The sequence below is a fragment of the Saccoglossus kowalevskii genome, chromosome 14 (assembly GCF_978046115.1).
Source record: "Saccoglossus kowalevskii chromosome 14, keSacKowa6.1, whole genome shotgun sequence".
Taxonomy (NCBI): Eukaryota; Metazoa; Hemichordata; class Enteropneusta; family Harrimaniidae; genus Saccoglossus; species Saccoglossus kowalevskii.
The window spans coordinates 16,083,803-16,155,891 of record NC_140654.1 but is presented as its reverse complement, the minus strand read 5'-3'; the positions used below and the strand labels follow the sequence as shown (position 1 = coordinate 16,155,891).

Sequence of the window (72,089 nt, the reverse complement as noted above, 5' to 3'; positions counted from 1 at the left end):
GGTAATAGTTATCAATAAGTTCCGTTATGGCAACAGATTTCCGGGCGATGATCTTCAAAATTTATTGCATCTTCTTGTCGGTACTACATTCTATATAAAGATATGTGTAACATGATTGCATAAATGCAATTGCCAGACAATTTAGATAGCATGTATGAATGCACACGAGAGCGATTGGTGAACTTCCGGTATGGTCCGATCGAGTAAAAAACGAACGCTCAAAATTTGGATCAATCGAGTGGGCGAATATGCAAATTTCAATTACGTCACTGGCAATACCTGATGGCAAACTAATTCTGAAAGCGATATTTAACCCGACCGTTTCTTTCGAGATCATTAAAATATAATGTACAATAATAAGGTTATTAACAAAATACCGGAATGTAATATGAATGAGTATTATGTGTGTTTTCAGGTTGCTTTTTACTTCCTATTTTTGTGTCTGATTATTTATTGTTTTGTGGAAGACCACTTGGACTTAAAAAGAAAATTGATATGTCTTAAAACCCGGAGTTTAAAAATAAGTTCGTGTTAATATAGCGAACAAATATTGTAAAATCAGTTTAAAATACTGTGCGTCTCGATTACATCAATCATCACATTAAACATGACAATCATACGTTTGTAAAAGAACAATAACATAAGCCTTTCGGGTCAATATATATATAGACTTTTTGAGTGAATGTTTCTGACTGTAATTTAATAGGTAAATATTCAGGAATGCCCTGAATTTTAATCCAACGTGTTTATATAGAGTCATATAACCAGCTTATTTACCACTCAAGTAGCAATGGATATATAAATGTAGTCGGATATTTGAATGCATTGTACTTTAATTGTTGTACCAGAGAATTTGAGTTTTTCGTAAATGTAATGTAGCGTGTCATTTAATAAAAATTCGTGCAAACCAACTCTAGATACGGTAATGATTTGTCTGCTTTGGTCATGTTTGTTGTAAGATGACTAATCACTGTTGACGCATTTGATGCATTATAACATGTTGATTTAATAAGCTAGTGAAAAAATGTGTATTAAAACAAATGATATCACTTGTATAATCTATACCGTACATTTTGTCCCTCGGACAGAAACATAATAGTTGTCATTTCTATTTATCTGCTTCTATATTTATAAACAACATTTAACATGCTTTTTTTATTTAATGTATTCGTCAAAGATTGTTTTGCGTTTCTGAAATAATATTCCAATGATTATGAATATATAATGCACCTGCTGTTGATTTTATCTCTATAAATATTTCAAATCAAATCATTTGAAGTAGAACTCGTGTAGCTACTGTAAATATAATAACAAACTATTAACGAAATACCAACCATTTATGTAATAATCAATCATTAACAAATTATAAAAAATACCAAATAGTGTAATAAAAGTCAAACAATCTTTACCAATAATGATATAAATTCAAGTATTGAAATATACGTACTACACTGGTGAAAATATTGTTACTATTTTATATTCCTAGTAATGACCGATGCAACCCTGGCATACTCATGTTTATATAATGTTGATATTTATTCCTATACTGTTTCCAAGAAGTAGTCAAATATGGGATAACATATGTATTTTAAGTTATTTAGAGTTATGTCCATACAAAATACGACCCTAACGATTTACAATCTGCATAAATTGCATAAATATAAATGTATGATCAGATTTATAAACAGCGAATATGAGATTAATATAAGTCCATCGTAGATATTGGGTTACGTAACTTATTTGCGATTGTAGAGATGGAATTCCGTGAAAATCCCAAGACTCCGTCCAAATATATATGTACATAGGGTGTGATGGGTCACTAAAAGTTTTTATATATATATATAACTTCTTGTTGACAAGGAAAAATATTTTTCAATGCAATCCACACTTATATTACAAAAAAACTGTCGGTTTTCTTTCTCACAATCTGAGTCTGAAAATTCAGATCATTCTAATTAAACCGTCAATTAGTACAGTGGCTTTTTAGTACACTGTATACAAATATGCCTAAAATCAATTACGTAGTTATTTAATAAACCAGCAGTTCACCAATCAATTCACATATGCGTGACAGCTCATACCAAATTCCCTAAAATACTATTATTAATGTTCCTTTCGCTAGGCACGATGTATAACTATATTGACCTGTGATCGCGACCTCGTTTGCGTAATTAAAACAAAAAATTATACCTAATTTAGAATAACATGCCAATTATATCACGCCTTGCTTGATTCAAACTTCCAGCCAATCAAAGAATTCCAAATGAAGACAAATCCCACAAATGCTAGAGGGCGCTGTCGCCAAACATTTGCCTTAATTTACAATATTGAACCTGAATGCGCACATTTATTTTTGCAGTTGTGCACAACAAAGTTCCTGTACCACATATTCGAAAAACATATAGACAGCCCACGTGAATGGCCTATTACTTTGAAAGCAATCTGCCAAAAGACAAATGCGACTATTTTGAACAGCTTCCAAGACGTTCAGAAAATGTGATGGTTTTCGAAAAGCAAACAGCTCCAGGAAAAAAAATATTTTAACACATAGCCTGGTGTTTCGAATTAATTATGATCAAAAAGCCATGAATATAAATAAAACTGGGGTACCAAATTAATTATGATGAAAATTAATTATGAATGTAATCTGATAAAATTAAATCTGATCTCTCGTTCATATGATTTATGTGTTCATCTTGGCACCTACTCGTTACAAGTTGCGATGGCCCCGATCTGTGTCCCCGAGAAAATACACAATGATTATCATAAGTGCCACATTTTTAATACAGCAATGTTACTGACTTGACACATGTGTTCCAAGTAAACAAGTTTCATTTCTATCAAGAAAAAAGCGAAAATTTCCCTTCTCGCTACCTTAAAGTCATCTTGACTAATATTTGTATTTAAATAATGTCATATCGATAACAACCATCTATCTATTTAGTGAATAAGTATGAAATTGAATATAAAATTTAATACCCGTGCATTTATTTTGGGTTACGTGAATTTAGTTTTTAGAATGTTTTATTATTAAATGAAATGACTTCGACAACTAGATAATGGCAGCCATGCACAAAATAAAATAGTGTTTGGCAATTCCTGTAGCTATGCTGCTATCAAAAATAAGTATTTTTTTTCTTCCTCAAAAGTATAAATAATTATTTCGGAATGAAAGAGTGATTAATTAATATGATGTAATTTGAAATTTACTTGCCAAACTAACTAGTCAATCAAATCACAGAAAAACAACTCTTCAGTAAATTACATTACAATGTCGAAACAGCGAGATATGTTTTATAAACGGAAAATGTACCGCAAGATATACTAATATTATGTTTTACCATACCCACACTGTGCCAAGCCAAATCATCAGAATTCGTGCAATAAATACGCAAATGTAATCGAATTGTCGATTATGCCGTCTTTTCAACCATAATAACTGTACCAGTTAACAAACGACGGCGGCTAAACCGGACCTGGACAGTGCAATTAGGTCAGCAAAACATGTGAATGTGCACAAAACTCCCACAGAAGAATGTATATATACATCGAACTCGACGTGAATAATTCAGGTTATCGAATGATTAAATAAATATAGACCTATCTTCACATCGCAGAAACCAACTTACAGTTATAATACTATGTTATTGGTGATTCTATCGCCGTTAAGTGAACAATGACCATGCATAATATTTCGAAAACTAGTATCATATTGGACAGGTGTGTTACCTCCTTATTACGTGAATTCTGAATGATTTTTTGTCAACATTTTACCACCCTGACAATATCTCAAAAAACATACCTAATAAAATATATATATAATGTAGGTATGTTGCTGCCCAGGTCTGTATGACCTATATTGTGTAAAGTGGTTTTATTATAACGATTCTTTAATCTAACATTAGTGTCGTGATGGTTAATTTTAGTTCTATGGATATAGAGACAGTAGCATAGTCACTTATAGTTGCAGGAAAAGAAGAGAAAAGTATAAAAAAAATATGAATGGCAGAAAATATTTGATCTGCGAGCAACTGTTGGCACATATGCCTTTAATATTGGTAAAACAATCTTGGCATTTACTACGAAATTGTTGCCACAAGCCAATGTATAAGGTTTTGTATTTGAATTACCGGACCTTTATTATCTATATTATTGTACAACCGAGAACTCTTTGCGTGAATGAGTCTATCAATTGGCGCTAATCAAAAACACGTGCTAGTAATGATAGTGATTGACTGAAAAATCAACCGTTCACTGACGCTATTTGAAATCCTATTGAATTCAGTACAAATGCACACTTGTACATACACACTGAATCTACGGTTTGAATGTATGTACGTTTGTTTTACATGGATGGAACCGGTAAATGTATATGTATGTTCGTTGGACTTCTAACCAAACAGACAAATAAACAAGATATAATGCAAGATACATGAGCATCATTATATGTTTTTTCATATGTCAACCTCCTAAGTGCATATGTACCATTTGTGTTGCTTTGTCTAAATAATCTTTATATGTGAATGACAAATGTAAACCAATTGGTTTTATCATTTACGCCCGGTTTTGTAGCAAAATACTTCACACCATAAAATGCAAAATGCAAAAATCACCTGAGTCGTGCAAAAGCCTTTTATTCAATAAAATAATCAATCAATCTATTAACCTAATCAATCACTGAACACTCACGTTTAATCCGAATAAATGGGAACGATCCATTATCACTGTAAATACACAGCATTGGCGTTTGAATTAGATGGCTCTGTAAATATCTGTTATGAGCTATGTATCAATCCTAAATCAGGCTATTACAAACCCGGAGAACCAGGAAATATTTACAATAACACACTTTTTGAGGATGTATTAGCCTTTTCTATATTCCAGCAATTCAATCTAGGAAAACATGTCATGTATCGGAAATGTCGTATTAAAATTGGTAATGTCACATTGAACATTGCCACAATTGAACCGAATATCTCGTTATTATATCGATTGCATCGACTGATTATTCGTGTTTTATATTTTCAATTCATTGGATTATCTGATCCATTTGTACATCTCTCCCCAGAGATGCGTGATATCCTGTAAGAATGCATTTCTAATATCAACTTCTTACAGTTTCTGTAATATTGTCTAAATAATTTAGTTGTGTTTCACTTTTCTCTAAGGACGTACAAGAACAGCAACCGTCGTTTATAAAATCTGTAGGAATTTAACGTCCCATTCAAAGCTTGGTAATCGCTTGTGGTATAGATGCAGGTTATTGGGCTTTCACGTCATTAAAAACAATGTTTCTGCCAGTTCATATTTGAATTTTGACTTTTCAAATGACGAAGCTTTACAAGTTAAATACACTAAAATATGTGCCATAATAATTATGTAATTTACTAATCAGTAACACCTTACAAAACACTAATCGGCCTGTGCATGTGATACTTGTGTGCATTAAGTGGTGCTGATTGATGTGGTCGCTGTGATACAAAGCTGACTGTCAGTACTTGCCCTCTTGTTGAAAAAAAGTCGAGATGAATATTTAAAATAGTTCCAATACTATGTAACTAAGACCTATGTTCTGAGATATTGAGATTACTGCATTATTTAGGTAGTGTACGCGATTACGTTGTTGATGCAAGGGTATATTCACTGTAACCTAATTAAGCCTGGAATTATAGCCACAGGTGAATACTTTCTCTCATTGAAACATATATGTATATAATATAGACAAAACGCCAGCTCGCCACAGCAGAACTAGTGAAACAGAAGTGGGAATCTTTAATCCACGTTCTCCGGAACGAAATCATTTATAATTAATGTGTCATGCATCGATCTTCTGTGTTGCTGCGGTACCTTTGATCACAGTGACTGAATATAAACACGCGTTGTACTGGTGATATCCGGAAAATATATTTTAATATGTCTTACAATTGTATGTTGTACCAATACGAACGTTATAAAATCAACTGAATTTATCTGCGCTGTAATTCTGGTTGAATCTTGAAGCATTTATTACAGGTAAACGTATACTTATATGATTGACGGACAACTCATCAATAATTCAAACAATCGACTAGCGATGTTACTTTTTATGAACACAGGACCGCCTTTTATTGCAGTCGCTGAAATCAACGCAGCTATAAGGCGGTCAGACGTGACGAACGTTCTGTATTAGCGAAATAGTGGAATCATACATGACTGTGTGGTTATTACAAGAACAATTCACCTGCTTAATAGTATTGATATGACGATTGACGTGAGAGACGCGATAAAAATAAATAAATACATTCATGAGAAGCACAATATTGGTTCTTTCTTAGATCCCTCTATGTTGAAAAGTTACAAACATGGTCGAATGACGTCAACGAAATACAATATTATAGACGCAATACTTTATCATTATGGTGGCTCTTTCCACGAAGTGGGTGATATGCCGGGCATTTTCTTGAACGAAATCATTCTGGAACTCTAACCGAGAACAAAATCAAGGCTCATGAACTATGTTAATCAGTTTCCACCAAATGGCGTTTACTGACTTGATTGATGTTTCTAATGAGTGATTGTTGTATATTTAGATGACTTTATAAATGTACCATCATAAAGAAATATGTAGCATGAATATACAATGTAACCCGATAGATTATTGTGACAAGGGATATGGAAGACTCGGCATTTAAGTAGAAAACTTGGTAAATTAATTGTTTTGGCTGTTTTTTTATACTATAATGTTTATACTAAGATTATCGCCATTAAAGAAATCGGTCGACTCAACACTGTTATTGATCGGGTAACATTGATCGTATCATAACTGATACATTGTGGCGTATTTGTGAGAAAAAAAATGGTTGGCAAAAAAAAAAAAAAAAAACCGTATATATACCGTATAATCATGATACCCAGGGCTGTTATTTGTGAATTTTCGCCCCCTCTAGGGATTTTGCGAGAATTGGATTTGATTTGTTTATTGCTTTATATAACTGTTCATATATTATTAAATTGTAATCAAAAACCATTGACATAAACCCATTGATTTCCCTTTGGAATGTTAGTTGGATCAAAATAGTGTTACCCTTGTTAAATTATAATATATATTATTTATAGTAAAGAATGGACTAACTTGTTGTTTTTATGCACACTTTTCGGATGATCATGATCGATGCAACAAATGTTTTAAACTAAGTAAGTATCGTAAGATTATAAAGTAAGTAAAATAGCCTAGATATACTTGACAGCAACACCATTTAGTGAGAGTAATGGTACTTGATATATATACCACTGATTCCGGTATCGTAACAGAATGAAGGGAAGCGTTTTAAATTAATAGTATGTATATCAGGTGTTTATTGTCATAACGGACACTAGTGTGTCTTAAATATTTGATGCTAGGACTTTGGAGATCCCCGTAGGCAGGCTGGTGACACCGGTTTGCACTTAAGGGGGTACCAACCCCCTTACCAAATTCCAAGGGAAAATCAAAACATTTAAAACACAGAACAAGTAACATCAAACATATATGCGCTGCTGCAAGTGTGTGTAATGATAGCCCACCAAGAGGACAAAACTCTTGGTCCCTGTGCGTGTGCTAAGTTTGCTAAAGCGATGATGTTCGTTTGTATCGATGTTTAACAACATGACAAGGCAACTTCCTGTTGAAAATAGATCATACCTGCCACAATTACAGTAGAATGCGAAGTGTGTTATCCTCGCTTTTACAAAGTGCATCCTCTACCGTCCACATAATTTCAAATTCAGGCAGTTGGTTCATGATGCGGGAACATTCATATTCTGTTTTAAGCCCCGACTTAATACTTTGAATAAGAATCTCCAGAGGCTCACTCGAGCCTTTGTTTTGCCTTTTATTACGACGGCTGACATGAATTGCAATCTTAGCCATGCACGCTAAGAAACAAAATATACCTTGTGCCTTGCTAGACATAAAGTGTTTTTAGCGATGGGGTGGTAAAATGGTGAACCACCAAATAGGAATACGAAAGTCTGGTTGAAGCAGTCGCGACGTGATGTCATTAAAATTATGGAGTAAGGCGCTATTTGATGGACAATCATAACAAATGTGTTGAAGTGTGTCAACTTCATCACAAAAGGGACATTTATCAAAATTGTTCAAACGAACTTTGAACATAAATCTTCCCGTAGAAAAGGCACCATGGGCAATACACCACTGCAGATCCCCATATTTGTTAATGACTGGTGTTTCATAGCAATCCTTGAGGTTGGGTTTAGCATTTTCAGGCAGACTAAGGATGTCCCGCCAAACAGTGTCAAGTTTTTGTAGGTTTTGTGTTATTGACTGAACACGTATTAGATATTTATTGATTGCACCCTTTTCAAACTTATATAGTGGCAAAATTAGTTCATCAGAAACGTGCAGTTGAAAGCTATGATGTGAAAGAGGTTGATTACACTTCCCGTTCCCTTTGAAGTAAGTGTTGATAATATCTTTCCATTTGGTAGGAATAATGACCTTGATACTGAGATGGAGAATACGCTCTGAATGGATTTTAATTTTATCCGACATATCAGCGGCCTCCAACCAAGTTGTATTCATTTCTGAGACAATAGACATGTTACCAGCGACTCAGTAAGTTGAAATCCTGCTTGCGGGTAAGGGCGCAGTTAACTCGGACCAGGGACTGGGCATTGGTATACATGAGACGAATGTAAGAAAGGAAACGGTCACCAAAACCAAAGGCACGAAGAGTATTAAAGCGATATCCGTGATGTATCCTATCAAGTGCCTTTTCCTGGTCAATGGCAACAATAGCCAAGGGTGAGTTAGTTAAGTTAGCATAGTCAATACGGTCACGAAGTAGATTTATATTGTCGTGAATATGCCTGTTTGGTATGCTGCAAGGATGGTTTGGATGAATAATGCTGCCTAAAACACCGCGCAAACGCAATGCAAGCGATTTAGTGAACATGTTGTAATCGCTACGTAACAGACTCACGGGTCGCCAGTGTTTTACGTTGGTAACGTCACCTTTTTTAAGGAGAAGAGTGACCACGGCCCTTGTGCAAGATAGGGGGGCACATTTTTGTTTGTGGCAGCAGTTCACAGATCACCTCTAATGATATGCCAAAACGTTTGGTAAAATTCGTCTGGTATTCCGTCGATACCGGAAGTACGCCCATGGGGAAGTAGTTTGACCGTGGCACTCAGTTCGTCAAACGTAATTGGTTTGTCAAGGTCATCACGATCTGTCTCATTTAGTTTCGGTAGCCCTTCAAGGAGGCTATTTTGTGCTTCAATGTCAATGTTATCAGGTGTATACAGGTTATTGTGAGAGGTGTGTATTATTTTCCGTATTTCAGCTTGATTTTCAGTAAGAGTGTTATCCTGGTGCCTCAACTGAAAAATCGCCTTTTTGGTCCCCTTCTTTTTCTGGAACTGGAAAAAGAAGGAATTGCAAACATCACTTTCATTTAAAAACTGATGTCGCGCACGCGTAACACTGCCTTTGTGTTCACGTTGAACAAGGCGTGCGAAAAGTTTTTTTTCTTTTCAGTGTAGCTGTTTAAAAGCGGTGCATCGTGTGCAGTACAACCTTAGATGGTTTTAATTTTCATTTCCAATGCTTGTTTTTCGATTTTATATTATATTATATTAGACTAGTAAAACTCGTAATAATTTCTATGAACAAATTCTTTAATTTAAATCTACTAGTACATTTACTATTTCATACCACAAATTTGACGAGTTTTTCTCGTTTTTATATTTTATTTTATTTAGTTTGTTGTACTTTTTCTACAAGCCTCTGCGTGGTTGCTGTTTCCGTGTGTCATTCAACTCTTTTTGTGCTGGTGAACAATGGGTCGATTGTCAGATAAAAAATGTACACGGATGTACACGGCGCAGGTGAAACATGTGTAACCACGGGCCACTCGTTCGCTCATATATCACCTGCTAAGCTCAGTGACTGCTCCATAATTGACCAGTAAATGTAGACATTTCGCAACAAAGCAAATGTCTCATCAGTCTCAAACAAAGAAACTAATCGATTTACAAAGAAATCATAATGTTTGCTATAGCGTTAAATACCCCAATCAATAATTTATTTTACTGAAAGCATCATACTACAGGTATGGGTTCAGGAAAATAAAAATGTCTTCTAATAGTATGCATCTGGTCTAGTAAATGATTAAGTATCAATGAAACAGTCCAGCCCGTGTACTCAAATCAAATGTCTTAGAATCGTGAAATGTTAACATTATCTTAGATGATATGTATATGCCAATTGCTGGTGGTCAACACAATGACTGTCCCATGCTCTAACATACAATCGTATATGAACAGTGGATAATATCATTTGAGTTGAAACAACCTATGTGATTGATATTTTAACTTTTCAGGAAAAAACACACATAATATAATTTGGATGTTAATTAAGTATTGAACTACAGCGACCGTATTACATATTTATTTATGTACGATACATATTAATTTATGTGCGATACATATTAATTTATGTGCGATACATATTAATTTATGTGCAATACATATTAATTTATGTACGATACATATTTATTTATCTACGATACATATTAATTTATGTGTGATACATATTAATTTATGTACGATACATATTAATTTATGTACGATACATATTTATTTAGCTACGATACATATTAATTTATGTGCGATACATATTAATTTATCTACGATACATATTAATTTATGTGCGATACATATTAATTTATGTACGATACATATTAATTTATCTACGATACATATTTATTTATCTACGATACGTATTAATTTATGTGCGATACATATTTATGTATCTACGATACATATTAATTTATGTACGATACATATTAATTTATGTGCGATACATATTAATTTATCTACGATACATATTAATTTATGTGCGATACATATTAATTTATGTACGATACATATTTATTTAACTACGATACATATTAATTTATGTGTGATACATATTAATTTATGTACGATACATATTTATTTATCTACGATACGTATTAATTTATGTGCGATACACATTTATGTATCTACGATACATATTAATTTATGTGCAATACATATTAATTTATGTGTGATACATATTAATTTATGTACGATACATATTTAATTATCTACGATACATATTTATTTATCTACGATACGTATTAATTTATGTGCGATACATATTTATGTATCTACGATACGTATTAATTTATATGCGATACACATTTATGTATCTACGATACATATTAATTTATGTGCAATACATATTAATTTATGTGTGATACATATTAATTTATGTACGATACATATTTAATTATCTACGATACATATTTATTTATCTACGATACGTATTAATTTATGTGCGATACATATTTATGTATCTACGATACGTATTAATTTATATGCGATACACATTTATGTATCTACGATACATATTAATTTATGTGCAATGCATATTAATTTATGTGTGATACATATTAATTTATGTACGATACATATTTATTTATCTAAAATACATAATAATTTATGTGCGATACATATTAATTTATGTACGATACATATTTATTTATCTACGATACGTATTAATTTATGTGCGATACACATTTATGTATCTACGATACATATTAATTTATGTGCAATACATATTAATTTATGTACGATACATATTTAATTATCTACGATACATATTTATTTATCTACGATACGTATTAATTTATGTGCGATACATATTTATGTATTTACGATACGTATTAATTTATATGCGATACACATTTATGTATCTACGATACATATTAATTTATGTGCGATACATATTAATTTATCTAAAATACATAATAATTTATGTGCGATACATATTAATTTATGTACGATACATCTACGACATGTATATATTTATCTACGATACATATTTATTTATCTACGATACGTATTAATTTATGTGCGATACATATTTATGTATCTACGATACATATTAATTTATGTGCAATACATATTAATTTATGTGTGATACATATTAATTTATGTACGATACATATTTATTTATCTACAATACATATTAATTTATGTACGATACATATTTATTTATCTACGACATGTATTTATTTATCTACGATACATATTAATTTATCTACGATACGTATTAATTTATGTGCGATACATATAAATTATGTGCGAGACATATTAATTTATGTACAATACATATTAATTTATGTGTGATACATATTAATTATGTGCGAGACATATTAATTTATGTGCGATACATATTAATTTATGTGTGATACATATTAATTATGTGCGAGACATTAATTTATGTGCGATACATATTAATTTATGTGCGTTACATATTAATTTATGTGCGTTACATATTAATTTATGTGTGATACATATTAATTATGTGCGAGACATATTAATTTATGTGCGATACATATTAATTTATGTATGATACATATCAATTATGTGCGATACATATTAATTTATGTGCGATACATATTAATGTATGTGTGGTACATATTAATTATGTGCGAGACATTAATTTATGTATGATACATATTTATTTATGTACGATACATATTAATTATGTGGGAGACATATTAATTTATGTGCGATACATATTAATTTATGTGCGATACATATTAATTTATGTGTGATACATATTAATTATGTGCGAGACATATTAATTCATGTGCGATACATATTAATTTATGTATGATACATATTAATTATGTGCGAGACATATTAATTTATGTGCGATACATATTAATGTATGTGTGATACATATCAATTATGTGCGAGACATTAATTTATGTATGATACATATTTATTTATGTGCGATACATATTAATTTATGTGTGATACATATTAATTATGTGCGAGACATATTAATTTATGTGCGATACATATTAATTTATGTGCGACTCATTTTAAGTTATTTTGATACATATTTATTTATCTACGATACATATTAATTTATGTGTGATACATATTAATTTATGTACGATACATATTAATTTATGTACGATACATATTTATTTAGCTACGATACATATTAATTTATGTGCGATACATATTAATTTATCTACGATACATATTAATTTATGTGCGATACATATTAATTTATATACGATACATATTAATTTATCTACGATACATATTTATTTATCTACGATACGTATTAATTTATGTGCGATACATATTTATGTATCTACGATACATATTAATTTATGTACGATACATATTAATTTATGTGCGATACATATTAATTTATCTACGATACATATTAATTTATGTGCGATACATATTAATTTATGTACGATACATATTTATTTAACTACGATACATATTAATTTATGTGTGATACATATTAATTTATGTACGATACATATTTATTTATCTACGATACGTATTAATTTATGTGCGATACACATTTATGTATCTACGATACATATTAATTTATGTGCAATACATATTAATTTATGTGTGATACATATTAATTTATGTACGATACATATTTAATTATCTACGATACATATTTATTTATCTACGATACGTATTAATTTATGTGCGATACATATTTATGTATCTACGATACGTATTAATTTATATGCGATACACTTTTATGTATCTACGATACATATTAATTTATGTGCAATACATATTAATTTATGTGTGATACATATTAATTCATGTACGATACATATTTAATTATCTACGATACATATTTATTTATCTACGATACGTATTAATTTATGTGCGATACATATTTATGTATCTACGATACGTATTAATTTATATGCGATACACATTTATGTATCTACGATACATATTAATTTATGTGCAATGCATATTAATTTATGTGTGATACATATTAATTTATGTACGATACATATTTATTTATCTAAAATACATAATAATTTATGTGCGATACATATTAATTTATGTACGATACATATTTATTTATCTACGATACGTATTAATTTATGTGCGATACACATTTATGTATCTACGATACATATTAATTTATGTGCAATACATATTAATTTATGTGTGATACATATTAATTTATGTACGATACATATTTAATTATCTACGATACATATTTATTTATCTACGATACGTATTAATTTATGTGCGATACATATTTATGTATTTACGATACGTATTAATTTATATGCGATACACATTTATGTATCTACGATACATATTAATTTATGTGCGATACATATTAATTTATCTAAAATACATAATAATTTATGTGCGATACATATTAATTTATGTACGATACATCTACGACATGTATATATTTATCTACGATACATATTTATTTATCTACGATACGTATTAATTTATGTGCGATACATATTTATGTATCTACGATACATATTAATTTATGTGCAATACATATTAATTTATGTGTGATACATATTAATTTATGTACGATACATATTTATTTATCTAAAATACATAATAATTTATGTGCGATACATATTAATTTATGTACGATACATCTACGACATGTATATATTTATCTACGATACATATTTATTTATCTACGATACGTATTAATTTATGTGCGATACATATTTATGTATCTACGATACATATTAATTTATGTGCAATACATATTAATTTATAAGTGATACATATTAATTTATGTACGATACATATTTATTTATCTACGATACATATTAATTTATGTACGATACATATTTATTTATCTACGACATGTATTTATTTATCTACGATACATATTAATTTATCTACGATACGTATTAATTTATGTGCGATACATATAAATTATGTGCGAGACATATTAATTTATGTACAATACATTTTAATTTATGTGTGATACATATTAATTATGTGCGAGACATATTAATGTATGTGCGATACATATTAATTTATGTGTGATACATATTAATTATGTGCGAGACATTAATTTATGTGCGATACATATTAATTTATGTGCGTTACATATTAATTTATGTGCGTTACATATTAATTTATGTGTGATACATATTAATTATGTGCGAGACATATTAATTTATGTGCGATACATATTAATTTATGTATGATACATATCAATTATGTGCGATACATATTAATTTATGTGCGATACATATTAATGTATGTGTGGTACATATTAATTATGTGCGAGACATTAATTTATGTATGATACATATTTATTTATGTACGATACATATTAATTATGTGGGAGACATTAATTTATGTGCGATACATATTAATTTATGTGCGATACATATTAATTTATGTGTGATACATATTAATTATGTGCGAGACATATTAATTCATGTGCGATACATATTAATTTATGTATGATACATATTAATTATGTGCGAGACATATTAATTTATGTGCGATACATATTAATGTATGTGTGATACATATTAATTATGTGCGAGACATTAATTTATGTATGATACATATTTATTTATGTGCGATACATATTAATTTATGTGTGATACATATTAATTATGTGCGAGACATATTAATTTATGTGCGATACATATTAATTTATGTGCGACTCATTTTAAGTTATTTTGATACAATGCGTTGTAAGTTATTTGTTTAATCGAAATACATTTTGCGCAAATTCATTATCATCAATCGATGGTAGAAATAATTCGCTTTAGTGATTCGAGATGGCATAGTAGTATAAACCAAATGACGAGGACGGAATGATATATCTGTGATCATATCATTAGGCAATTCCTATCTCAGTTAAATACACTGAATTACACGTCGGTTTACATATGTCCATTATATAAAACTCAGATAGCACATTGTATATTCAAGTCACTCTGACAGCTGAGAGAATTCATCGTCGTTTTCGTTCCCATAATGCACATCATCCGTGTCGTATAAACTATACGGTGGGTTAACGTGCAGTTATAACATGCCTGTACACTTGCTCCGCACATTTATGTGAGGTTTTGTAAAGCAGTCACGTGTATGGGCTGACTTCACACACTCACACACTCAGTGTGTTCTATGTACCGAGCGTTGAACAGGTCTTACGTAGTGGTGAGCATGCTCTCATTTTTTATACATTCGCACTTGCAACCATCGAATTATGTGTATGTGAAGAACAGGTTTCGATGCTTTATAAGTAGTGTGTATTTGCGTCATGGTCGAGCAACTTGCATCTCTTGGAAATTCATAAAATATTCGTAATGTTTTTGTTTTGGAATTTCACTTCACGACAATGGCTATTTCTGGTTTTGTCAAGATGGAGACGTATGATTGACGCTGCTCAGTGCTTGCGATGTATGTGGTATGCATTTTATCATTGCGTATCGTATAACCGATCCATTACTTACTAACGAACAATAAGTTCTATTCCAATCGGTAATGCTATACTTTAAACATAACACACGCGCCATCGATGATAGCCGGAGGCAGCGGATCGTGTTTTTCAGAGCCACACGCGTATCTCATTGGAATAAAATGTTTCAAATAATACACAGTTTTCTAATCAGCTAGAATTGGTGCGTCAAACTAGTTATATTAGTGTGGGATTAGTGCTGAATTGGATTAGGTTTGCATGGCCCTGCTAGTTCATGCAACCGTGCAAGTAAATATGTGTTCATATACGAACTAGTTATTCAGCCCGCATAAACGTATGTTTATCATACGGTACATACGTACGACCTATCTGTAAGCATACTAGTTTGACGATGTGGTAGCATTGCGGAGATGTTTTCATTACGTACTCTCTGTTAACGGTTGAAATGTTATCACATTACTTTTGTTTGATTGACTTATTAGTGTTTGTACCATCCGTTGTAATGCGTGATCACATCACAATACGCGTCCAAACATCATAGAGTTGGCCTTTAATGAGTTTGTGATCAATTATTGGGATTGTAACATGAGGGTATTCAAAAGATGGCAAAAAAACACGAACATAATTAAATAGTTATTTTTATTTTTCATTTACAAATTGATGTTCCTGGTTCCAATATGAAAAGTTTTTTTTTTGTTTTTTTTTTGGGGGGGGGCTTTTATATTTCATATAATGCTGGTATTAAATAAGTAGTCACAGGTATAACACAATTCTACACATAACTGAAGTATTTTTGTTTCTCTGTTTACTCCTACGTTGGTTTCACAAATGGCATTTTAAGTAGATTACATTAATACTAAACCTACTGACAGAAAAACATGATGAATCGCGAGGCCAGAAAATGTTAATATATTGTGAATTTATATTGTATATATACTATACACCATGTTTAATAGACAAAAGCCAATCACGACAGGCTTACATTTAACTTTAAATCACAGTCCCTAACAACGGTGGTTGTTCGTGATATTTTTTATACTAATGAGCATTTCAGTAATGTGGTGTTAACTAAATTAATTTAATGTCGACACTTATAAATCCACTTTGTTTTCCGATTCATCAACACTTGACCCCAAGCCAAATTTTCGCGTGATGGTGTCCGGATTCTGAGATTCAAACACTAAAGTGGTGTACAATCCTGTAAATGACTGATATACCCGACTTTCTGAATAATGTCTTGAATGATATGGTTATTACATAGCTCATTGAATACTTGCATCTCATCATCGAATCACCCACATGTTGAGCAAGATTTGAGTTGAAATACAAAACCAATAATTCGCTTTCCTATATTACCTGTCTTCCATTCTATCATGATTTGGTTTCATGTTCTGTAACATCAGCGATTCTTTTAAATTGTGATTAAACTGATAGCCGTGGATATGATCTATCAAAACAGCCATGATATGCGTTTAAATTGTCCTTTGATGTGTCACGTGACCCTGCGAATTATTGTGTTCGAATGAATTTGTTTAGTAATTGCTTATAAAAACACTGGTGTCATCAACATCAACATTCCATTTTTGAAGACTTGTGTAATATCAAATACTCACTCATATGAAAAAAAAAACGGTGCGAGGAACGATTATAACAATTCGCAAATTTCGCGTATTATCCAAAAACTGTTCTGCCTGCCTTTATCTAGCTTACTCCAATAACTTGTATTATAGTTTATATTATTGCAAATGACTTGTTTATATTCAAAATCGTCCTGATATTATTACAATGTTGTATTGTGCCCCGTAATGTAATCATATCAGTAGTAAAATATTGTTGTAAATAATTTCATTTTAAATTGGTATGTCATTGTATATGCTAATCTAAAACCATGTAGGATATATTTAGAACAATGATAGCGAGGCAATGAATTCAATATACATTTGCGACCCATTCTAATTAGCCAAATGCGTTTCCCGCAATTATACACTACAAGGCAAGATTGTATTTCCTAATTATTGTATCGCTAAACAAATTAATCATGACGAATATTTTATTCCTAATTAAGACATGTCATGTAGTCACAATTAATATTCAATTCATGAAATATGAATATATTTGACTTATTGGCTCTGTGTCTGTTGGTGTACTCAAACGTGATAGGATTCGATGTTGTGTTTTTTTGTGCATAACTAACATGAACCTGACTTATGGTCGGTTCCACCGATATTAAATACAAATACTCGCTGACGTCACTTTGTATCAATTGCGACAGATAACACATACGTGTACAGAGGGGAGTCGCTGTGTATAAACTGGGGCGGGTGCGTGCATATAACAAGAGTGTCCTTCATTTGATTGCCGCATTTCATATCGATGGACTTTGAATTAATTCATCCCCGAGTAAGCACTATGAACACACGCGATTGGGAATTGTCAGTCTATCCGGTATATTACGTAATTCGTGAACAGCATATAGATTAGCTAATTTCCGGTGTGAATTTACATTATTCTGAACGATATACTACTTGTCACGTGTTTCGCTTATTCAACCAGGGTTTCCGCTGATGTAATCAAAGAATCTTTTTTATATTGGCAGAGAATATTTAATATATTTCATTATCGAGTTTTTCTTTTTTCATCATATCAACCATATCTGTTGTTTCGGACTTACGCACTATACACAACATTCTGCTGACAATAATGGAGTAAATCACCTACTGTAAATGCCAACCACAAAATATAATTCATGCAACGGAATAATTTCTAAGGCACTTTGTGACACAGCTTTGTGTGTCGTGGTTTTAAGTAGTAACTCGAGTTACATCAGTTATTACGGATTCATTACACACATCCTGTCATGCCTAGTAGTAGGGATACAACGTTTGCATATCAGCATATATAATGGCACTGTATATATGTAATCCAAACTAATTCTATTCCATCATTTATATTAATATTGGTCCTTTTTTCTAACCTGTCGTCTACGATTACTGTTATTCAATCTTCATAAGGCTCTCATAGACATATTACACAGTCACGGTCCATTGCTACATAGATATCTCAATTAGAAATATTTACACAATGTGCAGCCAACACAATTTTCTAACCGCAAACACTGCATGCTGATAGACAAGTTGTGGTTCTGTAAAGTCGGTACCTTAGTGTAATTTCATAACCGCCATGATCAATAACCTGATCCTCTACTATGTAGTATAAAAAAACAATATTTTTATCACGTGCACAATGTGTGTATCTCCACAGTGTGACGTAATAGAGGACAGATCAAAAATGAATATCACATAGTTTGACGTATCTTGCTGTCGAACGTTTTTCTTTAAACGCGTTCTCAAATATCTGCCCAGAGTTTCCGATTTATCTACGGCCAATAACTACGGATTATAGTACAAATTGATCAATAGTGTGATGGAAATGTTTAGTTACTCGGACATTCCTATAATTTCGTGTATATTCGGGAAACGTCTCTCGCCCTGGAAACCTACATTTCGCGGGAACATTTTAATCCATATATGGGAATAGCACGCGTATAACATTTCGTAGCCTATTACGTGCTGACTTTAAACTCACGTGATCGAATTATGACGTCATCTTGTTATTCCCTTCGTATTTTTTTAGTGAGTGTGTCTAGTTCGGAGCGGTACGATGAAGAATGTAGTTATTTGGTGTTTTATTTCGGAATGATGTGGTGTTTTCATTGATTTTGTACCATTCCCGGCTGATAAGAATGCACTGGTTCCCTGTGGTCGTCCAAGCGACGTATTTGTTAATGTTGACCCGGTGTTGTCCGTGAAAGTCGACACGGGCGATCATCGAGTTGCGCCAACACCGTCTGTTTGTTACAGGGTGATATAAATAGTGAGAGATAGTCCCTCAAATATTTCTTTTACAATAGCCAGGCTGGTATATCAGTTTTTAATATTATTACTTAGCACTTGTATATGCAAACATGTGCATATGCAAATATATGGTTCGGTCTGATACACATTTCTGGTGATATTTACTTATATATGTATACCTAAGTGAAAATATCCTAAGATTATACACAATGTTTTATTATAATCAGCAGATCAGTCAATCCACAGAATGTTTGCTATGACTAGTACTACGCAGTGATTGTATCAGTTATTTTTTTTTTTAAATCCACCAATACGTTATTTTAATTCTGACAGGCATGTTATCTTTTGGGAATCTAAACTCAGATGTTTTCGACACATTAGTCAAACATGATGAATATTATACATTAAGCTAAATATACACAAACAAGAATATGAGTCAGTGTGACAGAAGCGAATCAAGTGTTCTATACCATAATGTTTGCCTGTGATCTCGTATTGCTTGCTGTGTGCTGTAATCACCCTCCGAGAATTTTGTTTTAAAATTCACAATTGTTCGCTTGTTTGGTGATTTGTTTGAGTGTTGTCAACTTAATTATCATCGTGATATTGCGTGGTATTCACGAATGGTCTTAAGTTATTTCACGATCTATAGGTTTTTCTATAGTATATTGCACATTAACATTTCCATCATATTTTGTATTTGTTGGTTGAACTTGATTGTTATTTGGTATTCAAATGCATGCGTTTTATAAATTAAAGTTGTAGTATCAAGGGCCATACTTATTGCAACACAACAATAAAATTGCTCGTATGTGCACGCTGCGCTGTGTAACAATCGACAAGTTTGATAGTATTGTTACAAAACACATGATGCGTTTCATATCTCGTCTGATGGTACACAATCCAATTACTACATTACAATGACTGTTTAACATTTGAGTGTTATTAACTAGTATGTATGTCATACAATAATTACAAATTGTCTTTAGCAATGTGTCTCAAAGGACTGTTCCGGGAAAGATGAGTATTAGTCATCAGAATTTTCCAATAATTCGTGTGAACCAGGATAACCCATCTTCTTTTATTCTATACTCCATGGCAGTATATTGTAATAAAACAATGTAATTAATAATGTGTATCATCTCAATATTTGTATTAAAAAACAAATTGGACTAATTGACATCAAGATTTACCATAGTAAAATCTATACTTAAATTAGTCATACAAATTACACAACACGCATGAAATGTGGTATGCGGTGGTTGCAGCACCCAGAAGCCACACGCGTGTATTACGTTTATTTATCCCCCACCTTACATATGTAAATATACACGAACTTGATGCCAAAGCCCCATCGCGAATACATCGACCGCCCAGGAAAAAACAAATATAAAAACCCGTCAAGGGAGAAAAACATCTGGAAACCTGTACCCGAGGCAATGTCAGATGTACCTAGGGGTAGACGTCGGGTGTCATCCATATTAAGAATACTATACATTTATAAAAAGAAAAAATACATCGTGAGTTGTTTGCAACCGAGACTGAATACAATAGAATACCTCTCTTAATATATACTCATGAGCACCTGGTTACTTAGCCACTAACCATTCGGAGCAGGTGCAATGGCACCTGAATAATTTACATACGAATAGATAGCAATTATCTGCTAATTCACGAAACGCAGATAATTTCTCATTATTATTAATAAGAATTATATTAATTTGAATATTTCTTGTAGTTTTAGATGCCGACTAAAATCACACATGTGACATAAAACTGCATATATGTGATATCTTTTCTCTTTTTTTAAATTCTCCCATTCTTGGTTTCTCCGCACACATAAATTAGTTCCACACATATCTCTTGGCGATTTGTCATGGATAATAACACAGCCACGGTTTAAATTGACTTCAAAATCAGTAATCATCTTACTAATGCATTTCCCAAACTGAAAACATAGTGATGACTCCAAAAATAACTATATTTCTCAATCGCAATAGAGTAAGTGTAAACTAACGATAATCGGCGTTCATGCACGGAGATCGATTGAAGCAAATTAGCCAGAACCTCGACGATCTCAAATGCGCGCTCACAAACAACAATGTCTGCATTACATGTTAGTCTTTAGTAGCGGCGAAATGAATATCAAAATGAGGATATCAAAATCGTGACCCTCCAATGTCGTGTAGTAATTTTCTTTTTTTCTTCAACAATAGCTCGGAAAATGTTAAATTACTACATTCCTTTAATATATATTTCATAAAATATCGTCTAGTAATTAAAATTATTGATGTTGTATTTAACGTCAAACACTTATGTAATGTACTATCAAGTCCACTAGCGTAGTGCGATGACGTCACCCATCACATGACGGTGTGATTTACATATATTGTCTGCTGCTTGATCAACGTATAAGATTAACATGGCCTCGTTTGGTAGCAATTATCAGGTGGAAATTCTTCTCTCCGGGGTTCTCCACACTTGTCAGGGGGGAATATCGTCTCGTCTCTCTATTGCGTCCCCTCGAGGTATGGGATCGGGAAAGTCACTTAAGCTTTACAGTCAAATAAGACACACCAACGAAATACGTTTCAGCTCTCGTCTTAGTCGGTCAATCGAGCACTCTATCAGACACAGCGCCCTGGGGAAAAATCCCCAAGACTATCGCAAGGCTGACCCAAGACTCTCTTAGACTGCGTCAACATTCGCCCCAAGGCTCTCCAGGACTGGACTCTCGACTGCGTCTATCATGGAGTATTCGCCAAGACCAACTCAAACTCTCTTTATTCATTTTCAAAACTCTAACCAATTACAATGCAGTAAAAAGACTCTAAGGCGTAACCTTCAATCATAAAGCCAATCACACTAAGTACTGAATACGTCATATATTTTGATTAATCGTTCACTACATTAATAACTACGGATACCAACTGTCAGAATCGATAGTCAGAATAGCGACGGTTATCTCGCAATTAGTTCCAAATCACTGAGCCAAGTTCCGTCCAAAACTTCAAATAGGCCTAAACGGTGACAGACATAACACAGCAATTCGCTCGCAATCAGCTAATTAAGTCGGTTAACAGATACGCAAAAACAAATTCATGACACAAGCATCGTTTGTATCAAACAGACCCTACTCATATACTGGTGGCATCATTAGTGGTCCTCATTATAGACAGTTTTATAATCTTACGGGAAATTGTTCAATGGCTTAAATAAAAACAACTTTTTAATCGAAAAATTACTTGTAAATGTCCAATTCTAGTTGACGCTAGTCGAGTAAAAAAGGCATGTAATGACTATCATGTAGTGGTAAATGCATATCATGTAATTGCGAACGCCTATCATGAAATGGTGAATGCCTATCATGTAATGGTGAATGCCTATCATGTAATTGCGAATGCCTATCATGTAATGGTGAATGCCTATCACGTTGTGGTGAATGCCTATTACGTTGTGGTGAATGCCAATCACGTTATGGTGAATGCCTATCACGTTGTGGTGAATGCCAATCATGTAATGGTGAATGCCTATCATGTTGTGGTGAATGCCTATTATGTAATGGTGAATGTCTATCATGTAATGGTGAATGCCTATCACGTTGTGGTGAATGCCAATCACGTAATGATGAATGCATATCACGCTGTGGTGAATGCTTACCATGTAATGGTGAATGCCACTTACGTTGTGGTGCATACCTAGTATCATGTAATTGCGAATGCCAATCATGTTATGGTGAATACCTATCATGTTATGGTGAATGCCTATCATGTTATGGTGAATGCCTATCATGTAATGGTGAATGCCTATCATGCAATGGTAAATGCTTATCACGTTGTGGTGCATACCTAGTATCATGTAATTGCGAATGCCAATCATGTTATAGTGAATATCAATCATGTTGTGGTGAATACCTATCATGTTATGGTGAATACCTATCATGTAATGGTGAATACCTATCATGTTATGGTGAATACCTATCATGTAATGGTGAATACCTATCATGTGATGGTGAATACCTATCATGTGATGGTGAATACCTATCATGTGATGGTGAATACCTATCATGTAATGGTGAATGTCTATCATGTTATGGTGAATGCCTATCATGTTATGGTGAATGTCTATCATGTTATGGTGAATGTCTATCATGTTATGGTGAATACCAATCATGTTATGGTGAATGTCTATCATGTTATGGTGAATACCTATCATGTTATGGTGAATGTCTATCATGTTATGGTGAATACCTATCATGTTATGGTGAATACCAATCATGTTATGGTGAATGCCTATCATGTAATGGTGAATGCCTATCATGTAATGGTGAATGCCTATCATGTAATGGTGAATGCCTATCATGTAATGGTGAATGCCTATCATGTAATGGTAAATGCTTATCACGTTGTGGTGCATGCCTATCACGTTGTGGTGAATGCCAGTCATGTTGTGGTGCATGCCTATCACGATGCGGTGAACGCAGTCGATTCCATAATACATAAAGCGTGCCCGCTCAGTTGAGCCAGACATAACAAAGAATATTCCAAAGACGGTAATTTTTGGTGGAGAACATTATAAAAAGAACGAGCGTTGACATGTTTGTACACGTTTATATAATGAAAGAAAGACAATCTGACCGCAAAGTCGAGCATTTTTTGATAAATTTACCAAATAACATTATTTTGATATTTTTTTTTGTAATAAAACATTAAATAGTTTACCCCCCAGAGCAAAATTAGTGTTCACTTATTTGCATATATCAGATTTCGATTTACGTTTAGGTATATCCTTCATTCGATGTTTTTGCTGGCGAGGGGGTCTAATTATATATGCAAATGTCAACAACAAAACAACAAAATTTGCAAATTTTCAGATTTTGTTCAAAGGGATAGAAAAAATAGAATTTCACATTGCAAATTCTCTATGATGACTCAAGGCGTTGGATGTACAAAAACAAAACAAAAACAAAAAAACTATGTTGGACACTGTCTTAGTATTATTAATTCCCGATTTAAAGCCGGGCTCGTTACCTGCGCAAGTGTGGGAATTGAGTCTATGATATAAGGATAACAACGATGATAACACACACTAAAAACGCAAAGGCTCATGGGTAGACGTTTGTTTGTAAACAATGACACGCTATGGCTACCTGACGCATGCGTAGGCGACGACTCCCCCGCTTTACATCAAATGATACACGTTTCAGTGCTAACTAATACTACAGTACTAAAGTACAGTTTGGAGTTACTCGAAACATAGAATACATTTGAAGATAAATAGAACATTATCAGAAATTATTCTGAACTGAACTACAATTACTGGCAGTAGAAAATTAAGATTTTTGTTGTGATCTGACACTCGTGTGAGAGTTCTCGTTGCTATGATTTATTTTTAGTGTTGCAATGCACACTGTGATGTCTGGCGGCACTAAAAGAGTATACCTTTAATGGGATTGTACTGTATATTATAAATACTAATCTCCCATGCATTTGTTACGAATTTATGTCACGCGAGATACAGGGCTCGGTGGATGCCACAGTGCATAAAGGCACATAAGTAAGTATACCGTATGTAAGGCGGGTAACTTAGATTTTCAATGAAACAACGAGAGACATTGTCGTTGGGTGCACACTGAATGTAAACCATGTCTGTAGAGACATAATCGTTTAACCTCCGTTTGAATGGTTATCATACAAAATAGATCACCTAAGGTCAGTGCGCATTGCTTTGCAATAGTGTGATGCCGTTTACACAACCAGCCAGGCGCTTAGTTCAGCTTTATTCTTTTGTTTTGGCCTACAGTATCACCGTGTCTCGTCAGGAGGCAGATCCATGGAATAGCTCCGCACGGAAACAGCTGTCGACATCAGACCGTTCAGACATAGCGGGATCGTCATCTAAATTCATTATTCAGATTATATTCATACATCGTATTACACTCGGTATGGCGGTCATTTCGACAGCAGCGTTGTCACGCGCTTTTACTACCAAAATATTGCTGATCCAGTTGGCTCTTACTCTCGGGTAAGTAACATTTATTTACGGTGAACAAACTCTGTTACTTTAATGTGTGTGTCATTAAAGCGCCTTATACTATGCTGTGTCAGTGACTTCGACTTAAGTGATAAAACAATCCATACATTATTGTTTTATTTAATTTTGCTAAAGTATCGTGTAACAGTTGCCCCGGGCACGCAATTGTATATAAATAGAATGAACGACCTTTCAAATGCCCATATGCTGGAACTTGATGTATGTTTACGCTGATTTGAGACGAAACTAATTCTGATTAAAAAAAATGAGTTCAGGGTACAAACTATCGAATGTAGTTGACGTTAAGTGCGGATCTCCAGATACCATAGACTGGGGGAATTCACAATTATATCATACGTAGTCCTTCTGCCCAACTCTAACTTATACTTTTTACGTTTTTTTCACTTATACACCCGTGGTATCCTACTTATTTAATAAACAAATTATGTAGTACAGTTTTGACGCTTAGCGATATATCCTATGACCCTACTGAGTTCAGTATCGTGGACGTCAATAGCGAACGATTAATGTATGTCTGTTCCAGGGAATATGTTCGTATAGTGGATGAGAGTTCAACGAGTACGTGTCTTATTGCATGAACGTATCATATGTCTCTTTAAGTGTTTTGCTTTCTATAATATTACTATGTGTAGTTGTTACTTACACATGACTCACTGCCACACCCATAGCATTGACACAGTATGTGGTGACACAAGAAATAAATCCCGATGTTTCGGAAATTGTGTGATTTGTAGATAAGAAGAACAGATGCCTGGACACATGTTTTTACGACTTAGATGTTACGTAACATCCTGTTAATCTGCAATTTCTGTCTATACAAATATTGATCTGTAATAGTATACAGTTGCTCAGTTTTAACGATTAAATCAGTTGCTGCTTTGTGTTCTAACTAGGCACACCTAGTCTTAGTCTCCCCTACTCCACGACCTGAACCTTTCCCTACACGATGTTACTAAAATAATATCAAAGCAGTTTGCCAGCTAATAACTACATAATGTTATCATAGTTAAGCAAACCGAATGTGTGTAGCTGTGTATTCAGTTGGAGAGAATATACTTTATAAAGTATTCTATGACTATTTATATCAAAATACTAAATTAGGCAGACTATTTAGGATTATACGACTAAAGTAGTTGAGTAGGGTAAACCTAAATATTCCCTAATAGTCCAAAAAAGCATGACTGTCACATTTGGCATGTATGCAGATTACCTTTCTTTTTAGGAACAGCAGGACACATATGAATCACATTTAATAAGGTTTAAATTTGATAACTATATTAATTTGAATAATGTATTTAATATTTCATAATTTTGAAATAGCATACGATTGGACATTTGAAACGCATGTGAACAATCCACCTCTGTGCAGAATATTATATTTAATTTGCACATTTAACTATTTTTTTTACTAGACGAAACATAATTTACAGTAGTGCTATGTTATATATTTGAGAATTAAATTATTGATATCTTCATGAACTCCTCCCATGAGAGTTGACTTACAGACTTTCTATGTATAAATATAAACTACTAAATAGTTCATACGTGTTTTTGCCATTAGTATGTAATCATTAGTTTTACGGTAGCTCTCAGTCTATGGAGATACAATAGAATGCGTGAGTATGCATTTGCATTATAAACAAACAGTTGGATATATCAGTTGATGATAACGGTAATCGAAATTCTTGTATTGTAAGTACAAATGCAATAACAATTTCTTTATTTGCTACGCCCATAATGATTTATGGTGACCACCCGTGAATTTTTCATGAATCTAATTCAGCATCGAATGTGAGCATACAGTGACATGTTATACGTGAAATAAACCGTGAATTTCTAAATTGAGTTCAACAAAAACTGTTGAGTCTCGTTAATAATATTTGTCAGATGTTTGTCTGAACTCTGCATTTCCTTCTGTGTAATACTTCAACGTTGTCGATTGTTGCCTTTTATTACACAATATCGAAATGGAAATATGAGTATTACATACGTCATTATTTGTGTCGGTGCTACTTGACCTCAGGATAAGAATTAGTACACATTTGAGAAGCAACTTACATTTGCAATGAACATAGAGAGCAAAATTATGCAAAAACATAATACACAAAGAAGTAATTTGCTAAAGTTAAATATAATAGCCATTCGATCCATTGTTCCGAACAAATTCTCTACGCTAGTCATAATACGTCATGGTACAGTGTACGCCGGTTCTAGCTGGATACGAAGTGTATATGTACTTTATTTTCCTTTATTTTTCTTTAATTTATTTTACGTCTAGACATTGCATTCAACTAGCAGCAATACACCTATTCCCAAATTCGTGTCGCTTTTATGTCCGTGTTGTCGAATGTTAGTTCTATAAGAAATAAGTATAAATAAGTAATGCATTTTGAAAATCTTTTTATTATTATTTGATTTTGATTTATAGCCTGGTTATTAACGCTAATGAAACTGATAATATGCAGTTTAATATTAATTCAGTGTTTTCAGCGTTCTACGCAGACTGACTTGATGGCGGTCTCTAATCAATATTATCGAACTCTAAGATATTCATGAGAAGATTAATAATCAAGATTTGTATTCTCAGTAATTGCGATTTAGCTGCTTTAATTAATTTAACATATAATTTTAATTTAACTTTTTGCAACATTAGATTCCATGCTACGAATTTAATTATTTGAATGTATTCTGTATTGAGTCATATAGTACATACATATGAATATTTATATTCAATGAACGAGATAACGGGGAACATGTAAACAAACACGAAATACTGTATTTAATGCGGAATATAATATATGTCAGAGCCCAAATGACTATCACGCAGCATGGTAAAATGTCATAATTATATAAATCGGATTAATATATTATTGATACATATTTTTAGGATGATCCGCTAATCATGGAGCTATAGTGAAGTGATTAGTATGTGCCTATTCTAACATTTAATGTGTGAAGCCATCGTAAGCCAACTAACTAAACGTAGGTAATGTAGCAGAGGGATGTTGGCGAAATTGTTTGTCAAGTGGCATGATATATATCCAAACGGAAACAGACTGAGTAACAAAATGTGTAGCAGTAAATGTTCATCTATTCATACAACGCAATGTAATCAGTTGGCCACTTTTGGTATGACACACTTTCATAGGTGTTATTTCCCAGGGTGACTAATGTTTGCTATGATTCATCATTGCAATGCACATTATACGTGTAATTTATGTACTTTATAGCATTAAACAAATATCTTTAATCTACATGTGGTTATCTCGATAAAACTATTCACCAAGCAGTAATAGACGCTTTAAACTGTTGAATAAAATCATTCAGGGATAACATACTAACTATTTTGTAATGAATCAAAAATACTAAAACATGTATATATTAACCAATCTAGCATTCGAAAACCTATTTGGGAAGGCACGAATCTGCAGGGTCGTACCTTCTGATGTGGATGGCAGATTGTTTCACTTCTGAGGCGAATGGTTTCCATTGAATACGATGTTTCGGTGTCTTGCACTGTACAAAGTTATTTGACAAAACACTGAACCAAGCGCCGTTTTGTTATCACCTAACAGCACTCGTCTCGTCGAAAATGCCTATCTGTGCCAGACTACTTTAATAATACTGTGTATCAACATATTTTGGGATATGGTTGCTTAGTAGTGGACGGAAATCTAGTGTACATTTGTTAAGCATTAACTTATTATTTAACTAATATGAACACATAATATAATAATGAACTAAGAACTGGAAAACTGATCAAGCCTTGAACTTGTCATATGGAGCATGTGCTCACATATTTCTACTTACATATCTTTAGTGATCATACAAAAACACATGTGAATGAAACCTTGATTTTTAATCTTTAGTCCTGAAATTCTAACTGCCGCGTGTTGCAGGTTACATGCGTGTTCATTTCGAAGCGGTAGATATGTTTACCTTGAAACTATTTCAAATAAACAAACATATATAATGTGGCCTTGATTATTAACCAGTTGTGTCAAAAATGTAACTCAATATTTGGGATCACTTAGAAAACATTTAATGCAAGTGTGAAGGTTAGGCAAAAATACATAAACACATTCAGGTTTTGAGAGTCAAATGTGAAACATTTTATACCCAGTTTGATATCCCCTGCTCAATATCGAATATACATATGACACATAGTTATATGCTATAATCTGTTGTTTGAGGACGCTGACAGTTTTCCCGTTATAGTTCTAATGCGAACACACATAACACTTAATTTGTCTTTGTCGTTTGATGTTGTATTCCGAAAAACAAAACTATTGTGATTGCAAGTCATATCATAATTATATTTGATAAGCTTAAGTGTCAGAGCTATTTCTTTCTTGTATTTTTCTATTAACAAATCATGAACACAAATTTGAATGAAAAAAGGTTTTGGATGCTACCATGGTATAGGTAGGACCAACGTGAACACGGAATCGTAACACTAAGGCAAATTGAAATGTGATTTTGACTCAAAAAGTTGTACTAGGATACATTTTGCGTTAAGCTATGTCTGAAATCAAGTTTCCGGTCGTTGTCATTGCAACAATGGGACAAACTTGTTTTTTTTTTCTAAATTCGTTCACTTTCTTGTGTTCACGAGTGCAGGTGTGATCTGTTTGTCACGTTTGACCAATGTTGGCCTAGTCCCCCCCCCAACAAAAATCAAAGAAAAGGCAATGAAAAAAAAATATAAAAAATATAAAAAAATACAAACAAATAGCAACCACATTTAAGATGAGTAGAATGAGATATGTGGGAAGCTTTTAAAAGAATATTATAGGTATTGAAGGCGACGGTATTAATAAATCAGTTTTTTGGTTGTTACCATGGGAACCATTTTTTTCTCAGAGTATACCATCTAATATTAGTGAAGGTGTAACCTGCTTGTGAAGTTTGAATTAAATCGTCCAACTCCAAAATCATAAAAGAGTTAGTACGTGAAAACGCCACGCACACGGACACAAGTAATTATTAGAGCAATCCTGACGGTGCAGTTCGTCAATATACACGCGTTTTCTGCGCGCTACTTCGCGATGATGCAGTTAATTGCATCGAATCAGAAATATGTTATTTGCCGTCAATGCAAGTACTAATAATATGGGTAGTTAAACATACAAATATACGTTTACCAGATTGCGATAAGGAAATATTGAAGTCAACACTTTATTTAGGCATTGGTAACATATATATACTAATATTAAAATCTCACAAATACGCGAATTCATAGCACACGCCCGTTTTGGTCTACATAAAAATAGAAACTTACTACACTGCTCAATTACACTGAACTGTCATGGTATATGGATTAAATATTATTGTAACGAATGAAGTTAAAGAGGGGTAGTCGTCATCTGCGCTTGCGTAAGATGGCCATAGCGTGTTATTGTTTACAAACAAGCGTCTACCCATTAGCCTTTGCGTTTTTAATTTGTGTTGTTCTCGTCGCTTGGGACTCAATTCCCGCGCATGCGCAGGTGATGACCCTCTCGCTTTAAGTATTGTCTACATTGTATTCTAGGCAGCGTGATGAATATTTCAGAGAAGACCTCAAATTACTAAGTCAAATTGGAGATACACAGATCAGTAAACTAAGGCCCACAGTGAGGGGTGAGTATTACTAAACAGTTTGGTATTCGTCTGGCCATGTCACATGCGAGGAACGAGACGCATCATTGCTCGCCAAATATTTCTGAATAATTTAACGTTTATTAGAAGGAGGTATTGTTTGCCTGATACAGGAATTTGTAACTGTGAATATAACTTTTAACAAATTTGTGACAATTTTCGAGGCCGTACAATTCGTGGGAAAAACACGTATTTTATGCAAATAAAGAAATCCGCTTGACCTTTCTGCACGAGACTGATATCATTAAAGGAATCGTATAGACATTATGAAGGAAACGGAAGTGATTTAATTTGAGCGCTGCCGCGAATTGGAATTCCTTATTGACCTAAAACAAGTAGCTTCCATTTACTAATGGAATCTATCTCAGGTGCAGAATACAAAAAAAAAACTGTAATTCGTTGCACATTTTATCACTGAGGAGATCGGCTTCTCGTGGGATGTTCTAAAATTTCTGTTTGTGAATATAATTAAAAGTGCATGTATCGTACATGATTTATTTTCTGTTCCGAGGGATTGCTGCCCTGGGGGACTCCTGAATATGGAGGATAACCAGATGAGCTATTCTTGAATGTATTTTTCATTAAAAACATGATATTATGGACGTCGCCAGAGAAACGCATATCGTAAATTGTGATACTATAACTCCAGTGATATTAATGATATAGACGTACTATGCTTTGTACACAAATACTTATTCTATCTAACATTGTTGTACCAGGTGAACCGACTATTGTTGCTTGTAATATTAATATAAACAGTTTCGACTCTGTGTCAGAGAGCAGTATGGTAAGTTGATCACAAATAATTTCATTTTGATTAACGAGATGGATTTTAACCAATGTGGTGTGGTTACACTCGCTGAATTCGTCTCGTCTGCTTCGAGTAACATTTGCTCGCGAGTAAGATTGTGCAAGTAACGTAAAGTAGACATAATCTATTATTTGTAAAAAAAAGGACCTGTAAATTCCCGTCGAAGATTGGAAACCAGCAATTTGAATAGAATAATAGCGCAGTTGAACGTAATAACAATAATATCATTAGGAGATGTCATCAAATGCAAGAGAACACATCAAGGCAATCGTTTTTATGATATATACATTTGTGAAACTATGAACAACATATTAGTGTTGGAATGTTGTACATTGCAATCAAAGTGGCACTGACCATTGAGGCATTAAACGCTACCTTAGCCAGACGCAAGTTGAAATTGAAACCATTACTTCAGCATAAATCGATTAAGCTAAACAGATTCAGCCAGATATCGTATTTATTTGTTTAGTGTTTACTTATAAGCATTACATATCAATGGGCGTTATTAATACATCATTGATTAATAAATTCATTAATTAATTCACCACCAAAAAATAAGTCTCATTAAAAGTACAAAGTTAATACATGTTAGTTGCAGATATAAAACAAATGAATAAATATTTAAGTATAGAACAAAAAACTGTGCGATACGATCAATGATTATCAAAAATCGATGATCGATATCAGAAGTTTATAATTGATAGAGATACAGCGCCACCAGCTTGCGTCTATGAGAGAAGGGGAATGGACCACTAGCTCAGCAATTTATTTGATGGTTTCCCTGGCCCCTGACGTTAAGCTGAACTTTACGATATAGAATTGAAGCAAATATCGCGAAGGATTGCCACACCCCAACGTAACGTAAGGCGTTCGCGTGAAATAGAACACCATGTCGTAAGCAACATTAGCATACGAGGTGCGCGCATTGGTCAGAAATCACCAAATATTAGTGTCCTAATTTAATAACCTCTGTTTTTTTGACCGAACACATGCTTATCATTGTACGTAATAGCGGTCGAAGTAAACAGATGAGCCCGCATCAGACGACAAATTGAAATCGCTTCCAAGAATAAAATTCAATTAAAAGAAAGCACAAAATAACTGTGATTTAAATCTTGGAGGTATTAAGGTTCAGGAATATACTAGGTGAAGCGGAGACCAATAAAATTGAGTATTATTATAAACATTTACCACACTAAGAATAAAACATTGAATAGGAGTGACATCACACCACGAGCATAAGCGAGTGGCGTCACACTATGTACACCAGCACCGTTGATGGCGGACTATCGCCTGCGATCCCGACACAAGGCATATTGCTCTCGCAATAAGTTATATTTGTATTCTGCGTTATTTAAGCAATACTTTCACTGTCAACACTCCGCTGTTCCACTATGTCGACCTGTGAAAACATGCGTGTAATAAACATATAATGTCATGATGTCTTCCCTTAGTTAGACCCCGTGTGTTAAGCCACTATTTTGGTATTTGCCACTATTTTGGTACCGTGTCAATAATGAGCGACCTAGGAGGTGGCAGTAAAGCCCATTGAATACTACTAATGAGCAAGCGGACAATAACTACTTCGACAATAAAGACCGCCACTAGTAACAAAAATACCTGCAGCTTGTTTGGACATTGGTGGATTGTAAAAGTATCAACGTTTAGCATGAAAATAAAATAAATTGAAGGTGTGTACCAAATTAAATGTTTCTTGAAAATGGATTTGATGACAAAAATTCTTTAACAGTAAAATTGCACACAAATTATACTTTACTACAGGGATGGTACCAAAATAGTAGCACATATAATTTAGTTGTCGGGACTGTTATACTTCACTATAGGGATGGTACCAAAATAGTGGCACATATAATTTAATTGGCGGGAACTGCTATACTTCACTATAGGGATGGTACCAAAATAGTAGCACATATAATTTAGTTGGCGGGAACTGCTTTACTTCACTATAGGAATGGTACCAAAATAGTGGCACATATAATTTAGTTGCCAGGAACTGCTTTACTTCACTATAGGAATGGTACCAAAATAGTGGCACATATAATTTAATTGGCGGGAACTGCTATACTTCACTATAGGGATGGTACCAAAATAGTGGCACATATAATTTAATAGGCGGGAACTGCTATACTTCACTATAGGGATGGTACCAAAATAGTGGCAAATATAATTTAATTGGCGGGAACTGCTATACTTCACTATAGGGATGGTACCAAAATAGTGGCACATATAATTTTGTTGTCAGGAACTCCTATACTTCACTATAGGGATGGTACCAAAATAGTAGCACATATAATTTAGTTGGCAGGAACTGCTATACTTTACTATAGGGATGGTACCAAAATAGTAGCACATATAATTTTGTTGTCGGGACTGTTATACTTCAATAAAGGAATGGTACCAAAATAGTAGCACATATAATTTTGTTGTCGGGGACTGTTATACTTCACTATAGGGATGGTGCCAAAATAGTAGCACATATAATTTAATTGGCGGGAACTGCTATACTTTACTATAGGGATGGTACCAAAATAGTAGCACATATAATTTTGTTGTCGGGGACTGTTATACTTCACTATAGGGATGGTACCAAAATAGTGGCACATATAATTTTGTTGTCTGGAACTGCTATACTTTACAATAGGGATGGTACCAAAATAGTAGCACATATAATTTAGTTGGTGGGAACTGCTATACTTTACTATAGGGATAGTACCAAAATAGTAGCACATATAATTTAGTTGGCGGGAACTGCTTTACTTCACTATAGGAATGGTACCAAAATAGTAGCACATATAATTTAGTTGGCAGGAACTCCTATACTTCACTATAGTGATGGTACCAAAATAGTGGCACATATAATTTAGTTGCCAGGAACTGCTTTACTTCACTATAGGAATGGTACCAAAATAGTAGCACATATAATTTAGTTGGCAGGAACACCTATACCTCACTATAGTGATGGTACCAAAATAGTGGCACATATAATTTAGTTGCCAGGAACTGCTTTACTTCACTATAGGAATGGCACCAAAATAGTGGCACATATAATTTAATTGGTGGGAACTGCTATACTTCACTATAGGGATGGTACCAAAATAGTGGCAAATATAATTTAATTGGCGGGAACTGCTATACTTCACTATAGGGATGGTACCAAAATAGTGGCAAATATAATTTTGTTGTCGGGGACTGTTATACTTCACTATAGGGATGGTACCAAAATAGTGGCACATATAATTTTGTTGTCTGGAACTGCTTTACTTCACTATAGGAATGGTACCAAAATAGTGGCACATATAATTTTGTTGTCTGGAACTGCTATACTTTACAATAGGGATGGTACCAAAATAGTGGCACATATAATTTTGTTGTCTGGAACTGCTATACTTTACAATAGGGATGGTACCAAAATAGTGGCACATATAATTTTGTTGTCTGGAACTGCTATACTTTACAATAGGGATGGTACCAAAATAGTAGCACATATAATTTGGTTGGTGGGAACTGCTATACTTTACTATAGGGATAGTACCAAAATAGTAGCACATATAATTTAGTTGGCGGGAACTGCTTTACTTCACTATAGGAATGGTACCAAAATAGTGGCACATATAATTTAATTGGCGGGAACTGTTATACTTCACTATAGGGATGGTACCAAAATAGTAGCACATATAATTTAGTTGGTGGGAACTGCTATACTTTACTATAGGGATAGTACCAAAATAGTAGCACATATAATTTAGTTGGCGGGAATTGCTTTACTTCACTATAGGAATGGTACCAAAATAGTGGCACATATAATTTAGTTGCCAGGAACTGCTTTACTTCACTATAGGAATGGTACCAAAATAGTAGCACATATAATTTAGTTGGCAGGAACTCCTATACCTCACTATAGTGATGGTACCAAAATAGTGGCACATATAATTTAGTTGCCAGGAACTGCTTTACTTCACTATAGGAATGGTACCAAAATAGTAGCACATATAATTTAGTTGGCAGGAACTCCTATACCTCACTATAGTGATGGTACCAAAATAGTGGCACATATAATTTAGTTGGCGGGAACTGCTTTACTTCACTATAGGAATGGTACCAAAATAGTGGCACATATAATTTAGTTGGCGGGAACTGCTATACTTCACTATAGGGATGGTACCAAAATAGTGGCAAATATAATTTAATTGGCGGGAACTGCTATACTTCACTATAGGGATGGTACCAAAATAGTGGCAAATATAATTTTGTTGTCGGGGACTGTTATACTTCACTATAGGGATGGTACCAAAATAGTGGCACATATAATTTTGTTGTCTGGAACTGCTTTACTTCACTATAGGAATGGTACCAAAATAGTGGCACATATAATTTTGTTGTCTGGAACTGCTATACTTTACAATAGGGATGGTACCAAAATAGTGGCACATATAATTTTGTTGTCTGGAACTGCTATACTTTACAATAGGGATGGTACCAAAATAGTAGCACATATAATTTAGTTGGTGGGAACTGCTATACTTTACTATAGGGATAGTACCAAAATAGTAGCACATATAATTTAGTTGGCGGGAATTGCTTTACTTCACTATAGGAATGGTACCAAAATAGTGGCACATATAATTTAGTTGCCAGGAACTGCTTTACTTCACTATAGGAATGGTACCAAAATAGTAGCACATATAATTTAGTTGGCAGGAACTCCTATACCTCACTATAGTGATGGTACCAAAATAGTGGCACATATAATTTAGTTGCCAGGAACTGCTTTACTTCACTATAGGAATGGTACCAAAATAGTAGCACATATAATTTAGTTGGCAGGAACTCCTATACCTCACTATAGTGATGGTACCAAAATAGTGGCACATATAATTTAGTTGCCAGGAACTGCTTTACTTCACTATAGGAATGGTACCAAAATAGTGGCACATATAATTTAATTGGCGGGAACTGCTATACTTCACTATAGGGATGGTACCAAAATAGTAGCACATATAATTTAGTTGGTGGGAACTGCTATACTTTACTATAGGGATAGTACCAAAATAGTAGCACATATAATTTAGTTGGCGGGAACTGCTTTACTTCACTATAGGAATGGTACCAAAATAGTGGCACATATAATTTAGTTGGCGGGAACTGCTATACTTCACTATAGGGATGGTACCAAAATAGTGGCAAATATAATTTAATTGGCGGGAACTGCTATACTTCACTATAGGGATGGTACCAAAATAGTGGCAAATATAATTTTGTTGTCGGGGACTGGTATACTTCACTATAGGGATGGTACCAAAATAGTGGCACATATAATTTTGTTGTCTGGAACTGCTTTACTTCACTATAGGAATGGTACCAAAATAGTGGCACATATAATTTTGTTGTCTGGAACTGCTATACTTTACAATAGGGATGGTACCAAAATAGTGGCACATATAATTTTGTTGTCTGGAACTGCTATACTTTACAATAGGGATGGTACCAAAATAGTAGCACATATAATTTGGTTGGTGGGAACTGCTATACTTTACTATAGGGATAGTACCAAAATAGTAGCACATATAATTTAGTTGGCGGGAACTGCTATACTTCACTATAGGGATGGTACCAAAATAGTGGCAAATATAATTTAATTGGCGGGAACTGCTATACTTCACTATAGGGATGGTACCAAAATAGTGGCAAATATAATTTTGTTGTCGGGGACTGTTATACTTCACTATAGGGATGGTACCAAAATAGTGGCACATATAATTTTGTTGTCTGGAACTGCTTTACTTCACTATAGGAATGGTACCAAAATAGTGGCACATATAATTTTGTTGTCTGGAACTGCTATACTTTACAATAGGGATGGTACCAAAATAGTAGCACATATAATTTAGTTGGCAGGAACTCCTATACCTCACTATAGTGATGGTACCAAAATAGTGGCACATATAATTTAGTTGCCAGGAACTGCTTTACTTCACTATAGGAATGGTACCAAAATAGTGGCACATATAATTTAATTGGCGGGAACTGCTATACTTCACTATAGGGATGGTACCAAAATAGTAGCACATATAATTTAGTTGGTGGGAACTGCTATACTTTACTATAGGGATAGTACCAAAATAGTAGCACATATAATTTAGTTGGCGGGAACTGCTTTACTTCACTATAGGAATGGTACCAAAATAGTGGCACATATAATTTAGTTGGCGGGAACTGCTATACTTCACTATAGGGATGGTACCAAAATAGTGGCAAATATAATTTAATTGGCGGGAACTGCTATACTTCACTATAGGGATGGTACCAAAATAGTGGCAAATATAATTTTGTTGTCGGGGACTGTTATACTTCACTATAGGGATGGTACCAAAATAGTGGCACATATAATTTTGTTGTCTGGAACTGCTTTACTTCACTATAGGAATGGTACCAAAATAGTGGCACATATAATTTTGTTGTCTGGAACTGCTATACTTTACAATAGGGATGGTACCAAAATAGTGGCACATATAATTTTGTTGTCTGGAACTGCTATACTTTACAATAGGGATGGTACCAAAATAGTAGCACATATAATTTGGTTGGTGGGAACTGCTATACTTTACTATAGGGATAGTACCAAAATAGTAGCACATATAATTTAGTTGGCGGGAACTGCTATACTTCACTATAGGGATGGTACCAAAATAGTGGCAAATATAATTTAATTGGCGGGAACTGCTATACTTCACTATAGGGATGGTACCAAAATAGTGGCAAATATAATTTTGTTGTCGGGGACTGTTATACTTTACTATAGGGATGGTACCAAAATAGTGGCACATATAATTTTGTTGTCTGGAACTGCTTTACTTCACTATAGGAATGGTACCAAAATAGTGGCACATATAATTTTGTTGTCTGGAACTGCTATACTTTACAATAGGGATGGTACCAAAATAGTGGCACATATAATTTTGTTGTCTGGAACTGCTATACTTTACAATAGGGATGGTACCAAAATAGTAGCACATATAATTTAGTTGGTGGGAACTGCTATACTTTACTATAGGGATAGTACCAAAATAGTAGCACATATAATTTAGTTGGCGGGAACTGCTTTACTTCACTATAGGAATGGTACCAAAATAGTGGCACATATAATTTAGTTGCCAGGAACTGCTTTACTTCACTATAGGAATGGTACCAAAATAGTAGCACATATAATTTAGTTGGCAGGAACTCCTATACCTCACTATAGTGATGGTACCAAAATAGTGGCACATATAATTTAGTTGCCAGGAACTGCTTTACTTCACTATAGGAATGGTACCAAAATAGTGGCACATATAATTTAATTGGCGGGAACTGCTATACTTCACTATAGGGATGGTACCAAAATAGTAGCACATATAATTTAGTTGGTGGGAACTGCTATACTTTACTATAGGGATAGTACCAAAATAGTAGCACATATAATTTAGTTGGCGGGAACTGCTTTACTTCACTATAGGAATGGTACCAAAATAGTGGCACATATAATTTAGTTGGCGGGAACTGCTATACTTCACTATAGGGATGGTACCAAAATAGTGGCAAATATAATTTAATTGGCGGGAACTGCTATACTTCACTATAGGGATGGTACCAAAATAGTGGCAAATATAATTTTGTTGTCGGGGACTGTTATACTTCACTATAGGGATGGTACCAAAATAGTGGCACATATAATTTTGTTGTCTGGAACTGCTTTACTTCACTATAGGAATGGTACCAAAATAGTGGCACATATAATTTTGTTGTCTGGAACTGCTATACTTTACAATAGGGATGGTACCAAAATAGTGGCACATATAATTTTGTTGTCTGGAACTGCTATACTTTACAATAGGGATGGTACCAAAATAGTAGCACATATAATTTGGTTGGTGGGAACTGCTATACATTACTATAGGGATAGTACCAAAATAGTAGCACATATAATTTAGTTGGCGGGAACTGCTATACTTCACTATAGGGATGGTACCAAAATAGTGGCAAATATAATTTAATTGGCGGGAACTGCTATACTTCACTATAGGGATGGTACCAAAATAGTGGCAAATATAATTTTGTTGTCGGGGACTGTTATACTTCACTATAGGGATGGTACCAAAATAGTGGCACATATAATTTTGTTGTCTGGAACTGCTTTACTTCACTATAGGAATGGTACCAAAATAGTGGCACATATAATTTTGTTGTCTGGAACTGCTATACTTTACAATAGGGATGGTACCAAAATAGTGGCACATATAATTTTGTTGTCTGGAACTGCTATACTTTACAATAGGGATGGTACCAAAATAGTAGCACATATAATTTAGTTGGTGGGAACTGCTATACTTTACTATAGGGATAGTACCAAAATAGTAGCACATATAATTTAGTTGGCGGGAACTGCTTTACTTCACTATAGGAATGGTACCAAAATAGTGGCACATATAATTTTGTTGTCGGGAACTGTTATACTTCACTGTAGGGATGGTACCAAAATAGTAGCACATATAATTTAGTTGACGGGAACTGCTATACTTCACTATGGTGATGGTACCAAAATAGTAGCACATATAATTTAGTTGGTGGGAACTCCTATACTTTACTATAGGGGTGGTACCAAAATAGTGGCATGTATTATTTTGTTGTTGGGGTCTGTTATTATTCGATATAGGATTGGTACAAAAATAGTGGCATGTATTATTCTGTTGTCGGTATCTGTTATTATTCGATATAGGATTGGTACAAAAATAGTGGCATGTAATATTCTGTTGTCGGTATATGTTATTATTCGATATTGGATTGGAACAAAAATAGTGGCATGTATTATTCTGTTGTCGGGATCTGTTATTCAATATACGATTGGTACGAAAATAGTGGCATGTATTATTCTCTTGTCGGGATCTGTAATTAATCGATATATGAAAGGTGCCAACATAGGAGTGTGCATTCTTTTGTTGTCTCATGACCCACAACAATTCATAATTCCCTTTGTTAATGTACTGATCATTGCATTATCAGATTCCCGGGGAATTATTCGAAATTTTGCATAGTGAAGCCATACCTACCTTGCCAAAACCAATGTATTGTATGTATGTTCAATGGGTACAAAGTATACCCTGGTGGTGGGTGAACTGCGGGAGTTCAAGCCCATTAGTGACCCTCAAGTAAATTCCAAAACGGGGAAAGGGGCGCAGCTAAATAATTATCTATTCAAAATTACAGGCACATATATGAACATATAAACTGAAACACAAGATTGGAATGTGCAACATGCATTGCACGTTGTGTTGGCCACACTGTTTCTATTTCCCACTCTTTATCTCCTCCACGAGCTGGCTAGTTTGTGGGATTTGTCCACCCATGTTTTGTGATATATGCTAATACAGTTGTGTTGTCGCAATGGATGGGAACCGTTTTATTTTATACTTCATCTAGAAAGCAATCTAGTGCCCTCCCAACATATTAGGTATGTTTATGTGGAGCTGTGCTTTCCAAGGGAACCACTCCCCATTCTATTTTCAAGGCGTCCATGACCAGTGTTATAGCCGGAGTTGATGGAGCAATCTGTTATCTCCGTCTCATGTTGGTTGAGTCCATCCACTTGAGGGCAGTCAAGCTTTGTGGGATCCATGATATTTCCCATGTGGCGACCCACACAACTGGAGTGTGTGGACCTGGACGAGCATACTCCTGAGAGCTGTTTGAGGCACAAAGCCATTTCCACAAAGCTCATTAATTGTCTGAGCTGTGCTTGCATGCCAAAAAGTGTGGCTGCCGGGTCTCTCAACCTGAAACACTCCCAAGAATACATTCCCGGAAATACTAAATGTGATTGTTTGAAGGATGTGCGCTAAAATAACTGCTCTTGTATCAACCAGATATTGATAGAATGGATTCACATTGTTGGCCTGCTGTGCAGCCACAAAACTGGCACTACCATTAATTTTGGAAAAAACCTGTGAGGCTACAATGGGCAAACATTGAACTAATATCTTAAATCAAATGTATGAGATTGAGTGATATCAGGAAATCCCCTGATGTACACAGCAGTGTACCTCTGCTGGGGTCACCATCATGAAATGCTCTGAGAGAATATACTGATTCAGTTGGCTTGGGTCTATATTGTTCTTTATTGTTTACCAAAAATATGGGAGAATAACAGGCACTGCACTGCTGCCATTTGCCAATAATTCTCTCACTTCCTGGAAAATCAGAGCCATAGACACTGGTGATGTAGTCAACTGAAGCTTTTTGGCCAACTTGATCTTGTAGCTGTGCTTAACTTCTGAAAGGTCCTACAGGGTCATTGTGATAGTTAGCCAGTTAGCTACGGTAACTGAACAATTTAACGCCACAGGAAATAAGGGTTGGGAAACAAAATGAATCCTTTAATTCATACCACTGAAAACACCTGACCCCAACCACATCCACCTCAACGATCATTTCCTTGGTTGCTATGATTGTTCCTGTATTTCCCTCGACCAGACTGTCATTATTGGGCATTCTGACCCTATGAATGAGATTACTGTTCGTGTGTATCTGTCTTCAGATTACCATATTTAGAACACATATTATATTGGTGCATCTATGCCTAGCATCATTGGTTCTGGCAATGTGGTTGACTGCTGCCTCTGTTGAGGCCCTCAAAATGGCAAGCTACCTAGGCAGGACTGGGCCAAACTAATTCCTTATATTTGGTCCCATTGAATCAAAATAGTTTTGCATGCCCCTGTTCAGTGAATATCCTTTTACCATAAATACAACATTCTGGGTGATGTTAGCCATGTAAAAAAAGGGACATGTTACGATCAGCAAATTCTTGTATTGTCCATTGAGTGCCAGCTTAAAGCCAGAGACTGCAGCAGCACTTGGTAAATCAGAAAAATGCAACTTATGTGGAAATTAAAATTTCTTTAACACCATGCGCAAGGTTAGACATTCTTCCTTGCAAAAGAATGGTACATCTGGGCCCACCAACAGTACTGGATCATATGATACAGGGTCTCCTTTACAATCTGGTTTGTCACCAGAAATACAGTACTGATGTTCCCACTTGTAATCTAATGATGCTTTGGCATGGTGTGGAATTTGCAACCCTACCTAATATCCCTGCCCTCTGCTCGACGAATGAATCAACAGCAGGTGGCAGTAGTGTAATAGTGGATCTACACTGAGGTTATTGTACCACCTCAGTCACCTCATATACTTATCTATCCCAAGAATTTTTCTATTTGGGCTACATTTTTTGAGTAGACTTGACTCATCAGAAAATATAGAACTAAACTAAAGGGCACTGGACCCCACACATGATCAATTTTATTGTCATATTGGATGATCCCATGTTTATACCAAATTTGAAAGAATCCCATACACACGACCAGAATCTGGTTTCAGAATGATAGAAATATCTAATTCTTTTTTCAGCACAATGTATATACATATTGATATATACCGGTATATCACAAGATGTTTGATGCACGTGTACAGTTAGAATGTTAGCAGTCCTGGCATGTTAACAATGCAGGTACATATGAACAGTTGTTTTTAAATTATTAGACATAAATCATAAAGATCAAAGCTTTTTCAATCAAGTTTAAATTTTTAAAGCAAACATTTTGTAGAATATAAACACAACACAATGTGGTATTGCAAGAATCAGAAATAATATATTTTTGTCTTGTAGGTGTACAAACTGTATTATTTGCCCAATTAAAGAATCTAACACTGCAATTTCAAATATTATAGAATTTTCCATAGTACTGAGCAATTTAATATATAGCATGCTTGAAAATAAACAATGCACCATCTTACTTATCATCTCACTCATTATGTAATACACTTGTAATACAGTTTTATAATATTTTTGTTATTATCATCATGTTATAACAAAATACACCATATACTAGTAGTCACGAAATAATCAGAAAACTGAAAAAGTGGTAATGCAATTACTAAAAATTACTAAATGTCACACGCAACGTAATATTACCGTAATTGGTATAGTACAGGTGTGATGGTTCAAATACCAAAATGGCAACAGTAACAGAAAGACTTCCCTGGCGGCGATGATAAAATACGCACACGGAGCCAACAGATGAGGTTTCAACTGGTACTGGTATTATTATACTCTGCAAACATCAAGTACAATAACGCGGTAAAACTCCACTACTCCAATAACTAGATACTTAAACTCCAATACAATTCAACGAGATCTCCGATCTGAACTCAGTGCTGAACAACTCCCCTATATATACCCACACTGTCTATGAATAGACCATTACATCAGCATACATAATGAGTCTGGAACTTACTACCAATTTCTAGAATGTTCCATTACCTTCTATTGCCTCCTACAGTGTTCTATTACCTATTCAACCAGTTTCTAAACAAAATCTAGAATATTCCACCCAGACACAGTACGGTTCTAGAACATTCTCAGTGACACGGAAGTGGTACATAAGTCGTATGCGACACTAAACAATTACTAAATCATTGTTATGGGTACTGAAGCCATTGATACCATATTCTTTCATTTCTCTGTATAGTATTTCCAAGTTTCCTACAATAATAAAAAAAAATAATTGTTAAAATATCTATCAAAATACAAAGCTTGTATGTTATGCTAATTTATCCCAGTATAGGGCCTAAGGGTTATCGGTAACAAGTCTTCCATTAGTAGTTAGTGTAGTGAGGCAGGTCAGGGAATTAATATTAATACCGGTAGTACCCAGTCCTAATTATAAGTAACAAATGACTCATTGGTCATTAGTGCAGTGAGTCAGGTCAGGTTCTCTGGGATTAATAAAACCCAGTCCTCATTAACAAATGCCAGAACAGAGCCTCAGGGATTAATAATACCCAGTATTAGTATAAGTAACAAAAGTCTGATTTGTACATGAAATTAGTGCAGTGAGTCAGGTCAGGTTCCCTGGGTATAATAATGCCTGGTCCTAGATATAGGTAACAAAAGTCCCATTGCTAGTTAATGCAGTGAGTTAGGTCAGGTTCCCTCGGTATAATAATGCCCAGTCCTAGATATAGGTAACAAAAGTCCCATTGGTAGTTAGTGCAGTGAAATAGGTCAGGTTCCCTGGGTATAATAATGCCCAGTCCTAGATATAGGTAACAAAAGTCCCATTGCTAGTTAGTGCAGTGAGTTAGGTCAGGTTCTCTGGGTATAATAATGCCCAGTCCTAGATATAGGTAACAAAAGTCCCATTGCTAGTTAATGCAGTGAGTTAGGTCAGGTTCTCTGGGTATAATAATGCCCAGTCCTAGATATAGGTAACAAAAGTCCCATTGCTAGTTAATGCAGTGAGTTAGGTCAGGTTCCCTGGGTATAATAATGCCTGGTCCTAGATATAGGTAACAAAAGTCCCATTGCTAGTTAATGCAGTGAGTTAGGTCAGGTTCTCTGGGTATAATAATGCCCAGTCCTAGATATAGGTAACAAAAGTCCCATTGCTAGTTAATGCAGTGAGTTAGGTCAGGTTCCCTGGGTATAATAATGCCCAGTCCTAGATATAGGTAACAAAAGTCCCATTGCTAGTTAGTGCAGTGAGTTAGGTCAGGTTCCATGGGTATAATAATGCCCAGTCATAGATATAGGTAACAAAAGTCCCATTGCTAGTTAGTGCAGTGAGTCAGGTCAGGTTCCCTGGGTATAATAATGCCCAGTCCAAAATATAGGTAACAAAAGTTCCATTGCTAGTTAGTGCAGTGAGTCAGATCAGGTTCCCTCGGTATAATAATGCCCAGTCCAAAATATAGGTAACAAAAGTCCCATTGCTAGTTAGTGCAGTGAGTTAGGTCAGGTCCTCTGGGATTAATAATACCCAGTATTAGTTATAAGTAACAAAAGTTTAATTGCTAGTTAGTGCAGTGAGTTAGGTCAGGTTCTCTGGTAATAATAATACCCAGTCCTGGTTATAGATAACAAATTACCCATTGGTAGTTAGTGCACTGAGTCAAGTCAGGTCCTCTGAAACTAATATACCCAGTTCTAGTTATAGGTAACCTGTGTCCCATTGGTCATCAGTGCAATGATTATGGCCAGGGTCTCAGGATTAATACATGTAAAACCCAGTTCTAGTTATAGATAACAAATGTCTCATTGGTTGTTAGTGCAGTGATTCAGGTCAGGGCCTCAGGATTAATAAAATCCAGTCCAAGTTCAGTGTTCTCCCCAGACCCCATGTCAAACACTGTATCTAATTTGCATAATTTTCCCCATTGAACATTCTGATACAATAACTGTTGGTATAAAATTATTTAACAATCTATCTACAATTAAATAAAGACGAGACAGTCTGATATTTTATATCATTTTACTCCATTGTCTTTTATGTATTTATCAAGTCAAATAAAGTTTGAAATAGAACAGCAAAACAAGCAGCCTGTCGGCTGAGATAGCTCCGCTGTTAACAAGGCACATTTCAATTAAAGAACTGAGGATATCATATAAGAAAATGAACAATATAGTATGTATAGCAATCGGACTTGCTGTTTCAACAAGAATTCAAAAATATCACTTTTTACTCAAAATGACAAAAATATTCATCAAAATTAGATAATTGAAGATATCATCATGAAATGAACACATCTGAGGGAGGTTTACCTGAGGTACCTATATGTATAGTATCAAAGCAATCAGACTTGCAGTTTTTAACAAGAAGTCGAAAATATCACCTTTTATCAAAAATTACAAAAATATTGACCAAAATTAGAGAATTAAAGATATCATCACAAAATGAACAAATCTGAGAGAGGTCCATATGTAGCACTTATATATATATATATAATAGCAAAGCAATCAGACTTGCTGTTTTCAGCAAGAAGTCAAAAATATAACTTTTTACCAAAAATATTCACCAAAATTAGAGAATTTAAGATATCATTATAAAATGAACAAATATGAGAGAGGTCCACATGTAGAACCTATATATGTAATATCAAAGCAATCGAACTAGCGGTTTTTAACAAGAAGTCGAAAATATCACTTTTTACCAAAAATGACAAAATTATTCACCAAAATTAGAGAATTGAAGATATCATTACAAAATGAACAAATCTGAGAGAGGTCCACATGTAGTATCTATATATGTAATATCAAAGCAATTGGACTTGCGGTTTTTAACAAGAAGTTGAAAATATCACTTTTTATCAAAAATAACAAAAATATTCACCAAAATTAGAGAATTGAAGATATCATCATGAAATGAACAAATCTAAGAGAAGTCTACCCAAGGTACTTATACACCAAGTATCAAAGCATTCAGGCTTGTAGTTTTCAAGAAGAAGTCGAAAAAGTAAAACATTGACACGAACGACGACAGACAATCACTCATATGATAAGCTCCGCTCGACAAAGTCGACAGCGGAGCTAAAAAATTCCTGAAAATGATTCATTGGCGATTATCTTAGAACCACTAATAAACAGACTTGGCAATCCAGGTATTTCTTTTGATCTAACATGTGTCTCGAGTTAATGTTTTAATCTTAGAAAGAACTGGGGATGATAAAAAAAATGTCCACAAAGTCAAGCGATAACATACGACTTTGTGAGGAACTATGGTGTTTCAACAGGAAGTGATGCAAAAGGTCAGGCCGAAGTTTAATATTTTATCTTACATTTTGCCCTGATGTATCATATTTTCAAGAGTTTTTTAATACATGATCGGCAAAATACAGTAACATAATACCAGCTCTGTTGTAGAAATTGCGACGTCAACTATCCTAGAAAAATCAACTATCAGAAAAAATGTTATGGTAAAAGTCGTTCATTTTTCTTTATTATACATTCAAGAACATTACTATAAAGATGGTTTATACATTCAAATAATCATTACTTTCCTAAAATATGGTCAATTTTGGCTATAAAATATATTATTTGGCAACTCAACTTAAAACTCAATGTGTGTACTCGCCATTCGGCAAAATTTGGCAAAGCGTGAGCCACCAGCGTAGCCAAGACACACATTCGTTTGGCAGATTGACACCTCCAAACAATAGTGTTGCCAGTCAGTTTTTTTCTTTGGCGATCTCGCCTGCAGTTGAATAATTTTTGCTTCGATTTATGTACAGTTTTATTTATTTTCAATGGGACTTAATTTCACTTGTTTTTTTTAAATTAAAGCAAAAACTGCAAATAACAGCAGTATACCAAATCAGTATATTTTCCAGACGTATGCAGCATTTGTGATTTGTGAGACTTATTTTGTCACATTGTTGCTGTTACGTGCAATGGGCAAATTATTTATATTCTAGTATTTGATTTGGATTTAGAGGGGCCACACCCTTGAAAGAACTTCTCACAGGGTCACATCACTGTACTATGACGCTTTAGAGGTCTGGGGAGAACACTGTTGTTATACATGTACGTAAAAAATGTCCAATTGGTTGTTAGTGCAGTGAGTCAGGTTAGGTTCTAGAGGAATAATAATACCTTATTATTAGTTTTATTGTTAGTGCAGTGAGTCGGGTCAGGTCGTCTTCGATTAATAATACCTAGTCCTACCGGTCACTGGTAGCATAGTGGTTGTCGCATCAGACTCATGATTTGTAGACCCAAGTTCAAATCCTACTTAGGCTGAACATGGAAAGCCCAATTCCACTGGCCAAGATTTATTCACTAACAAATGCGACTTTGGGGGAACCTTGATTAAGGTCCACTAGGATAGCGCATTAAATTGCCATTTGATAGGAAAATGGCCGCACAGCCCTGTCATGTAGTCCCAAACTTGAATATGACTTCTGTGGCAAAAATGCACTATGTGTCAGCACTTGCAATTTGCACATAAAAAAAAGTCAGGAGAGACAACAGTGACATTCACATTGCCTGGCACAAAAAAATTATTAAAAATAATAATAATACCTAGTCCTAATTATGAGTAACAAATGTCTTATTGGTTGTTAGTGCAGTGAGTCAGGTTAGGTTCTAAGGGAATAATTATACCTTATTATTTAGTTCATAGTTAAGGCAGTGATTCATAATATCCAGTTTTAGATATACATGTATAGGGAAGAACTGTGTTAACTCCATATTTGATTTTGCAAAAAGTTGTGGGATAGATAATTGAACTGAAGAGGGCATTTGGGGGGAGGGGGGCTCACATCTTTTCCATAGAGCCCTCCGTTAAAATAAGCTTTTTACCTCTCCTGTTTTCAAGCAACATGCAAGTTATTTTTAAAAATGTTATGGTTATATTGTTCAGTTGAATTTTCAATCCCACAATTCTTTGCAAAATCCAATATTGAGTTAACACATTTCTCCTCTATAGGAAGCCACTATCCCATTGATCATCAGGTCAGTGAGACAGGCCAAGGTAGTTAGATACAAATAGATTGCATGGCAAACTTTTTTATTTTCAAAGGATTTTTTTAGTAATATTATTCATTCACTTATGGTACATGTATAAAGTATAGTTTAAACATTCATCTATCACAGCAAGTATTTGGAAATGAAATTAAGAAAGCATTTCTGTGAATTCATGGCGTCCCAAAATTCAGTAGGAATTCCAAGTGGTTACTCACATTCTGGAGCTACATTTACAAATGTATATCCACAATGCAGCAATAATAAAGATGGTTTTTGTATTGTAAAACTTATTAAACAAATTAAAATGTAATACAAAGATAAGATAATAATAAGATTAATAACAAAATTGTATGTCTTTTCTAAATGACTATAGTATTGCCTAGGCTGTTTTATTGACTATTGACACACCTTTGTCATTTACGCAAGTGCATAATATATTATACAAATTGTTCTATCTCGTCATGTTATAGAGAAAAATATGATAAAATAAGAAAGTGACTGACATGTTTTATACAAGAATACCATTGAGGTTATGGATATAAATTACTAACATCAAGACCTCATTAATTACTGTAAATCTTGCGTATTAAAACATTTTAATTTCAAGAAAATAAATAGCTGCTAAAATATGGATTTTCCAGAATGGATGCTACAACTCTTGACAACACCAGCAAATTCTGGAAAGTCATCATATATGGAATATTTTACAGAAATGCATCTCAAATGGAAGAAACACAAAACGGAAAATATCATTTCGCTCGGTGGCTCTGTTGTTGTCCGCCTGCTCAACGTCCGCATATAGATTATTTACATGTAATTCAAGCTGGACATGTACATGAAGTTTAAACTATCACTTTCTGGATCAGATGAACTATATACATGTCTATAAATTACTGTTTTGAGAAATCGATGCACATTTAAAATTGGAATTGAACACAACATGATGATGATGATGATGATAGAATCAAATGGACGACTCGAGACGCCGCAGCAGTCTGAGCAGGCACACTGAACAAGTCATAGTGGGATAGCTAGCTAGTAAATATCAATATTAGTATTGAATCGCCATATACTTAGCTAGCAGCTTTGCCGAACAGTTTCGATGCACTAATACCATTTCAATCGGCGACGGATATGCTATACAATTGATTTTTAAAAGTACGACAGTTGAGTTGAGCTCCGTGATTTGGCTGTTAGGACAGCTGATTGTAATACCCCCTAAGTTAGCGTCACTGTGTCTGCGTCAAAAAGATGACAATTCGGTCGGAAAAGATGCGCAAGCAAAGAAAACTTAAACTAAACATAACAAATTACTCCAAATTATACACAAACTGTCCAGAATTATTCAGAATTATGAGATTTATTGATTTGTGAAGAAAAATAATAACAAAAAGCAAGAGAACGTTGGTTTTAATTTTCCCGGGTACCAAAATAGTGGCAAATACCAAAATAGTGGCTTAACACCCGTGTACACTCGTACTTACAGCAAGAATAGCATACAAAACACGTGAGGTCATCTTATAGACTAGATTGCGAGATTATATATAATCATGATTATATGCTATAATTCCTGACATTATATTTGGTTCAGTCATTGATTCGAACAAATATTTGTTGTTCCTCCATACTTCAGGATTATGAACTTACAATATTCCTCAGACAAGAGTGGCACGATCCTCGATTACGTCACAACTCAACAAGTACAATAGTCATCAACGGTGGTGATGTAATGAACATAGTCTGGGTACCGGATCTGTTTTTCACTAACGCGAAGTCAGTCACGATTCACAGCACTCCAAAAGAGAACCTTCTACTAAGGATAGATCCAAGTGGTAATGTTTTGTACAGTATAAGGTTAGATATGATGAATACGCTCTGTACTGGGTTTCAACAGTTACCAATCAGTTATTATTGGTCATACATAGTAGATTATATTGAAATACTGAAATCGTGTTTGCAAAATCCTATTGGAATTTCCGTTCTGTGATTACAACCGCAATTGTACAAACATAATAATATCTATTGAGTGACCCTTTATATCAGTTTTATGTAAATTAGGTGCAATTGTCATAATTTCCGAACTATCACGACACGCGTAAAATAAATACAATGACATGATCTTAATACTCGTGTTCATCAGCAGATACTAACATGAGCGCGCGCCCTACGCGTCTTAGAGCGCCATATTTAATGGCATACAAGAATGTATTTTATTCGACGTACATTATGGCCAGTTTATCGCATGCAAATAAACAAATAATTAATTTTAGGAATAATCAATGCGTTCCGAAATACGAAGAAACCTAGCCTACACTTTACTACATATTGGGCTAGTTCTATCCTCGCGTATCCTGTTCAGCGGTAAAAACCAATCCCGCGGGTTGGCAAGATTTGGAATATTAGAATTCCTCAGAAGTGAATTTAAAATGAAAACGCACATTGAAGAATGTTCAGAGCTATCGTTCTATAACGGTAACAATAAATTGGTCTTTTTTTTTCTCAAACAAGGATAAAAAACTAAATTCTTTAGTCACCAAACAGACAATAAATTTGAATTTCAGAAACGACACGAGTTAGTGACGTTAATTATTAGTATAATTTCAATATAACTAGTCAGTGTTTTATTTTCTTCCATGTAGACTAAGTTTGGTGTTATCGTGTTATATGTTTCTTGGTAAATTTCCTATGGATACGCAGGAATGTCATATGCAACTGGAGTCATGTAAGTACAAATTAACATAATAGGTTTGATCTAATTGGACATTTGAACATATATTTACCACTTTTATTTATTTATTTATTTATTTATTTATTTATTTATTTATTTATTTATTTATTTATTTATTTATTTATTTATTTATTTATTTATTTATTTATTTATTTATTTATTTATTTATCCTGAAATTCACGCTAAACGCGATTTTCAATGTATGCGGCAAACATTAGTATTTACTCATACTACACAAATGTCCTGGTAAATGAGAATTTGTAGATGAATGAAAATTCACGAACTATATTTTTAACATTAACATTTTAGATTCGTATAACACGAAGGAATTACTGTTGACGTGGTTACGTAATACCACTGCCGTTGAAATTGACGATGATGTTGAACTGCCGCAGTATTACCTTGAACGAATTGAGAAGTATAATAATGTGACACATTATATGACGGGTAAGAGCAATCTTAACACGTTCGCCATGATACATAAAGCGGAGGAGTCGTCGCCAGCGCAGGCGTCAGATGGCCATAGCCTGTCATTGTTTACAAACAAGCGTCTACCCATGAGCCTTTGCGTTTTTAGCGTGTGTTGTTATCGTCGCTTGAGACTCAATTCCCACGCGTGCGCAGGTGACGACCTCCCGCTTTAAATATCTAACTTTGGCATTGCTTGCTAGTATATAATCGTAACTTGTAGATAGGCCATGCGTAGTTTTCCGAATAGCTTATATGGTATCACCTCATTAAAAATGTATTAATCTTAATATCGTATTAGGTGAAAAAGGTTTCATGAATAATGTTTACGCATTTTTCGCCAGTTTAAATGAACACTAATTCACCTGCCACTGCAGTAATTCAGCAAAACTAATTTGAAAATAGAAATATAGAGCGCCAACTCGCGATGGATTCCTACTGTAATAGAGGTAACACGACGATAAATTTAGATACTGTTTAATGAATATTTTCTTAGCTCCGATGACATTTTTATTACTATTTACAGGCGATTTCACACATCTGGGTGTTGGTTTTTTTCTGGTTCGGAGTCTTGGATTTTACGTGCTGCAAGCATATGTACCGAGTTCTCTCTTGGTGGCGCTGTCGTGGCTGTCGGTCTGGGTGGAGATATCTGCCGCGCCTGCCCGCGTGGCTTTAGGTGTAACTACTGTTTTAGCATTGGTCACACAGGCAACGTGGTTACGCAGCCAGTTACCTAAAATTGCCTACGCGACGGTGAGTTACATATTGTGCATTTGTTTAACTGTTTGAACTGTATTTTTTTCTCGGTTTTTGCCTGACGTATGTGAACCCTATTCAATGATCTGTATACACATCGAAACAAGTTTAAACTATTTTCGCGTGTAATGATGATGCTATTTTTTTATTCTATTCCGCAGGCTATTGATGTATGGATGGTTACTTGCCAAGTCTTTGTATTCTTAGTCTTATTAGAATATTCAGTGGTGTATTATTTATATTCACTTGAAAAAGGACAGTACGCAGAGAGAAGAAAAAAACGAGAGCACAGAAGAACAACACGTATGAGGGAAAATTCAACGAGAGACGAGCACGAGGTTTCTTTTATAATAATTTAGACTTTGAATTAATAAATAACACACACCACGATGTTAATTCAGAACTTTTCACAGCAATATAATAAGAAGGTTTGAATTGATCGCATAATCATATTTATTATTTTAAACCAACGTACTCACTTCTTACAAAGTATAAAACCGTAATATAGCCACAAACAGCACTTAACTGTTTTTAGACGCAATAAAAAAATGAGATGTTGTTTTTTAATGGCTGGGCAAATTACTAAAAACATTAAAAAGCATATATGCCGTTGTTTGTGCTTAGAGAAATAAAAAAACTACGTGAATACATAATGCACGCTTTAATAACAATAGTATTCACGACCTCGATGGTTGAATATGTCTTATATTCACCTGTCTTATTTTCTACATGTTTATACCACCAGCAAGAGAATCTGAAGACAGCAGCCAACCAGTTTTCTAGGAGTGTCAGTTTTGAAGATGGGAATTCAAATAACATTGAGACTGAGAAGTCGGTCCTTCCGAATCGAGGTATAGTACGATTAAGACCGAAAGTACGCCCACCATTGATGAGGCAAGAGACACAAGTATTAACGACGACCGAGTTGATGCACGATTCCAAGAATAAGACAGACTACTTATGCGTAGCTTTAATGGTTGACAAACTCAGTCGAATAATTCTACCGTCAATATTTTTGATCATGTGTATAGTTTACTGGTCTTATTATCCCATTCATAAGCATAGCTACTCGGTAAATTAAATCTGTCACATAAATCGCGCAGGACAAGAGTTGCTGTAGAAGACACTTCGTCAAACATATATATATATATATATAATTATTTTCGAAACAACATTGAGTGTGGTGAATTGAAGTCCATCGTGAATCTCGATTTCTTTTCTAACATTTTGTTAGTTCGTTACACATTGTCATTATTTATTGACCACTGCCTTTTACAAATTTAAGTGCAATATTTTCAAGTCACCTTTGTTCACCTTTTGCTCAATACATTCAATAAATGAGGAGTGTAAAGTTTTACATTATTTTTTTTTTTGGTTTATGTAATATGTCTGTTTTATAACAGTCATGATTGGAATGTATTGTATCTGAACTGTGACTGTTAACTTATCGCAAACTGGTGAATATTAGTGTTGTTTGGAATCAAAATTCGTTGCCTAATATCCGATAAATCATGTAGCATCAAATAGTTTGATTCATTTTAATTCTAATGTTACATGAAAGTCTTACTGTTGATATATATCATCACTCAATGCGTGGTATAACGCAATTTCGATCACAGGTTTCCTTGAAACGATAAAATATGGCAATGTTTGTAACAATTTTATGAATAAAATAGATACCATCATTGAACGAATTTCGTATAGAAAAAAATAGGCCAAAACAAACGACTAACAAGGGTGGACAGAATAATTTACAACAATATAAAATACAACTGACTATTCCATGTTACGTAGTCAACTTGAACCGGTGAAGGAAAATATGTGGACTTCATAGTACGCATGAAGTGACATCATGTGTTTCTGAAATGAGTGAATATGGACGTGCTGATGCGATATTTGAAATACTCCCAGTGATGTATGCGACATTCAATACAGATACAGTTGTGTTACAAATCGTATCATTCACACTGCCTGCTGAGAAGTGAGACACTGTCAACATTTGGTGATGTTTATATTATATAAAAATTTAATAGCAATTCACCCTTGTAGGACATAATCAAAAACGAAATATTCAGATTGAAAAGACCAGAACACAACAATTCCCGTGATTAGGTTTTAATTATAGTTATATATTATTATTACACCATAAATTATAACTCTAGACAAATGGTCTCGATTACGTGCAATGAGCGCACTAACGGAATATGTATATATTTCTGCCTAGATGATATAATTTAAATGCATGCATACACAACATATATAAATCATTGTGATTTGCGCCCTCTATAGTTGAGATCAGTTTCTTTACTTCTTGTTCATTTTTAAGCCGAGGTCGCTGTAGCAATAGTCATGGTTACAGACTGGTCAATTCGGTATATATTTCGGAAACACTATTATTATTGTGCATCTCGCCAGGGCACGATGAGGTGCTATTTTGACCTTACAACAATGAACAGAGGTTAGAAATCAGGCCGCCTATTCAAACCCAGGAAGAATGTAACTACAATGCACACAATTGCACAGATCAGTCAGTACCTAAAACCACATAACGGCCGTTCCGCCAATAATATCGAAATATGAGACTCACAGTGAGTGGCTATTACAAATAGGACTATTGTGATCGTGCATAATACATCGGGCAGCTATCAATAAGCTTCGTTTGATTCTCGAACAGAATAGCCAGATAGCGTATCTCACGATGTAGAAATAAAGAAACAGTTCTCAACTGTAGAGGGTGCAAATCACAATAGATGCTAAGAGTATGATTGGTGTTGTGGGGGGGGGGGGGGTTAGATTCGTTCGTTTTATAGATCTTTATATCAAACATTTAACCGTTTATAGAATAATGCATGTATGTGTTTATTCATATAACATTTAATTGACCGTGTATTTCTTAGAATCGTCATTTTCATATATTCGTATATCATTCATGCATGTAGTTCTATGGGAAACTAGCACACCCAGTGGTACTTCAGCAAACATTTGTTCGAATGTCGGAGTAAGCATCACGTTTATAATGGTGATTTGATACTCATAATGTCTCCCGCCTTAAAATTGTTACTCGGTGGGCTCTAAAGCGACGTTGTATGTTTAACAACCAAACACAAACATATATTTCAACGTGTCATCAAACAAACACGTTCTAAACCTAGTAAAACAAAATACTTGTAAAACAAACTAGTTTGATTATACTTCGCACTGTTTTATTGTCTTCATGGTGTTTCCATCGCATATACGATCCGGGGGGCAGTTGATACATAGCTGGGTAGGGAGGTGCTCCTGAGTGCTCAAAAGTGTGACCATTTTTATACCTGGATAGTGCCAAAATTTATACCCATAATTTGACTATATAAACACCTCTATCACTTACTTAAAAGCATATTATTAACACAATGTTCAGATTATTTAGGTTGTTAAATGAGAAACAACAGTTCGCTTTCTCTTTGATCTCCTTAGGGGTCCGCGATCAGAAACTGGAGGTTGAAAAATAAACCATTTAACGATATTTATACTTATACCAAAGAACGAGACCCATTTCAGGGCATGTCCCCATTAGGCAAGTTGTATGTATTCCCCTCCTCCGGGATACGAACGTCAGTGCGGCTGAGTCCAGTACTGCAATTCTAAGGCCATGTCAGGGTTGTATTATCATTTCGGAGGGAGTTGATTCTGAAAGAAACACACATACGACCACCACATGTGACGGAATCTGATTTAATGTCCCTCAAAAATAGTTTGCAATATAAATATCTCAACTATTTATCTGAAATGAACACGATCGTAACGTGCTTATGAAATGAAACACACACATGGTAATTGTACACCTTCATTTCAAACACAATGCATATGCTTATATGTTTTGAACATTTAAAATAAAACGAGTGGAGTTGTTAAAACCGACCTCAAAATCGTCAAACTTAACAACAAGTTTATTATAAATAAAATATAATATCATAAAAAAAATCTTATATTTTTATAAATGATATGACTGTGACTGAGTAATACCATTTTGCAATAAAAATGGTCTATTTTGCATGTTGAATAGCCGTCTCTACGGGGGCTTGTTAGGGCCATTTACTGTTTTTTCACCTGTATTTTTCGGCTTCCTTTCGAATTTCCGACAATTTCACTTTAATTTACACTTCGGTGGAAAATTTTAAACCGCGGTGAGAATAATTTTCTCCGCGGTGGAAATATTTAAACCGCGATGGGAATTCGAAAAACAGTGAATGGCCCAAACAAGCCACCGTACGCCTCGGTCATTTAGAGACAGACACTTGGGTGCATTTGGCCCCGGGCAGTTGGGTCCCTTGTTTTGGACGTCCAGTGAATGGCTTCCCCCTAAAATTTAAAAAGCCTAAATTATGAGAAGAGTTAAAATGACACAGCAGAAGAGACACGCTGGACTGGGACTTGAGTGTAAACCAAAGCGTATTTGACATGTTACTGCATGTACAAAACACCAGGTCGATGTCCTTTGTACCGTGACCTTCTTTTCACCTTATTTTGACGGAGCCGTGGGGAACTTTTGTAACGTCAGCAACAAATTAAACTTCAGAAATTCCAATGGGTGGTAGTTACCCTTGCAATATACTCATTTAATATGAAGTTCATGTGTAATCAAAATGCTTGTGTTAGTATAATAACCAAGTTGTCGAACGCCAATACAAAATACACCACACTCAATATACCTACCTCCCCCAGATAATAAATGGCCTGTGCTATGTACGCTGGGTCCTCGGTTTATAAACACGTGGGTGTCAGGTCAACGTGCATTACTCGTAGACACTGTTGTTTTGTGAACCTGTACTCTAATCATGGAGGTAAATCCTGATTTACAGATGGAGAGAGATGGCGCTACTTTTGACCCAATAGAACTGACTTACATTAAAGATGGCGGTGCCAAGGTTACACAACGAAGACGTTATATAGGTAATCAAAATGCATTTACAATATTCAATCTCGTTCGCATGCGCAGTTCAAGTCAGTATAGATATATACACGAGCAAAATCATTCCAGAATTAAGGTTTGGCAAGAACATTGTAGGCATTTGAGTAAGTTGGGGCACGGATCTAGAAGCCGTACCTACACACGAATTGGTGACGTCACAAAATACATGACCTTCAATCGGGGTCGTTTCCTCGGTATATACGAATTGGTATATACAAATTACAATAAAGATACTTAAGACATTACACATAAGGTAAAATAAATCATGTGACAATATAATGATAATAACGGTAATAAATCCTAGCTTAACAGTTGAACAGAACGATCATATAGTCAGTCGGGTGACGCCGAGGGTCACGCACTTGTTGCAAAATGGCCGTGTGGTTGAAACTGGGTCATGGCGTGACGGGCGAGGAAGACATCATTAAACACTCTCAAAATCACAATAAAACGGGGAAGTGGTTGCATATTACGGCGTAGCCAACATGGGAAATAAAAAAACGCCCATTACAAACGACATGGGTTCGAATCACACGAGATACACACTCACCAGAACCGAAGCAATCAGAAACGAGCAATCGTTTTGGCTTTTCCGTTCAACTCATCGGAACACTGGAGTAGTTAGAAAAATGAACACCACTTAACGACCAACGTCGTGGCGTGGTACACAAGCGTGCCATCAAAATAAAACAAAATTAGCTTGAAAAGACAGTGGGTTCGAGTCCCGCTCAGAGCTACCGTAAAAACGTAAATCAAATAAACTGAAATCTCAGTTGACAGCTGTAGGTCACGTGCAACAACAGACACGAGGAGCATGGCTGCTCTCCAAATGGGTCCCTTCTTTTGTATTGACCCCCTAATGATTACTGATCCCCCTTTCTAACTCTTCCCCCAAAATAATATATCGCCCCTTTTAAAATGTATTGACCCACAAATTAATGAATATTCATGAGCACAGAAACTGCTACGTCATGAATAAATTAGCATAATTAAAAAAAATTGCATAAAGTGTAGGTCTTCTGGAGTCCTGCCTAAGTTGGGAATTCGGTGAATCGAAAAAACCATGCAAGTGCGCATGCTCTAAAGCAAATAAACGGGTCAACGCACTTAGTGGGAGCAATCATTGAACTTTGTGCGGCATATGATCGAAATAATGCTATCCAATCATTTACTTCCTAATGGATAGAATTTACATCGCATACCTGTTCAAGCCATTAGTGATAGATATATAGATCTGACGAGCTCAAAAATACAACGGTCAGAACACCGCCATGTTTTTAAATATTAACCAATTTTTGCCCATCTGATTTGAAACTGTCACAATACGACCTCAAATGTAGACGAACAAATCTACCATAATCTCTGCGCATGCGTTAAATCTGTATATCTATATGCTTCTTACCATTAGAAAAATCTGATGGAGAGGTTAGCGTTAACGTTTGAATACTCATGTTCCAAAGATAAAACAAACAGTCAGAAAGCATAGACTATTTTTTGACGTGAAAAGAAAAGCCTGACAACATCAAAAGTTCAATGTAGAATAAAAAACTGTATTCCTTTAGTTTTTTCCAACTCCCCCCTCCCCCACTGAAACGGAATTGATAAATATTGATCATGGCGTCAGACTACATTCACCATTAAATACAAATTGATAATCGGACAGTAGTATGGCATAGCAGTTGGTTGTCGGGTGGGTGTAAAAAGACTTTACAAATACCCTGAAATTGATCTCATTTGACGCATATATTTAGATTCGGACCAAACCTTTTTCTCGACTTGGATATTTTTTTTTTATTTTCTGTTGTTTGTCCATGATTGAATAGAAAAACAAACGAACTAAAAATACTCCAAGATTTTTTTGACTTCATTAAAAAATAAAATCGTTTTAAAATTTGTAGATGGAAACATTTTGAAGTCAAAACCCCCCACCCCAAACTAAAGCAAATAAGTTTTTTTATTCGACATCGATCTTTTGACGTCGTTCACACCTCACAGATAAACCGTAAAATTATACTTCGTAGCGTTTGCAGTCGATTCAGACAATATGTGTTGTACAGTTACAATGCAAATACAGTTATCAGGGTTACGTGTGTATTGTGGCGTAAACGTTAGTCGTTTATCTTCTATCCATATCGATAACAGAATTCACGACAAACATGGAGCAGAATTGTGTATAAGTCAAGGAGATTATTTACAAGCGACTTCGATGAAAAAAATGAATTTCCTACTCAAGATACCGTCGCGAGCACGTCAGCGTTAGACCAGATGGGTACCAAAATCAAAACATTAATCCTTGCAAATGGTTGATTATTACCAGTAGTATAATTGTTTAACACAACCATAAACTATTCATTTGTTGACAATCAAACACTAACACGTCCAGTACACTCGTATCTTGACCATGGGCTACCGCAGGTACTTGTGCATGAACATAAATTATCATGCTCAGCTGTTGTCAACCACGGTCGACTACTGTCCACTATACTTGGTGATTATTATCAAGCCTAATTGTATTGCGAAACAGCTAGGGCAAGATCAAAACGGGGATACAACGTCATTTTAATACTTATCAACACATTTCGACCATGGTGATATGAATAAAACAGAGATGGTTAACTTATCACTGCTGACCATGTTTTGGCACATTTAACAAAACGAAATGGACAATATTTACTAGACCATGGTTACTCGTGGTCAACAGTGGTAGTTTCTGGTTGGAAGATGGTTCTTTCATTGGAAAACGGTGGAAATTGTAGCAAGACATATATTCTTCGTACAACCAGTTTATATGATCTTACAGAATCTTTGGTGTGCGACGATCCCGATTTTCAACAGGAGGATCCTAACTTCCTATCGAGAGATGAGTTATACACATCAGCTGTCAGAAGAGGTGTGATGATAGAAAAGAAAATATTACAGTTGAATATTACGGATGCAAAAGAGCAGTACTGGTTTAGAGAGTATGTATAATTGCGGAATTAATAACTTGTATACCACGGTATATTGCACAATCCACGACGTATATGCACCACTTTAGCCCTTCAGTATTACCCCTTCAGTATTACCCCCTATTTTTAATTTTAACACTTTAAAAACGTCACAAATTGGGAAAACTTCAACGTCGCGTTCTGATTTAGAACAAATTAGAATAGACCCTGAAACAAGTATTTTACCATTTAAGGTTAAATTGACTATGCAGCGTAAAGTTCGTTATTTTAATTTGTTTTCTAACATGAACAAACACACATATTTACTATCAATATTTGCTATTCATATTTTCATATTTTGGAACCCAACATAGCAGAACTTAAACCAATGATAACAGTGTCAATAGCTCATAATGCTCTTTTCTACCATAGGTTGCATAAATTTAAGGAGGGTCTAATCAAATCGCAACATTGCATTTATGGCACAGATACAGTAGTCCAATGCATTGTTTATGAAATCATCTCACTAATTCACTCTCATGTTCCACTGGCTGTTTCAATTCTGTTGATTGATGAACACAAATTGTATATCATTTTGTATTTCAGTGCAGCTATACGTAAAAGACAAGGAACAGCAATCGCACTTAATAACATAATGTTTGTTCCAACCCTTATTGGCCAAGCGTCAGAGGAACAAAAAAGAAAATGGCTACCTTTAGCAACAAATCTTCACATTATTGGAACATTTGCTCAGACAGAATTGGGACATGGTGGGTAGCTGAAATTCAGATACTATTTTAAACGCCATCTTCTATACCGGCAGTTAATATTTTGAATTATCTTGATATTTCTTGATTCCGTCTTTCATAGGGACTTTCGTCAGAGGGCTTGAGACAACATCAACATATGATCCAAAGGCACAGGAATTCGTTGTTCATAGTCCTACACTAACATCTACAAAGTTCTGGCCAGGAAACTGTGAGTATGATTGTACTTGCATAATATTTATAAAAATATATGATTATTTGTTATGTGTGTACATATTATTAACTAATCTGTCTGCGGCTATTATAAAACTTATTTTCATTACACTTCTTCTCCGGGAAATGTTGATTCTCGTTCAACGAAACGTAGTTAGTTGATCGTTGCATATTAATGATAAAGTATCCTTTTTTTCTTTCTCGTTATAGTGGGTAAAACAGTAACACATGCAATCGTGATGGCGCAGTTAATTACCAATGGTAAACATTATGGAGTACACCCATTTATTGTTCCACTGAGAAGCCTGGAAAATCACATGCCACTACCAGGTGAGAAATATTTTTTTTTATGAAAATTGATTTTAATAGAAACGTCAAAGGACAAGAGCATGTTACTGCATTATTGCATTCTCGTGGATAGTATATATTGAACGCACAATGAAGAGAAAATTTGTATATGTAAGTTATTAAATAAAAATAGTTTTCATTTCCACATTTAGGAGTGACTGTTGGTGATATTGGACCAAAGATGGGTTTTAATAGCAACGATAATGGGTTTCTGAGACTAGAACATGTTCGCATTCCAAGAGACAATATGTTAATGAAGCACGCACAGGTAAATACTGCATAATGCAGTTGATGGTGTTTGTTTTCGAAATTCGACACTTTAAAACCGTTATGCGTACTCAGACAGTACGCCGCGCATAGACCTCCGCTGCGCGTTGGTCGATACCTCGGCTGTACTGTCTTCGTGCATACTTTGAGGTATCCTCGTAATAACCTCATATTATTTGTGTCACATATACTACAAATAATCAATTGCCTGCTAACGAGCAAACCTGTATTACATATCATCTAGTGAACACCGCTCCATCATAACTAGATGGAAATACACAAGCCAAATTCGGGAAATGACAAACAACTATTTGGCTGCAAACATAAAAAAACGTGTTTTCAACGTTCAAAATTACTGAATTTTTTTCTGCCCTTTTCTTTGTTTCAGGTAATCCCGTAACCTGAAAATTATTGTAAATGTCATAAAAACATGTGAACTTAATATATTTGTAACTGCCAATGAATGTCGCTATCTTTATTCTCAATACTATATTATATTATTATTAGGTGTTGGCGGATGGTACATATGTCAAACCACCAACAAATAAGCTGGTATACGGTACACTCGTTTATGCCAGGGTCGGGTATCTGTCTGCTTGTACTGATTTTCTAGCAATGGCGTGCACCATTGTCACTAGATACAGCGCTGTGCGCAGACAGAGTGAGATGCAACCAGGGTAATGCTTTTTTTCTGTCATACTCCTATTGTCATGCTCTGTGTCCAGAGGTAATAAATTCATTAAAAAAATAATGTTCATTCTAAATATATTTGAGCAATAAAATTATATAATTTGACTTTTCTTCTCACAGAGCCAGAGAGGCTCAAATTCTTGACTACCAATCTCAGCAATTGAAGATATTACCCTACATTGCCACCACGTACGCATTTTATGCAGTTCAACGACGTGTCAGCGGAATGTACGACAGACTTCAACAGCAAATGGCAACCGGAAACTACAGCCTCCTACAAAAAGTTAGAAAATGTTATTGTATTGTGTGTCAGTTTGTTATTTGTATAATGTGTATGTGCGTTGAATGTTGGACAAATAGAGTGGTAAGATTATTAATTGTCATTTTGTGTACTATGTAGTGCCATGCCGTGACTGCTGGACTCAAAGGATTTGTTTCTTATGCAATGAACTCTGGTATAGAAACATGTCGTTTAGCATGCGGCGGACATGGATACTCGCATGCAAGTGGGATACCAGAGTTGTATACGTATTCAACTCATCTAATTACAGCGGAAGGAGAGAATACTGTAATGCTTTTACAAACTGCGAGGTACGTAACTAACGATAAATAAATCAAAGTTGAACAACAACTTTTTTTTTCCGTATTCTCACAAATAGTTTTGAACATCGCCTTTTTTTAAGATTCTGCGATTTGTCAGTGGGTGAATAAAATCGACGTCAGAATAGATTATCGTGAATGTTTGTGATACTTTTAAGTCGCAGAAATGACAGTCAATATTTGTAGTATCCATGTATTTACATGACTGTAATCTGCCTTAGTGGTCGCTTGCTATGTTATTCTGACCGTCTACATGAATGCAACGCTAATTGCATATATGTAAGTGCACGTGACAATATTCTATTTAATTATTCATGTTTCAGGTATTTAATAAAGTGCGCAGGAAGTGCATTGTCCGGCGATGTAATGTCTGGACAAGTTCCATACTTGAATGAACCCATAAAAGAGAAATGTGCGATAAAGAGTGAATCAGATCTGTTGAAGTTAGATATATTGGTCGACATATATAAACACAGAGCTCAGAGGTACGAAACAGGCACAAATCATTGGAATTACCACAAAATTACAGCGATGTGTTCAACTGCCATCTACAGTAATGCGAGCATCCCTTATATTTCAGATTAGTGATGGAGGCAGCTAAAAAGTTACACCGTGATATTTCTGAGGGCCAATCCCAGCACAATGCATGGAATAATTGCCATCTTCAACTTCTCAATGCAGCAATGGTATGTTAGGTACTGTTAATGTGACCCCTCAGTATTAGGTGTATTACCGAACATAATGTCTTTTACTAACACACTGTGTTAATGTATCATCTACAGGCTCATTGTCACTACATTACCGTGAGTGCATTTGTTGGTAGCGTTAAAGACACAAAGATGAGCGACTCGCTGAAACTAGTCCTAACATCGTTATGTCAGCTATACGCGCTGTATGGCATTTATCAAGATTCCAGAGACTTCATGATGGTGCGTTTCCTACTTTAAATACCCTACAATTTCTTCTTTGTATCATTGATGAAGATACATATATTGACAAACGTGATGCTTTCACTGTGACTGAAACATGTACAAATCCTTAAACTCATATTTTGTTCACGATAATTCACAGATCGTGCCAAATAGGTGTTATCACTGCAGAATAAGACTGACGAGACATATATTTGTCACATACATGAATTTAGTTCACTTGACTGCTAATGCTGGCTAATCACGACGTGGTATTTATTAACAGACGTTTACCTATATGTTTGTTGTTATTTCCACTCCTATTCCTGACGTCAATTCTCAGATCGTCGCTGCGCGAATTACACATTTTAATATTCAGCACTCGACTGTTTATACAATTAGTGTTCACATCTCAACAGGATGGTTACCTCTCTGGACATAACATCACCTCTATCACACACCACATCACGTCAATGCTGGCAACTCTTCGCCCCAATGCTGTTGCCTTAGTAGATGCGTTTGACATCCGTGATGAGATACTGTGTTCGATCCTAGGACGGTACGATGGCAATGTATATGAGAATATGTATAAATGGGCCAAGAAATCGCCACTCAACAAAGACGAGGTAAGATGTATAATTGTGTATTTATTATCAGTTTCAACTAATTGATTAAAAACTGATGTGCTGCAGACAACTCTTTCAATAATAAGCAGAACAATTTTCAGCCGTAAGACCATCAACGTGAGCTACAGTTGTACGAATAACGTAAAGCAAATCATCTACAATCAAAACAAGCAACAACTTACAGCGGCAAATACCAATACACACAGTACCGAGATTAACAGATTATGTAACTGTCGAAAAAAATCTGCATGTCCCTTAAACGGAAATTGTTTACAATCGTCTTTGGTTTACCAAGCTAATATCAGACGGCAAGACAACAACAAATGTGAAACATATGTGGGACTAACAAGAAATGAATTTAAAACCCGGTAAAGAAACCACGCAGCATCGCTACGCAACCAATCATTAAGAAACGCAACAGAGCTCAGTAAATACGTTTGGTCATTAAAGGACAATAACATCGAATATGACATTAAATGGAGAGTGTTATCGCGTGCTGCACCATATAATACTTCAAGCAAACGTTGCAACTTGTGCATTAGAGATAAATATATTATAATTTTCCTACCACATTACTGTAGTTTAAATAAAAGGAATGAACCTTTCTCTTCCTGTAGACACAGGGCCAAATCGCTGCTATGCAACAGCTAGTTTTAATATCGTATATCGACTCCATGTTATGCAAATCTGTAAGGCTTATAACGTATAATTAGTCTGTTTTGGGGGTTTATTTAATAAATTCTTAACTCCTGGTGAGTGAGGTACTCCATGCACATTACGAAACAGTACTGTAGAGTCAACTTTACCCATGTAGACGTGTCCTAATTTCTATGTCCACGTATGTATATGTATATATATATATATATATATATCAGATTATCTACACTTTCAATAATCTCTTACATGCTTATTGTATTTAATTTTACAGGTCCACGACTCCTACTACAAGTATTTGAGACCATTTTTACGTAGCCAGACTTCAAAATTATAAAATCAACGCACACCCAGATTCTTTTCAATATTCTCAATATTGTCAAGATTCTTTTTCTTCATCTAAAGGTTGTAAGGGTTTCCGGTTTATATTCTACGAGATATGTTAAAAGGATGGTACGATGATCCAGTTTGTTAACTTACTTATCTGCATTAAATGTTAACAATTGTAGACCAAATATGACCAGATACAAGAAATGGCAAGCAAATATTAGCCGCTTATTATAACATCCGTGATCTGATGAATCATAGCAGAATCCTTTGGATAGTATTATTGCCGAACATTATTAGATTTGTGCTATTTGCGTATTGCTCTCCGACTAATGCGTAACAGTAATTTTCATGCCGTAATCGACGCAATGAAAGAACGGTGTTTGACATCAATGATACTTCGTCATTTGTTCTGTCTTCTAGCTCTTTTTTCTTGTGCTACAATTTCATTTGGCTTCACCGATCAAACGATTATGTACTGATTTACTGAGCGTGACAGTGTCATTGATTTTGAAAATTAAAATATTGATTATAACAGTTGTTTGATAGGTTACACAATGTGTATCACAATAGAAGCAAATAATTTTACTTTCACTAGACAAAAAGTATTCTGGATGAGTAGCATGTAGCATCGTCACAGTATATCCCTGTACGTTATAATAGACTCGAGTGAGTCCAGAATAATATAATAGTTTGTGAATGATAGGGGTAAAACTGAGCTGGGTGAATACATCTTAGATACATTGCCAAATAATAATAAAAAAAGATTAATTGCAAACGAACAGTAACAACGTTTCCTGACAATTATTCAAATGTTAACTTAATCATTATAACAACACACATTCTCACTAGTAAGGAAACCCAAATAAAATCCCGAAAACATAAGAAGAAAGCAATACATCCATAACTGCATTGCATTGAATGTTTTATGTTTACTAATATCGTGTGTAACACGTCAAGTTGTTCACGTTCACGTTATATGCGACATTTTGGGGTTTCATTTTGTGGTTCAGCTCGTACTTTACAGTCCTACGTGACCAATCCAACTCCAATTTTACCGGCCTCAGTGAAATAAATCATACCTCAATTGCATTTTGTTTACGTTGTTTGTTCAACTAATCACGGAATTCTTAAAATTGGCCTTTATATTCTAATAATATTGATTTCGTTAAACCTATTTTAAAGGTTGTGAATTCCGCTTACTCAAAACACTCATTTTGCATAATTTATGCTCACAACAAAAGTATGTGTAGCGTGTTGAGAGGTGTATGGGTATATCAGGCGAATGTTGTTGTTTTTTATTTTCACCTTGGAAATGCATGATTTCTGGCGCACATTCAACAGGCCTAGCAATGTACAGATAGACTTGCAATTTTGTACCTTTGACACCAAAGTCCCTCAATCGTCATTCCCGCCAATCCTGCTAACATAACTGCCAATAATTATTGTGCCCCTCTACGGCCACAACACCCAGTTATAAATGGAGGGAAATTATTTTCTTATAGCAATCCAGTAACATATGCCAGGACATAAATTATTTTACTAAAAATTACAAGCTTTGAAAAGAGTGTAGTTAAGCAGAAGAAGACACACTTAAGAATATATGTCAAAAAATACATGTCCCTGGGTAAGAAACATAGAAAACGATTCTTTAACAATTATTTGAATTCGTTGTTCTAAACATTTGGGATACGACGTGATTGATACCTTATTGTGTGTATACAAAACTGATATTCGTAAATCGTATACCTTAGGAAGAGTACCTCAGAAATACAATATATTATATCAATCGACTTCACGTTCCGATAAATCGGATTTACCATTGGTAGAGTTGCGTTCTTTTTTTTTTCGATATTGGTTATTGAGATTGTTGTTAATGATATTGAGTTTACGATTTAATATATATGTTGATGTACACCTTTTGACATGCCAGACACATTACTATCTCTCAAACTGCTATTCTAGCGCTAGTTGTAAAACCTCAATATTTGCACCAGCGCGACAAAACATTTTTACAAGCACGCTCGAATAGTTTAATTATTGCATACACTTCACATAAGGCGAGCAGGTATGTATATACGGACAATTTACGAGAACGAGCAAGTCTCGAAATAAGCATAAAATCCTTATGTTAATATTGTAAATTTTCAATATATACCATACAGTTTGATGTAACGGGTGTCATAAAATATGACAGAATGTACCTGAAAGCAAAGTTACGGCATATCTCTCTACGAATGAAACAGGGTACATGGTGGCATTGAACTGTCCAAAATATACATTCCGCAATGAATTTTAAATTCTTTTATTAAACTGACACAGCAGACGAGACACGCTGAACTGTGACTTGGTACTGCATGTACAAAACACCAGGTCGATGGCCTTTGTTCCCGTGACCTTCTTTTGACGGTGCACGAGTTTTATGGTCCTGTGGTTAACTATAGTAACATCAGCAACCTATTAAATTTCAGAAATTAATGCTTGTGTTAGGATAATAGCCAAGTCGTCGAACGCTAATAAAAACTACACCACACTCAACACACCTACGTCCCCCAGATAACAAATGGCTTGTGCTATATACACTGGGTACTCGCAGACCTGACACTGTTGCGTTGTGAATCTGTACTCTAATCATGGAGGTCAATCTTGATTTACAGATTGAGAGAGATAACGCTACTTTTGACGCGGTTGAACTGACTTACATTAAAGACGGCGGTGCCAAGGTTACACAACGACGACGTTATATAGGTAATACAAATGCATTTACAATATTTAATCTCGCTCGCAGTTCAAATCAGTATAAATATCACCATAAGCAACATCATTCCAGAATCAAGGTCGGCCAACGCTTTGGAATATTACTTTGACAAGAACATTGTAGGCATTGGATTAATTTGGGAATTCGGTGAATTGAATAAAGCATGTAGATGTGCATGCCCTAAAGCAAATATAAGGGTCAGCGCACTTATTGTGGGTTTCAATGAACTTTGTGCGGTTACCGTGCATGCGGTCGAACTAATGCTATCCAGTCATTTCCTTTATACAATTCACTTTGCATACCTGTCCAAGCCATTGGTGATAAATGTACAAATCCGATGAATCAAAAAATACAACTGTCAGGACGCCGCCATGTTTTTAACTGTCACCTATACGACTTCAAATGTAGACGAAAAAATCTACAATAATATCTGCACATGCGTTACCTCTGTATATATATATTTGCTTCTTACCATTAGACAAATCTGATGGAGGTTAGCGTTAACGTTTGAATGCTTTTGTTTCAAAGATTCATAGACTATTTCAGGCATGGAAAGAAAAGTCTACAAACCAGGCAAGATTGGGCGAATTAAAACCATGTGACTTAAACCTTGTAACATCGGTCAACATTTGTAGTTTTGCACGTGGGGAATGACATCAAATTTGTGGCCGCAAGGATCTAATCGTAAAATCGAAACTGTGGAAACGATTTTTTACCCCTGAAAGTGATATAAACGTTTGCACAATTCACGTTATATAGGAAAAATGTAGTTCCTATTAACAGATAAACAAGATAATGTTGCGAGCATCAAAACCTTAATGATTTAAAATGGTTGATTATGACAAGTAGTATAATTTTATTCACAACCATAAACTATTCATTTGTTGACATTCAAACACTAACGTCCAGTACACTCGTATCTTGACCATGGGCTACGGCAGGTACTTGTGCATGAAGATAAATTATTATGTTCAACTGTTGTCAACCACGGTCGACTACTGTCTACCATACTTGGTGATTATTGTCACGCCTATTGCATAGCAAAGAAGCTAGAACAAGGCTACAGTTAGGGCAAGAACAAAGCAGAGAAAAACGGTCATGTTCCAAATACTTGGTCAAACAATTTGACACGTCATGACAGAAGGCAACATTTTATACCGGATTCAAAAGTTCAGCCAACAGTTTGTATTATCTGCAGAAATTGTTCATAATTAGCATGACCATTCACGGCAGTATCTTGTCGACCATAGTAATATGAATTATACAGAAATGGTTAACTTTTCACTGCTGATCATGTTTTGGTCCATTTAGCAGAGCTTGACGGTGGAATTTCACTGCACTTTATTTGATCTCACAGAATCCTTGGTGTGCGACGATCCGGATTTTCAACAGGAGGATCCTAACTTCCTATCGAGAGATGAGTTATACACATCAGCTGTCAGAAGAGGTGTGATGATAGAAAAGAAAATATTACAGTTGAATATTACGGATGCAAAAGAGTAGTACTGGTTGAGAGAGTATGTATAATTGCACAATAAAAAGCATGAATACCACGGTATATTGTCGCGTTCTGATTTAGAACAAATTAAAATAGACCCTGAAACACATATTTTACCATTTAAAGTAAAATTGACCATGCTGCCTAATTTCCGTTATTTTAATTTGTTTCCTAACATAAACAAATATACATATTTACTATCGATATTTGCTATTCATATTTTCATATTTTGGAACCCAATATAGCAGAACTTAACCCAATATTAACAGTGTCAATAGCTCATAATGCTCTTTCTAACCATGGCTTGCATAAATAAGAGAGGTCTAATCAAATCGTAAAATTGATTTTATGACACAGATACAGTGGTTCAATACAATGTTTATGGAATCATCTCACTAATTCATTCTCATGTTTCACTGACTGTTTCAATTCTGTTGATTGAACAACACAAATTTAATTTCAGTGCAGCTATAGGAAAAAGACATGGAACAGCAATCGAACTTCATAGCAAAATGTTTGTACCAACCCTTATTGGCTAAGCGTCAGAGAAACAAAAAAGAAAATGGCTACCTTTAGCAGAAAATCTTCACATTATTGGAACA

General features: G+C 34.8%; 2 protein-coding genes and 1 pseudogene across 2 annotated transcripts; all 3 read left to right on the top strand.

Annotated features, from left to right (window-relative positions):
• The first annotated feature begins 26,062 nt into the window (after positions 1-26,062).
• On the top strand, positions 26,063-55,290 carry LOC102805835 (glycine receptor subunit alpha-4-like). Its single transcript, XM_078006090.2, has 9 exons — positions 26,063-26,161; positions 31,725-31,813; positions 32,551-32,618; positions 51,632-51,852; positions 52,638-52,720; positions 53,036-53,173; positions 53,721-53,950; positions 54,115-54,291; positions 54,699-55,290. Exons 1-9 carry the CDS (start codon positions 26,082-26,084, stop codon positions 55,032-55,034), a joined length of 1,422 nt encoding a protein of 473 aa, XP_077862216.2. The 5' UTR covers positions 26,063-26,081; the 3' UTR covers positions 55,035-55,290.
• A 3,377-nt stretch (positions 55,291-58,667) lies between these two features.
• On the top strand, positions 58,668-68,022 carry LOC100375252 (peroxisomal acyl-coenzyme A oxidase 1-like). Its single transcript, XM_085507963.1, has 14 exons — positions 58,668-58,885; positions 61,705-61,864; positions 62,438-62,601; positions 62,702-62,809; positions 63,022-63,141; positions 63,312-63,427; positions 63,934-64,103; positions 64,237-64,399; positions 64,517-64,707; positions 65,040-65,201; positions 65,297-65,402; positions 65,499-65,645; positions 66,044-66,250; positions 67,179-68,022. The coding sequence occupies exons 1-14, from the start codon at positions 58,771-58,773 to the stop codon at positions 67,239-67,241; spliced, it is 1,992 nt and encodes a 663-aa protein (XP_085364089.1). The 5' UTR covers positions 58,668-58,770; the 3' UTR covers positions 67,242-68,022.
• A 1,802-nt stretch (positions 68,023-69,824) lies between these two features.
• LOC100375404 (peroxisomal acyl-coenzyme A oxidase 1-like) overlaps positions 69,825-72,089 on the top strand; it is a 6,157-nt pseudogene continuing 3,892 nt past the window's right edge.

Coding starts and splice junctions, on each gene's coding strand:
- LOC102805835 (XM_078006090.2), top strand. CDS start 26,082: ATGGCGGTCATTTCGACAGCAGCGTTGTCACGCGCTTTTACTACCAAA. Junction 51,853..52,637: donor AATGTTTTGTACAGTATAAG/GTTAGATATGAT, acceptor TCTTCCATGTAG/ACTAAGTTTGGTGTTATCGT. Junction 53,174..53,720: donor TGTGACACATTATATGACGG/GTAAGAGCAATC, acceptor TACTATTTACAG/GCGATTTCACACATCTGGGT.
- LOC100375252 (XM_085507963.1), top strand. CDS start 58,771: ATGGAGGTAAATCCTGATTTACAGATGGAGAGAGATGGCGCTACTTTT. Junction 65,403..65,498: donor AACTTCTCAATGCAGCAATG/GTATGTTAGGTA, acceptor TATCATCTACAG/GCTCATTGTCACTACATTAC. Junction 66,251..67,178: donor CGCCACTCAACAAAGACGAG/GTAAGATGTATA, acceptor TTAATTTTACAG/GTCCACGACTCCTACTACAA.